This window comes from Anopheles cruzii, chromosome 3 (assembly GCF_943734635.1).
Source record: "Anopheles cruzii chromosome 3, idAnoCruzAS_RS32_06, whole genome shotgun sequence".
NCBI lineage: Eukaryota > Metazoa > Arthropoda > Insecta > Diptera > Culicidae > Anopheles > Anopheles cruzii.
Genome location: NC_069145.1, coordinates 25,116,546 through 25,187,041, shown reverse-complemented (window position 1 = coordinate 25,187,041; position 70,496 = coordinate 25,116,546). Strand labels below are relative to the sequence as shown.

Genomic DNA, 70,496 nt, shown 5'->3' with positions numbered 1-70,496 from the left:
CGTTTGCTCGCCGCAGTCCCCGCAGTCCGCGTTACGCAAACGAACCTGAAATGATTGGCCGAAAGACGAGAAAAAGATCCACTCCGGAGAATGGTTTTGTAAACCATCAGCGGGAAAACGCAAAAATGCCTCGAGCCCGCGGCAAGATTCGTTCGTTCGTTTCCCGGGAGATCAAACTTTGGTGGCCCTTGCCACTTGCTAAGCTCGGTTGTTTTCCGCCTCCCAGTTTTTCACCAATGCCGCGCCCAGCGACCGCGGGTCGCTCAAAAGTCATTATCCAAAAGCAATTCGTCGTGCCGGTTGAGCCGAGCCGAGAAGGTAATTTTGAACAAAGTTCAGTAATGAACCGAGGCGCGTCGTGAAAAATGCGAATCCCACAACCAGCCACAAGCGTGTGCAGGTTGTTGTTGTTGTGCAGCAGCAGCAACAACACAACTTTTCGTCACGCTCGGCAAACATTTTCGCCGACGTTCTCGATCTTGTTTTGTTTTAATCATTTTTCAGAAAGTCATCAAACCGGAAACCGTGGGTCGGAAATGAAATTGGAAAAGCGCTCCAGCGCGGCAAACATAAATGGCCACCGGTCCGGACGCCAAAACAAGCCGGCGGCTCACCGCGAAATGGTTCCGTAATGAAGCGAAGCATGTACGGAAAATATGATTTATTGTTTCGCGCACACAAAACGAATTAGCGCTGGGCCACGGCGCGTCGCAGCGTAGCGCCGATTCAGGTATGGGCCGGGAAGTGTGGCACCGCGGTTGCCGTGTCATGTTCAAGGCTGGAAAAGTTGCTAAAGGTGCGATGACTGCGAACTTCTTGAGTAACTGTGAGACAGGAGTTTGTGTACCGAAGAAAACGTATGCCGCCCCAGGTAATCTGGAACGCGGCTACAGCTCAACGATGAATTTGGTCTACGCATAGTTACGATATGAAATCGGCACAAAGTGGATCGAAAAGATCTCCACAATCCGAAGCCGGAGTCTGGTTAGAAATGGTTGCATCTGGTTGGCGGGCAAAAACTATAGAGGATTATCCTGCTGCTAGCAAACAACTTTGCGATTGTTTTAGTCCGCTACATGTTCCGAACGTTGTTTTCAATGATCTTATCCTTCACAGTGCATCATTCGTTAGTGCACTGGCGATTGAACATCCTTTCGAAATTTTTCGCCACCAAACCTGAGGGCCACATCAATGAGGCATCTCAAAAAATATCGTTTGAATTCAATTTACGTGAGCTCCGAGCGGTAGGCCAGTTACCAACCAGGAAGCGGTTGTATCACATCGTGCAGCCAATCGATTGGTTGGCACGGGTGTTCCATTTTTCCCCACGCAATCCCCGGACACACACCTAGGTACGGGAAAACCTCGAAACCTAGTACTCAGCAGGGCACTTTGCACAAAAACAGCACAATTTCACTACCGGCGCATCGCTTCCCACACAAAAAGGCACCACAATCGCCCGAAAACGAGCGCTCAGCGACCGCGGCTTATTTTTTGACCGCTTTAAACCATGGATGGTGCCGGTCAGAAACATGTCCTGGGGACATGCAACATGCATCATGTCCGTTTGGTACCTAATGGAAACTCGCTCTCTCTCTGTCTCCCGGGAAACAGGACACTGCAGTTGACGCAAGCCAACAAATGGGAACGTTTTGTCCCCCTATGTGCGAGAGTGTCTTTGTGCGCGTGTGTGTGGACATGTGGAATGACACAAAAATCCCACAACCTAAAGGAAGTCCACGAAGGTTATATACGAGTGGCCAGATCGGTCGAACAGCGAAAACGGTTCGCAGCTGGCTGGTGGATGGTGGTTCACCGGAAAGACGAGAATCTAGATCTTCCGGCGATGGCATCCTTTTTCGTCACGCCACGCCATGGTTGTCGTCAGGGGAAGAACACTGGCTGTGGGCAGATTGTGGCGGGATTCAATAAGACGACAACCCAATCAAAAACTCGATCATAAAGCATCGACACATAAACTGCTTGTTATTGCATTGGCTAACTGTCGCTGCGCTTCCTCCCGATGCACAATAGGAGCAATCGGGACTGGCGAAAAAGCGCAAGAAACTGCGAATGGATACAGAAACCCGGCTCTCTCTACCGGTCCAGCCGCTAGCCGTGACCGATTGGTTTCATTCGGTTTATGGTTCGGTTTACTTCTTGGCGTGGCGAAAGCATCAACCTTCTAGCGGAAATTCGGAAACCCTTTAAAATTAACAGTGAACCTTCATTGCCTAGCCAATCGTAAATGAGGCATAAAAACGCGCGTTGGTGTCGAATGTTTCCAAACGTCCTTCGTCCGTCGTATTATTTCTTATTAATGGGAATTCACCGTAATGTAATGCGTACCATATTGTGTGTCGTTCTGCCTTATGGTGAGTAACCAACCATTCAGTCCATTCTCTGGAATGCCAAGGTACCATTACCGTTAGTACCATTAGTCGAACAACGTTGTAGTGTTAAAATCAATAGATTCCGGAAGCTCCGGCTGTGACCTGCCTAGGCATGCCACGGTGCACTGCTAAAACCTGCGAAACCAAGTGCACTCGTTAAGTCTGCTGAGCACCAATTCGGCATTCGCCAGAACGTGCTTAGGGTGATTAGTGTACGCAATAAATTTGTTGAACAAGCCGCACGGCAGCCGGCAGAGGTTCATATTTTAGCCAAGTACGACTGCGGCATCGAGAAAAATATGTGCATGCCACTAATCTGGGATTACAGCCTCGTAATTAATTCATTCTCGGAATTGCAATGTACGGCCACCATACCGATAACTCATTGAGGTGCAGTTCTTTTTCAGCACGTATTTATGTCGTATGATTCTTGAATGGCAATGTTTAGTAAGTTCGCAATTGCTTCACATCGTGATGTATTCAGCTCGTCAGGATTAGCCACAACTTTCTGCCACTGCCGTACGTTCGTAAGGAATGATGGTTTCACATCCATCAACCTGGGCCCCAGGGTGACGCCTCCGTTTTCCACGACTCCACAGTGAAGGCTTAGTGCTCGCGCGAAAGCGAAAATAGTCCCACCCAGGGAACTGCTCGGCTGGGCTGCTGGCTAGCAAACAGCAATCAGTGAATGAAATTCACTGAACATAATTACGCCAGCAAACCGAAGTCCTGCCGCGGCCACCCGCGCCAGTCGCACGCTAATGGAATAATCAACGGAGAATTAAGTTAGTTTTCTTCGCTCGGGCCGCTGCCTCGTTACACGGGCGATCCTTCAGACGAAGTGTAATACTCCGCCAGGCGCTACCAGCAAAGGGCCGGGGCCACAATGAGTGCTGGCAATTGCTTCCAGCAGCAGAGAATTTTCTCATAATCTTCCTTGCCACGATGACATTCCGATGGCACCGTCATCCGGTTCAGCGAGTGGACCAAAGTCCAGACCCAACCGGTGGCGATTTGTGACCGTAAGTCGTTCGTATTTTCGCTCTCGTACCCCCTGCCGACGCACGGGCAGTCGTTAATAACTTGTAATGAATTTTCTAAGGAAATTAATTACGAAAGTAAAACGAAGCACTACTCAAACAGAGCGCCAAGAAGCGTCTGTCGGGTTCTAGGCAAAGTGGGTTCTCTCTCGGCAGCCAGAATCCGCCCGGAACGAATGGGATGCAGCTTTTTGAGGATATTTAACAAACTATTATTTACATTCAATCAGCTTCACGCCTCGTCTCAGATCTGGCGATCATTTTGGCACGTATAGCAAGGCACATTTTGTGGCATATTTAGTTGTGAAACTACAATCGAGCAAAACTTTTTATCTTTCACAGACGTTTGGAAGGAAGTTTTCTAATGCCACTCGAAACTGGTTTTAAATTGACTTAAAATTTCGCGTGATACTTGGTGGTACCTAACTTTCCGCCTCCAGTCGACAGAGTGAAACAATTCCAATCCTTTTCCGGTGCACTGAAAGTTAACTGCACCGTTGCCAACGACGTCGTTCAGGATGGTTCCGGAATACCAATGATCTTCGCGTTCGCCAACCGGAAACGGTGCTGCTGCGAATGAAACGGTATTAAATGTTTTCTGTAAACGCGAAGCGCAGTTGCTCGTTAGTTACCGGCGCACAGAGCTCGCTCGAAAGACGTTGAAAAGCTCTTACTTTTGGATGGATGTAAACGTTAAATTCGTGAATTTAATTTTTGATTGTTTCGATTTCGAACAGTCTGTTTGAATTTTAAAAGAAATTCAGTTGACAATATTTTGCTTTCTGCTAGATTCCAGAGAGCTATTGAAGCTTTCCAATCATAATCTGAACGAAAACCACGTAGACGTGGTAAGCAACGTGGTGGACTAACCACGGGGTACTGTCGTGACTTCGACCGGCAATAGGCGAAAGCATGCGACGGCGGCCAATCGGTTGGATGTGCGGTGTGTGCGGTGTAATGATACAATAAAATAATAGTTCCACCATTAGGCCGGCCATAAGTTTAGTGGCCGCCCGTAACCGCCCACCGGAGACCACTCGCAAACATTGCACAATCTCGGCACCCATATTAGGGGTAAATTAACCGGACCGGGCGACCCACTCACGTCCGACCGGACCGGACCGACCTAACGGCGGGCCCCATATTCCCGGAAGGGGCGCGATAGAACGACATCTAATCTAATTTTCCACCGTGTAAGTCCCACCGTATCGCCGGTGCTTGAAAAACCGGAATGGCCGGGCCCACTTTCCCATTCCAGACGCTTGGCGGCGTCCCGCGCGACTCATGCACTGCAAATTACAAACATGCAACGTGCAGCTCCACATTTGCATACCAATAGACCGGTCGGTCGGTCGGTCGTTCGGAACGGTGAAAGCAATGCGCACGCGAAGGTTGCAACCCAAAAATGGGCCCTCCACTTCCCGGTCAAAGACCAACTTGCCTCCTGCTTGCCTAGTAAAGGGTTGGAACGCGAAGGCCACCTCACCGAGCACGGTGTGTCAGCTCTGCTGTGCGATTGCCTGCCTCGTGATGTCTGGGGCAAAGTATCGCCACCACCGTGTCAAGGGTTAATAAGTCTTCTTTTTTGCATTCCGCATGTCACCATTTACAAGCAATTTTCTCGTTTTTCAACGGCACAGAAACGGAAGGTCACGGTTTAATGCGTCTTCTTAAAGCATCAAAAGAACGCGAGCGAGACAAACCGGGGCGAATCTAGCGCTCGCGGAAGCAGCGTCGCAAGAGCCACGTTTAATCGATAACCGTTTCCGGGACTGACTTCGGTCGCAGTAAACGCGACTAAGGGATGCGAAGAAAATGGTCAACCTTAGCCGAAAGGATAAAATTACCCTCCTTGCGGCGGCCCGGCATTCGCTTTGCACTCTTTTAGAGACAATCTCGTTACGGTTCACGGCGGAAATGGTCGGCCTCAGTCCCGGCCCCGGGCAAGGATACGCCAACAAACCAATTTCAGCCCACCATGCGACTTTGCCGCACCGCGCCGTAGAGAGCCATGGACGAAGCGGTCGCGTTATTCGACCAACATCGCAGATTGGTTGTGTGTAGGTTGAGGAAATCAATGGACGTCGGCTAAAAATAAGTCTGTTCAACGATAGTTTTATAGGCAAGGAACCTCGTTCCTTCCTGGTTCCGGCGTTCTGCAAAGTGTGAACGTAATCACCGAATTCGTTAACGATCTCCAACATTCATTCAAGCCGTTTGATTTTTTTTACTCTACTCTAACTGGTTCTAAACGAGCAGCATTGGTTAGCAATAACAATCACCCGACAGCAAAAGGCTCCTTTCAACATGAACGCCAGACGAATCCGCGGTCCAGAGCCGAAAGAACACTCGCTCTTTCGCCCACCCGAATCGGATCCATTGGAATGGCTGCGTGCGTCTCGCACCACACTGACCTACGAAGCACCAAACGTCCTTGCAATGCCAAAGCATAGCACACGCGGTGCCGTATCAGCAACATCAACACATCCTCCGTCGGACCGACCGAAGCGCCTTTTTCCCAGCTCTTTCCTCGCGCTGGTTTCGCTGCCAAATTCCAATGTCGGCTTCCCACGGCCACATATGGGGTGGGCAAGCATTTGAAACGCATCGGGGTAGCGCAATTAAATAAATAATCTCACGTCCCGTCTGCTAGCGATTCGATCAACTTCGCGGCCCCACGATGGACTGTTCTGTCTGTTTGTTTATCGATTTTATAGCTCTCCATGCAAGCCCGGGACGCGAACATCCTCATCGGGGCCCAGCCGGCGGCGGCGGCGGCGTCCGATCGTACGTTACTGTCGAGGACTGTTTGACTAATGTTTTCATTGGCCCGAGAGTTGGCCGCTGCCGCAGAGACGGACAAAATGTTGCAAACGGAGACAGTGTGCAACGCCTCAGCATGCGTTCGCTTGAGCGGTTTACATTTCGTGGGCTTTTGTTTATGGCAAAATCTTGGCAGTGAGTGAAGAATCGCCGCGAGATACACGCGCCGGCGTTTACCGGTGCCAAGCGAATCCTTTGGCACCACGGGAACGATACAGAATTTGCACACGATTTGCCAGACAGTAACGCTCGGTACTACTTTGTTGCGAGCGCCAATGGATGCTGTGAAATTAGTAAAGTTGATTAACAAAGAGCACCATAAATAAACCATTTACAGTCAATCGTTTCAATCTATTCAGGAGTGTTCTTTAAGGCTTGCAGACAGCATTAGTTGAGCCATCGCTAAAGTAAAATTAGCGTGTACACAACGCATAAAAAATGAGTAATTTTCTTTGAACCCAACACTCATCATATTTTCGATCCCTGTCCATCCATTTGTCGTGCTCAGGAGCTCAAATATTCGATCGTTAAGTCGTTTATCTCAATTATGTCAGAAGCAGGAGCAGATGGCAAATGAACCTACCTGTCGTGTTGCACAAAACGGATCACGACACGATGATAGGAAAAACGATAGGAAAGAAAATGTGAACGTGCTAATTGAATTTATCGACCGATAGTCACGTGCGTGGCGAAAAGTCAATATCCCGAAACGAATCGACAATCCACAGGAAAAGGATTATTAAAATAACACAAAACAGTGGATTTTCCGTAGCGCAGAAGTTCGTTAAAACGCACCCACACACGGTCGACACGGAGGAAGCATAATTTGCGTGAATTCAATTATGGAACCGTGTCAGCGTTATTGTTCTCGGTGGACCAACCCACCGATCATAATCACCCGCCCGCAGTCGCACGGAACGCCACCCGAGAGCAGCCGCGAGTACGGGATGTTTCAATTGGATAAATGCGATAAGAAGCAGATAGCACACGGAAAGGGATTTGTCTCTGCTTGTCCTGACAGCAAATGGCACTCGCGAGGAAGTGACGCAACATGATCGATCCATCAATGGTGGGCAATCGATCAAACGGCGTGCTTGAAACGGCTATAAAACAGCCGCGACCCACGCGTTCGTCTCGGCGGCTTTGCGATGGCTCTCGCGGATGTTTGCCATTTTATGTACCCTCCGAGAACCCTCAAGACTCACGTAAATCAAGCTTCAAGCTTTTGTTTGGCACAAAAGTGAAAATTCAATTATGCAGCTGTTTTCATGTTGTTTGACGTTTTATCGCCTTTTTCCCCGGACGAACGCCGCTTTAACCCCAATTGTGCGCCGGCGGGCTCCGTTTCCTGCTCCTGTTGCGTTCCTGTTGCTGGATGCGTTCCATAAACGCTTTATGCAAATGCAGTTCGTCCTTTTATTAGACTATTGAGCGACAACGTGAAAGCCATTCGGGCCACACCACACGACCAACCAACAGACACACACTACAGGGCTTGCGAATTTATACAATATGCAATCGATTGCCATATGTGGCTAAATTTGACCTATTTTTAAGGGCATGATCAGCGTTTCTAATTGATAAAAAAATTTATACACAAATAAATGCTAAAAACCGGACGTTCTTTTTCGCACATCACTGTGCCCCCGGGACCTTGCGAACAGTGCGTATATAAAAGACAGGGCCGATGAATAGGCAATTTGTTGGTTTATGAGAATTTTACCGCCTTGTAATGCCATGCAAATCAGAGTTTGAATACATTTGCCCGTACCAAATGCTGATATCACCAGCTCCTCCTCACTCACTCGCCGCCGCCCAGTCCGCTCGTACCCAAGCAGCAGAATCCCAGAAGGCTCGCCGGCAGGCTCGGGGTAGCGCTCACGTTTGCCATCGATTCCAGTGCGTTGCGCACCGGGGACTATCCATAGAGAACCCTTTCACCGAACAACGAACGTATTATATTAGATTTAACGAGTTTTCATTTCTTGGAGCACCCGCGTCGGGTGTCGGGCGGGCGTGGAGCGTAGACAAGGATTAAGGGCGAGGCAATGATTGCCGGTAGCAAATAGGTTGCCCCAGGAACGGTGCTATTCAGAGTAGTTGCTGAAAGCTCGACAAGGCTCAGGACAAGAGCCGAGTTATGTGGATCTGTATTAACTGAGCACCACGCAAGCCTCTTGTAGATGCTTCCTGCAAACTACCGGCAGCGCTTTTCACCATAAATACCCACCCGTATAGGCACGTGCATGTCGAGCTCACCCACCAGTCTCAGGCTCTGGTTGGTAATTCAAGCAGGGGCGATAATTAAAATCACGGTGAAAACTGTTAGTGCTGGAACTCGCTCCTTTGTGAAGTTGCTTGCTCTACATTTGCGGGCTTGCCACGCGAAGGAGCTGCGGAATAAACGAAGACGGCTTTATTGAGGACGTCTCACTATTCCGGGAAAATTAATAATTTACATTTTAATCAGTCTTTGAAGTTGTGAGCTGAATTGGATGAATGCTAAGTTACGATGCGTGCAAAACTGTCACTCTCTCCGTTGGCAATTACGGCTCGGTATCAAATTCCTTTTCTCACAAACCTTTTTATTTCAATCAGCAAACCTTCGCGACAGATCCGACATGAATGAGCCTGCTAAAGGATGCTAATTGCACCTCCGCTAACTTTTCAAACGGTCTCATTAAAATTAAATCAAAACCAATCCACCAGCGGGCTGGTTCAATGATCGATCGAACGTCAAGTTCAAGTTTCGCATTTCGCACCGCATAGCATTAACTGGAAGCGGCACCTTTTCGGAAGAAAAGAAAAAAACCCTGCCAAAGTTCTTCCACCGATCGGCGATGTTGCCGCGTCTCGAAACACAACAATGTTTCCTCGTCGGGCGTTATGGCGAAGCAGTATAAGAGAAAAAAAGGAAGAGCAAAAAAAACCGTAAGCATAAAAGCACTTTACACTAAAGTTTGGCCGCAACCTCAGCGCGCGGGAGATGCTTTTTGCAAACCGAGCAACCCGAGAAATGTCTGGCCATTACGCGGGGCCCGGCAGACCCAGTCATTGCACTTCGCCTTCCCCAAGGAGACCCAGCCAGGAAGTTGGTGTTGAGCGCGGTTATGAAAATTAATAATCAGCGTATACTCGTGAAACACGCAAGAAGCTGGGAAAGTGAAAGCCAGTCCCAGTCTCAAACGGCACCCAGCACCCACGAGAGCAGGATTCAAGCAGGACTTTATGCTCGTACTGTATAACGAGGGACAGATACCACGCGAACGAGACACAGAGCAGGCGCCTCTTGCGAACGTTCCCGCCGAAGGTGAAAGGCACAAAAAAAATGGTGCGAAAAAAGCACCAACACTCCCGGAATGCCTTCCGGTAATAAATTGAAAAACTTTGTCCCACGCCCGGGCCCGATCTCCTTGGGCACGTGTACGTGCGAGGAAAGCAAAAATTATGTTCCAACGTCCGACGAACACGGACTTGACACCGACTGCAAGCCGAGATCGGAGTTGCCACTCCAGGTGGTCACTTTTGCTGGCCTTTGGGACGGTGGTTATGGTAGAAAATTAAAAGCGAGTCCCTGCCCCGAATTGCACCATGCTTATGTACGGTCGTGTTTTGCCTCGCTGCCGGTTAAAAGGATTGACCGCTGACGAGCTGGCCCCGCCACACATCGGCACGCGACCGTCAGGATGAAAGGGATGAATATTTATGATGCCGAGTAGAAGGTCAGCGTGTGGCATCGAAACGGGAACCCCTATTATCGCGGTGAATAAATTGAGCTCGGGTTTCGGTGCTGCACCTGGCCGGAGAGCAGCGGCCGAACAGAAGATGAAACAACATATCTTTCTTCAGCCACTTAGCAAAACAACGCCATCAGTGGGTCTTTGAATAAGTTCCTTAATCCTTAATCACCTAGAAGTAGTACACAATTTCCAGAAATCTGGCTCACTTTCGGCCACAGCTTAATTGGTTTTGTCTCGTGCATGGCAAGAAACAACATTTTTTTGCCTTTCGCAAATATCGAATCCGAGATACTTTGGAGAAATGGAAAATTGGTACGGAAAAAGCGTGTTACTCTTGTTGGATTTCCAATTTCAATTTAACATTCCAGCGCCATGACATCGTTTACCAATCTTTATGTTTATGCCCAAACCATTATCCGCCACCATCAAAAGCATGGAATTCGCTGTGCGGTTCTGTCATTCGGCGGAACATTCACGCATCTTTTGCCCCCGTTCAACGGTGCGTTTCAAAAATGCCTTTTTTGTGGAATCGCTTTACCATGGCGACCCCCAGCAGGACACTGTGACATTCCTGGAACAGAGGTGACACTCGTCAGCCAGGATGAATCGCGGTCCACCGCTTATTGTCGTTGACAAAAGCAAAACTGAGCCCGTGCGTTGACAGACAGAAACATAATAACTGTAAAAGCCGTAGAACGTGGACACAACAATCAAACCACGACGAAACAAAACCAAAATGTTGAGACCAAAAAAACTGAAACGAATATAAAAAAGGTTTGGTGCGAATTAACGCACGAGAAATAAAATAATAATTTTAATGTTTGCGGAAATGGGACATCGGCAGCCGTGCCCGGGCCCGGCTGCTGACTGCAACTCGTTAATGGAACACTCGGCCAAATGGCGCTGCCAGAATGCGAAGGAATGCTGGCCATCAGAACCCCTCAGGGAGACAGCCAACAGGCGGCACCAACGGGCGCGTTCCGGTCCGTTTCAATCTGGGCGAAATGGGAACCGCCGCCGGTGCCGGTTCCATGAATTAATCGTAAAAGCTATTAATTTCCGGTGGCTGCTGCCAGGACGACACTTCAGAATTATTGCGCCACCATCGGACCGGGAAAGAGGCGCTCTGCTTTTCGTGTTGAATCTAAAACAATCCACAAAAAACATGGCACCGCACGCACGGCACAGAACGTCGACAGAACGGTACGACGAAGCAAAAATTGGCCAACGCCACCCAACACCGCGCAACACCCGATCTTGACGAATCGCTGCAATCAACACCGAAATGGAAATAAGTTCGCAAGTTCTATTAATCAAAACGGGGGGGGATTCAGGAAATATTCCAAAAATATTTGCAATATCTCAGACCTTTTCCGAGGCGGGACATCATTTTATTTTTGGCAAACGGCGATCCTCCTCTAGGCCCCCAATCGCCTTGTAGGCCTTGTGCCATCACGCGGAAGGTTCCATCATTATCAGACGCGCAAAGAAAAATACGACGGAATAAATTGAAACCTTCTCTCGCAGGCAAACGGAACGTGGGCTTTTTATTCACTTAAAAAGCTATTTTTTAACGTTGGCCCGTCGTTTCCATAAACGATGTGAACTGGGAAAAGGTTAAGCAAACATCAATTAATCATATTTTTACAGTACGTGCGCCCGACGATCACCGAGTTGACCCTCAGACTTTCGAATAGGTTACGGGTTACTGTGCCAATAGTTCACTGCTGCGCAGGGGCCTGGGATTAAGTACAACGCGGTGGAAATCGGAGAAAAAACGGACACTCATCAGTAAAACCTCTTCCCGGGCACATTTCCGTTCGGCTGAGGCGCGTCCTGGTGGAAGTATGAAACTCCATCTCACACCGACGGGAATAGATTAATTTTCCACAATATCCTGTTTCTCCATCTGCACATCCGCTTGCTCGGCGCTGCTTCGAATAACGTGCCGGAACGCACCAAGGGAACCCAAGCGGAAACGGTCCGGTTTGAAAGTTCGTCAAGGAAGTTCGTGTCTTCGTCGACAAATTGCGAAGCAGCTCATCATAAAGGGGGTAGTTTAGGCCTTCGTCATTCATATTGCTTTTGCACGCCGGTCGATATTCATACTGCCACCGGCCTGGCGAATCCTTACAAGGCCGAACTTACCGACGAAGCCGTTTACAAAAACCCAAAGGCACCAGCATGTCCTTTTTGTGCCATCGCACCCTCGACTGTGACGGCGTTAAGGTAAGTCCTTGGCCCCCGGCAAGACCCTTTTTCCGCTTTTCTTACACCTGCAACACAATGCGGGCTTAACTTCGGGATTGGCCTTTTCCCAATAGGAGTCGTGCCAATGGGTGCCGTGCCGTACCCCTCCCTCGGGAAGATAGGAAAACCCTTTTATATGCCCCTTCGGGTCAAAAGCGACGTATCGCAAAGGTCAGGAAAACTCCGTCCGTCGGAAAATTCCGTCGATCCGTCGAGAAGGAATTTCATATTTTCTTTCACGTTTTTGCCTCAAAAATGCGCAATGCTTCGGTTTGGACGCGCCGAGATAAGCGAAGAATGTACGCGCAAACTTTCGTCCTTTCGTCGTCCTTCGTTTTTCGGCGCTTCGTTATCTTTGCCCAGGCAACCGAATCGGATCGGAATGTGTTTTTTTGTTGGTTTTCTTTCAAGAAAACCAAGTCCCGGAATATGATGCTAGTTGGTGAGTTGTTGGTCAACTTTTTTGATCATTCCCCTTTCGGCGTTTGATTTTCGTGACCACCGCGTGCTCCGAACCCCTGACCTGGTGTAAAAGTATGGAGGAAGTATGACAACAGGGTAAACTTCTTATCTTATCACACTTTGACACATGCCGCCGGATGCTGGGAAGTGAAACTTTCTGTTCGACCCGCGCAAGTGAGCAACTGTTATCGTTTGGCACATTGGAAAGTTTGCCAAAGTCCAACAGAGCTGTCACGTGGTCCAATTGGCCACCATTAAAATAACATGTGGCATTTAACTGGGAAGCTACGCGCATTTCGGACATCTAGAAAAAAAGACACACTTCTAGGCGCAACGTTCCGGAATTGAAGTAAATTCAACCAACCGCCAAAATACTGGATCCAACTTTCAATTGCAACGTACCTATTCACAAGAGGCAAATCAACGTAAACTCAATTCAAAAGTACCAAAAGTAGTCAAGTACGCCACGCTAACAGCATGGAAGTATTTAGCTGAAACAGAGTCAAGTAGCAGCTTACGAGTGATTGCAGCGATACAATTAGCTCCACTTCGCCTTTCACGGACGCACACAACAATGGGATAACCCCGCCTAGCGCTGGCTGGCCGAAAGTTTGGAGCACCAAACATCAAACCAGTCGCAAACCACCGGCACTCTAGGCTACAGACTCTATCCACCAAACTTTGCCCACAACCACCGCCCGAAAACTCCAATCGGACAGGATTTAGTGCATCGTAAAGCAGCAGCTGGGTGTAGTAAAAGTTTTCCATTTTCCAAACACCCATTAACCTCCATTGGAAATGGCCGATGGGGCTCCGGAACGCTTCGTTCGGCTAACGAGGTTCTTCGGCAGAAGCTAGCACTCCGGCGTACGTTCCGGACTCCGGCCGAGCCCGATGGAGAGCATTTCAATAAACAGTAACTGGTTACGGGGCTAGGCATACCCAAAAGGTCGATACACTGTACCGTGGATCTGATGGAACTGATAAAAGTTCCTGAGCCGTCTTTAATGCATCCCTAATTACACCGGGCAACCGCAAACCCGGCGGGCGTACACGATGCACTCAGGAGCCCTGACCGGGACGATCGGGCTGGTGATAAGAGTCCACGATAAGCGGGCGGGACCCGGCGCCGTTTTTCCTGTCCATTTGCCGTCCTGCTGTTGTTGGTGCCACCGAAAAAGCCACCCCAAATACCATGTTCAACCCAGGCGCTTGTAACAATAGCCAGGAAAATGGCCGTTACAAATTTGGTTCAACATGGATCGCGGTTCTGGCGTCGTACCCGGGACGGAGCGATCCATTGCTGGCGCTGCATTTCGGTAGCAGTTTGGTTCGCCCGCACCAAACCACAGAGAGCTATCATGGACATCAACGTGGACCTGGACAAAATATCCTGCAGTTACACCGACTATTGCGGCCTAAGAATATACAGATACAGCAGCGGCCGACAGCGGATACAAAACCTGTATGTTTGACAAACGGGCGCGGGCAGGAAGAAAGAAAACCAACAATTACGGTGGGACCGTCGTCGGCAGGAAGGACAAACCTAAACCGAACAAGTCAGCAAATTACCTGCACACTCGGCAAGAAATTGCGTGAGAATTTTCAATAGCCCCAAGTGGTGACATGGCACAGCACTTGAGAGTCCAATGGCAAGCGATGCGAGGAAATTCCTCCGATGACTCCTGGCTTAGGCTGTCCACACCACTTCCGGTGACGTGCAGCAGGACGAGTGGGTCGATGTGCAGTCGCTCGAAAAATACCTGACGAGCTGCTGCCCCCTGCCATGGCCACCAGTCTGCGAAGCTCCATCGAGACGGAAGTAGTTTCGAAGTGGGAAAAAAAAGGAGAAATTCGTTTCGCACGCCACGAAGGTTCACTAGGGCGATGCTTGGCCATGCTTGGCGAATCGTAATGTCACTAGCGAACGGTGAACGGTTGAATTTCGAAATGGAATGAAGGAATGGGTCCGTCGGTGAGTCGAGTGGACAGTGGACCACTGACGTCGAAAGCGAAAGTAATGTTCTTCAAATAACGGACAGGTAATGAAGAACAAAGAAAATTAAGCAAACGTTGCAGTAATTCGCTTTCGCTACAGTTCCACTGTAAGTATCAATCTCAAATAAACGGAATGACAGTTGCGGTAACGTCAAACAGTGTGTTCAGTATTCTCAAAGAAGACGATGACTTGCCTGTAACTCTAGAGTCGTTTGCATAACGCCAGAGGCACTCTACAAAACAAACAAATAGCAAAATTAGTTACTGAAATGACTATTCAAATAACAATGTTTAACTCAAAATCAGCTTAAAACTGAAGAAAGATAGCCAGTCAAGCAAAAACTCCTACAGTGCATTTTATTGCATATATTAAAAGATGGTAAGGTTATCTGCATAAGTTCACGATTATTAAAACTATGTTCAATGCTATTAGCGATTATTATACATTCGAAGTTAATTATGCGTTTCCAAAAAAAAGTTTAAAATATAAAATGATTTAATTCGATGTTCTAGCTACAAACAAACCGTAAAACAATGTGTTCCTTTTCCATAGGATATTCAGCCAATGATGATGATGATGATTTATTATGACATTTATTATAGCATTTTAGGGATTTTTTGGCCCCCAATATGCATCCATCATATCCACCATCCATCACTGTGTGGCCCTGGCGGTGAAACTGCAACCTACCTACACTTACATCGTACCACAACCACGAATTACACCGCCCTCGTCACGTACCGCAGACTAGTGCTGCATCGTACCGCGCACCGGGACCGGCAAAAAGGATTGGAAACTTTTTCCACCGCAAACCTTTTAATTATGTGCGACAACCTTTCGTGTCCGGGACTGACTGCAACCGGGACGACCCTGCGCGCGACTTTTATGGGCGTAATAGACGATTACATGATGCAACCGACAAAAGTGCTGCTGCACAGCTGCTGCACGGGACGTCAGGTCTGGTCCGTTGAACGGTCCAACGTACCGTGATAATGTTGGGCATGATTGACGTTTCATAGGTGGCCACAGAACGTTTCAATGGCACAATGGCACAGCCGGTGCGTGTCCGACTCCGGCACTGCCTCGAGAAACGTGATCATGTAATTGGTGGCTTCTAGAAAGCCACGTGGTCCTTGCATCGTTCATTGTGCCAAACCAATGAGAATGATGTATCGATGAAGCGAATTATCGTTCATTAAGACGTAATTGTATTCAAACTGAAGGGTTTTGAGAGACGGAAAAGATGTTCTTTTTCGATTAATTGCTCAAAATCTATGCCCGACAAACAGCAGCAAGTACTGAGAACCACAAACATAATTATGAATTCGATGAAACAAACAGTTGAATGTGTTTAAATGTTGGTACGACGAGTGCAAAAGTGGGTTATCTCGGCACGCCCGGCATACAATAATCAAGCAGCACACTTTCATCACACAATCTCATCAAACGGCAGCTTATTATTATACCACCAACGCGTTACCGCACTGTACGCTAAACCCCTTCCGGTGGTGGCGTCTCTTTTTCGCGGTGCAATGCTGTTTCCATGCTATCCATCATGTTGCATTCATGCTGCTGCTGCGGCAACGGCGGCCACCGCTGCACCGACACCGACCGTGCATCACGAACGCCACAAGCCACTGGCGAGGCTAGTGAAACAATGCTGCTGCCGTTAGATTGCGACGTCCGTCCTTCCGGTTTCGATTCAATCGCCGACTGCTGCGCGGGCCAGGGGTGCAATTTCGCATAAAAAAGATTGCATCACCATCAGCGTGTCTTTTGGAGGCGTGTGAATGCCGTGAGTAGTATCATTGTGGGGCGGCATCATCCACACCACTGTAATCCGCCGATGCAGGCGATGCGCTTTGTTGCAACCCGCTACCCGTCCCCGGCGACCGGGCGTGTCACTCGTGATTGATCTGCCAGAAAAAGTGTACCCAACGACTTCACTGACTTCACGGACGGCTGTTTGTGGATGGTAAACATTCTGCCTTTCTGCCATTAATTCGTCGGTCTTAGGTCCAAACATTTGCATACGGATGCGTTGGGTTTGTCGATTGGATGCATTAGATTATGTTTTGTCATTTCCCGGTACGTTTTCCGCATTTTCCCGTTCACGTACGATAGCTCCTAGCTACAATTCTTCACATGCCGTGCCATTCTATGGGTTGGTGGGGATTTCAATGTAATTATTATCTGTCGGCTCGAATGGAGCCGGAAGACGTGCGGTGCACTGCAACGTGCCACGCTGAATCAGAACATGGCAGCTGAGCCGGATGTACCGGTTGCCGGGGGCATTTGCAATGCTCCGTGTGATTTAAGGGCACGAAAGCGGTCGGAAGTTTGCGTTGCAACACTCCTCGCCTTTATGATTCAAGTTTCTTTTCCTTTTTACGCTACGAAGCTCTCGGCTGGATGCTTCACAGTAGCAAGGCTACAGGAGCGCAGTTCTGACCGAACATACCATTTAAAGCTGGCAACTACAAATAGCACGTGAACCTTGTTCCAAAACACTAACCATTTAAAGAGTTGCATTAAAGGACTTGTTATGATTTGTAAATGGGCAAAAATGTATGCTTGATGAAAGTGGTCGAATTCGAAAAACGTTCTGCTTTTGAAGCGCACGTTCAGTGTTTCTTTGCCCAATCAATGTCCTCCGAATATTTGTCGCCTAGGGGATTTAGAAGAAAAAGTTATAACAACTCTCGTAATCGTGTGGCAACCGACTCGTTCTTCTATTCTCATAACAGTTTCAAACGGCTAGAAGTGCTGCTGAAGTACTAACGGTGCTGCATTTGGACGTCAGGGATTTGACGAGGCCGTTAGTGACATAACGTTGTTTTTTGTGGCAGCTCGAAAAACTATGACACACGACCACGCTGCTCACATGAATACTGACCATACACGTTCTGTTTTCCGAAGGGCAAAAAAGGAACGATCATCTAACGTCAACAGTGATTGTCGTACGTTGGAATACAGATGGAAAAATGCGTACCAGTTTAGGCATTTCCCAATAGAAAACTACATTGAATGTGGCACAAAACCTATGAGCAACAAACAAAAACCAACGCGCATTGCGTTGGAAGCTAATCGAAAGGGGGATAATTGTGCATGGCTAAACCACATAAAAGGGACCAATGCATCACGTAGAATATCAATTAGTTTGAGCTCGAACTAAATAGCATTCTTTATGGGCATAATAAAAGGGATAATCAATGTTCCATCGATCTTTTCGATTCATGTTATCATGATTTGGTATTCTACTCTCGAATGATGATGCGTTAGGGAATGCGACGCAGCGGTTTTCTATCCAATAAAACGATCAAACATGGGAATTTTATATTGTGAACATTATTGTTGTTGTATCTCTCAATTGGTTGAACTACTTCGGGACCGGACGTTTGGGATCTCCAATAAAGGCACCTCAGCTTACACAAACTTCAGTCGACCAAGTGAAACGCAGTCCTTTTTGCAGTTCTCCAATCCGCTATCAATATGCCAGTTACCAGGCATAAGCGCGACCGGCATGGCAAATGACGATGTTGCGGCCACCACTCGACTCGCCACTCAATCTCTCTCGTGGGAAAATCAATTTCAGTTTCGACCCAGCTTCCCAAACTTGAGCGATCCGCCAGAACACCTGCCTGTGTGTTAGTGACACCTGGCTGACAAAAAGGCAAATTCTCGTCTGCCAATTTGTGCTGCCAGCGGCAAGAGGATGGGGGGCGAAGCCCAGCATGGTGCAGCATAAATGCTGACAACGAGAGATTTCGAACAATAAGCGTACACCACGGTCCGCCGGCCGCCTGCGGTAGGAGAGGCGAAAAATCGATGAAATAAAGCATTAAAGTCCGGCCCAAGCTCACGCCGTGCCGCTAGTGACCGAGAAAGCGACCAAATCGTGGGCTGACAGCCTTTCCCGCTGTGTGCGTTCGTTCTGCTCGTGAGGGGTTCATCCGTCAATTTTCGCAGAAAATAGGATTGGTCGTTAATTCAGTTGAAACCACTACGGCAGCTCCACTTAAAGCTGGCTCCATCCGAAACCCCAATTTGCGATGCTTTTCGGAGGCTTATGTATAGTTTTTCGTCTATGTTTTTGCCGGCCGACGGGTTTATTGGAAATCCCAAAAAAAACCGACTCTTTATCGCATCGCACCGAGGGTCAAGCGCCAATTTAATCGAATCTTTCCTTTCGCGGCGGACTTCAGCAAACAGAAAAGACGGGATCTCCATCGATGGCCAGCCCTTGCGGTGCTCGTTCTTTCCCCCGCTGCTATTTAATTATCGCCCCTTTCCAACCGCGGCAATTAACATTAACAAAAATACAAATTCATAATCAAAACAAGCCCTCCGCGAGGACTCCATCTTATGGTGGGCGAACTCTTCGCACCACTACAGCCCAAAGCCCCACGGCGATGGAAAATGGCGGTTTCCTAATTTAACCGTTTCGGAAACGAGCTTTTTCCGTTCCACGCCAAACCCTTGCCTAGACGGGCGTCGATTGGGTAATGCTGAGGTGTTGTCTTAAGATTCTTGTCGCCGCGTGCCGCAAGGATGTTGCGATAATTTTCTAATTTCCTCCACGACAGTTTCCGAAGGATTATTTAAATCCCATCCGTTCTTTCGGGTCGCGAAATTGCTGAATATTAATAAGCCTAAATCGGTTACCGTTAGGCGGTTTGAATACCTGATCCGGTGGCAGTGAATATGGAATTATCATAATACGGGACGCTAAAAATAGACCGCTACGCCTGAGGACGCCCAAAGCTGTAAACTGTTTGTTGTCTATTATTGCTGCCTTCGAAGATAAGCAAATCCTTGCTAGATTAATTGTTTTGCATCATTCTAAACTTCGAAAACTAGACACAAACAGTCTAACGCTCGCAGCGCAAAGCAAGCCATCCATCACGCCATCCTATCAACGGACCCAACGGACCGAGGTAGTTGATTTAACTGTACATACGCGTCCGAGTCGATTTCCAGAGGGAAAATTTGATTATCGACATAATTATGAATACAGAGAAATGAAACGAAAATAGCAAACTCATTATCCCGAACGGGCGCGAAGCCTGGTGGGGTCAAACAAATATTTGGTTGCTTCATTAAATGCAAATACGCTGTGCGAGAAACATGAAACTCGACCCGGTTCAGATTTGAATTTAATTAAATTAGCTCATCGAGCGGCGGGCCGTTTTCAGCGCCCATCTGCCTACGGAACCCGAAACTCGCCACAGCGGGGACACCAGCCAACAGCGTCCTCTCGTGTGCTTTCCAATTACGCTGATTGCGGTAACTGCTGACCATTAGTGTCCCTCAGGAAAAGCACGCATTTTCCCAACCCAGGAGGACATAAGCAAACCCCTTTGCAGTAGAAACACAAAAAAACCATCGCATCGCAACAGAGCCTCGACAGGTGCTGGCCGGGATTGCCCATGGCTCGATGGTCAGCAGGCTTCGGCGGGGTCACAGCGATTAGGTCGAACAAATGGCGCGTAATTTGAGCCACCATTATCGGGGCCGACCGTGGATCGGGCCGACTTATGGGCCATCTGAAAACAATTAGCAGCGGCGCAAATGTCAGCCGAGCTTAACGGCGAGCGAGAGATACGGTCACAAACCGAGCTTCATCAATTGATGTGGCAGAAGCCGAACAGCCAATGGTATGCCATTACCATCGATACACAAATCGCAAAAATGGCCACCGATAAGATATCCGATTTCGCTGACTGTTGCTTAATGAAGATTAAACCTAGGAGCGTAGCTCGCGGTCACCATTCGGCCCGATTAGGCAGAGCAGTTAATGGACAGAAACGCAAAGGTAATTGCTCAACATCACCGACAGCTCCACCAAAACCGCTTTAAACCGCTTACCAGTTCCGTGGCAAAAAAAGGAAAACTCCACGATGACCCCCATTGCCCTGGGGCTCAGGACTTCAACAACTAGTGAGATCTATCAGCTGGACCGATCTTGTCCGAACCTGATGAAAATCCTTCATCTTTGTGGTCCCACAGCGGACGAGTGGAACGAGGTGACAAATCACGGCCAGCGATAAACGGCCACGGCGTCCAGCTCGCACTTTTGCATTAATTTGCACCAACAAATCCTTTCACGATTAGGACACGGCATCCCCGCGGGCATAGCCCGGACGGACGCTCGGATAAAATATTATCCTTCTGCTTCGCCCGGCCCGACACCGTGGGCAGTGATTATGCGTGCCTTACGGCGTTGTACTGCGCCGCACAGCGTGGGCACAGAGCCCTGCCTCGAAAACTGTCACCGGAGTTGGTTCACCGATTTGACGGCAGATAATAAACAGCGGCCGGGACCCACGTCACTGCCGGCGCCGCAGGGGAACCGTCATAGTAATCATCATTACTGACACCATTGGACGGTGACCCCACCCCATCTTCCCTCACTTCGGGGCCGATGACCGGGCCCGTCTTATCACAGCCATGCTTTCATCATCATTATCCTGCGCTCGTCAACCCTCTCGGGTCGGAGCTTTTCGACAGCATAGCTGCCGAGTGCCGAGTGCTAGAATCTACCCACTTACGCTCTCCAAAGGGCCACCCCTTTCGGGACATGGTTCTGGGACATGGTGGGACTGCTTTTGGGTATCGTGAACCATTGAGCAGCCGCCCGAGGGCTAGCACCTTACGAAAACAGGTGGAAAGACTGTTGCTTTCCGAATGTAAGGAAAACACGTGCTTGGCATACGAGCAGCTTTTTGAAAATGATCCTTTGCTTTGAATAACGTGTCACCGGTGCCGTTTGAGTTTCCCTGATGAAATTCGATAAATAAATGGATGTTGACATTGAATATTCCTTCACTGCACCTTTTCTCGTTGAAAATCATTTCAACAAACGAAAAGAATACGGAGTTTTACTACCCCATCAGCCTATTGATTATCTGTCGTACCCGGAACTTTGATCGTGTTCACCAGGCAGGGCGTGTAGATGCGCAAAAGTATGTCACAAGGACTGCATTCCCCGCACGAAGTGAACCCGTCCCGTCGGTGAATATTAATCAACTTAATATTCGATCATTTATTTATCCGCTGCTGGATCAGCCCCCCCGGTTGGATGTGTCGGCTGTCGACGGCCCCTTTTCGATGCCGAAACTGGCAAACCCAACACGAACACATGCGCACTCGGTGGGCAAACCGATAGATCCCGAGGCCCCGGTAAAGCACCGAAATGAGGTGAAAAATGGCTTCCGAGCCATTTTTCCCATTCGAAGCCGGTTCTGGGCGAGGAGCAAAAAAGAACGGACTCTAATTATATCATCTCCGCCAAGGCGTCCGGTCCAGTCGAAATGAAATGAAAATACTGCCCCGTCGGGGGTTGTATTTCAATTATTGCTATGCTTTTTGTGGGCGACATACTTGTCAGGCCGTGTCCTGCCCTCGAACGGCTATTTTGGGGACACACATTTTGAATCAGATTTGTTCTACAACGACCAGCGAGTGACTTTTTCCGATTGAAAAGTGTGTCATGTTTTATGTCAGTTATCAATTGGAGCAAATAAACTGAAACACAAGGAATTCATTAAGCAAATTTTAAAAAACATTTCGCCCAGCCAAATTTAATTAAACCAACTACTTGCGAACCACAGTTTTCCACTTGCGCTCTTGCACGTACTTGTGGGCCGTTCAAACACTTCAAAGACCGGGTGTTTTTTGCTCCACATAAGTAAAAGCGCGTTGAACAATTTTTGAGTGCTTCCCTAACTGTACCGTTTCCCTTTTTTTAATTCTTATTTAATTTATCCACCAACCGTAAACGAAGCTCTCATTTCGGTTGCCTGGTCGTAAAACTTTGCCCCTCTGTCGCTGCCGGTGTCGCCTTCGGTACACAAAGGCAAACTTCTTGTAGGTTGCACTACAAACTGAGAGTCTTAAGCTAAACTTTTCTCCGCCGGCCGCTTCGGGGTAGCCCAAAAACTGCATACCATTGTAAGCTCCAGCGCACCGGCACTTGACGGTTGATGGTTGACGGCCCTCTAGCTGACGGACGATTTTAGCCGAGCCGTGGCCGTGTTGGGGCGGCAACGATTGAAACGTCCCAAACACTCGACTCTATTTGAGCAATACTGGCAAAAGAAGCCATAAAACATGTTTGTCCAAAACTTTCGAGACCACTCGCAAGTGCGAAAATGGTTCTCAAACAGCCAGAAGTTTGTTGAAGCACATACGGCACCGTTCGTTAGGGACGTTTCTGTTTGGAAAATGGCACTGTTGGAAGTTGGCCGAGTTCTCAAACATCAGCAGCCCAAAATTTCATTCAGCTTGGAGAAGTCATTCATTAGTAGGATTAAATAAACGAACCCAACAATGGTTCCAAGTTTATGCTGTTCTTGATGGCCCTTTTTTTGCAGCGATAGCACGAAGCCTTCTGTGGAGTGAGCCACATAAATATCGTCTGCAACTGCACCGGCCACGGCGCTGCACGGTGCGCCAGCGAGCGTGCGTGTAATGTCATTTGAAATTATTTCTGTTTCCTCTCCGTTTGCTTCAAGGAACATCCCATCGCAGGGACCCACGCGCTCGTTGGGCGCCCACCGGGGCACGGTACCGGCTGCACGACTTTCGTGTGACGAGCATGATGCAATATGCGATGCAATTTATAAGCAACGATCGTGACCAAAAGCTATTACCGACCGACCGCGGGCAAAGGGTCTGAGAATACCGGCAGCTGAGCCAACAGCCAGTTTTCGGCCTAACGATTCGAAACCGGAACCAACAACCAGTCCGGTCCACGGACGGAAAGAGAACATTACACTGCGAGCAGCGAACCAGTTGTGACAGTTACATTATCCTGAACAAATGGGCGTCACGGTGCCCACCGGTGGACAGGTTTTTCATTTCCTTATCAACAAACGCAACGAGCCACGGGCGGCCCATTTGCTCACTTGCGTGCCGACCAATTTTAGTCGGAAAACCCACACAGCCCACAAACCCATTTACCGACCGGTGGTTTTGTGGCGGGCTTACCTGGTGGTTAGGGATGTTTGGTGTACTGCTTCCGCTATCCGTCAATTAGGGCCCCACCGATCGATTCGGCCGTCCTGGCCGTCCGGCTGCTGCACCTTTCAAATTGGTAACATGCTTTCGTTTCCCTCGTTTCACCAACGCACCGCAGGAACCACAAACACCAAACAATCGTTTACACTTTCTTGCCCTTATCTTTGCCAATAAACCCAACGGAACGGAACGACTTCCGGTTCCGACTTCGCTATTGTGCACTGTAGCCCAACACGCTACTCACTGCCGAGGACGAAGACAACTGGCTGGAAGTAAGTAAACTGGCGACACATGGCCGCGGCGGGGACGATTTGACGGATTCACGACACAATTTCAACCAGCTACACCGGCCACGCCGAACGGTCGCTCCGCCAATCGATACTTTTTCCGGTTTCCGGTACACGCGCCATCCCTGTCCGGCCGAACACCGGTTCGATGTGCTGCGGAGTCTCCCGCCAGGATCGGCACGTGATGGAAACTTCGGAACTCGGTGAAAAATGGCCTCCCGCGGTCCGGTGGCTGCGGACAGTTTTCCCAGCACTCGGGGACGGTATATTTTCACGGTCTTCTTCACATTCGCAGCCGCGATGCGCCGGAGACGATTGCCGGATGCAGTGGAAGGATGAAACCGCAAGGGCTCCCGCGAGCACCCGCTTAATCCCGATTCGATGATAGTTTTAATCCTTTTTCTTGCTTTTCTTCCACTTTTCACACGTTCACAAGTACGCTCTTCACCGCGATTAAGAGCATGTGCAGCGCGCAGTGCAATGTGGTGCTATGTCGTTTGCGCCATCACCATTTTTTTCTACACTCTGCTCTCTCTCTCTCTCTCTTTCTGTCGCTTTCTCTCGCAAACACACCTTCGGCAGCTCACTGGACACCGTGATCACGCACGCACGAAACGCGCACCGTGCGATGGAAGCGACCATTCGTCTGGCGACGAGAGCAAATGCCAACTGAGATGAAAATGCGGTGGGAAAATTCAACTCAGCCGGACGGACCGAGGTCCGAAAAGCTCGCGTTTTTCGCGCGACTCGGTCACCCACCGCCCGCACGGAGTAACTCAGAATCCGAGCGCAGAGAGCGTGAGTGTCGTGAGTTCGCGAAACTGCAGCTCAACTGGTTTCCGGCGGGAAATTCGAAGGTTCATCGTTAAATACGGTATGAGTTTTGTAAGTAATGTGTTTTGCTTAGAACTAAATCGAACTAAGAAAGAACAAAACTGGTGCACCGCTCGGGGGAAAACCACCACCTTTTAATCCGCTGCGAAAAGGAGCTTAATGGACGGCTCACGCACAAGAGATGAAAACATATTTCTCTGAATGCTAAATCTTCGTCAGAAAGCAACAAAAAGCTGCCCGCTCTTTTTTCAATCAAACATCGACGACGTCCCCCAAAAAAGGGCAACAATAAACATACTCTTTTATGCATGCATTTTCGGTCGCCGCCGAGACCTTTCCGATAATGTGTTTTGATTCGTGGTGAATGTTTTCGTGTGATTTATCCACCGTGGACTACCGGTGGCACTGTGATTCCCTTTTCGTCCGCGACGGTTCGTTCGAGAATTATTCACGACCATTTCCAGTGGTACAGGGGCCCGGTGTTGGGCCTGGGCAACGTTGGAGCACGGTCCGAGCCGCCTACATCTGCTGCTGATAAAACAAAACCGTACAGTAAAATCAACATGCTCTAATGCTGTGCGGTACCATCATTTGCCGTTCCTTTCTTATGTTAACAAACGTGCGTGCTCAACGCTCGAGACATCCATCGATCTTTGGCCTTGCAGGGACCTCTCGCTCGCCCGGTCCAGAACCCAACCTAGGGCCCGTATGTTACCAAAGGTTACCGTGTGAGGTAGTAAAGAAAATAAACGGATGGGCCGAGAAAATATCTTATGCAGTGTTGTTGCTGTCGGCCGCCGAGAAGAACATCATGCAGCCATCCATCTGCCCCCGTTTCCCGTATCCTGCTCTCGTCGCCTGGTGAGTTAGAAGGCCTCTCGTGTAGCGAGTTGTTTGGTCACTCGTGCTGGTTTTTTGGCAGAAAAAAACCCCTTTCAGTTCTGATTAGGCCTCAGCTTACATCTTCATTGCCCAGCGACGTAGTACAGCCTCTCATCGTGTATTTTGGCCGCACTGCTTTCGGGTTGAGCAAAAAAAAAGTAGAATCTTGATAGTGGTCATTACCATCCGTCCGGCGAGTATCAATTCAACCTGAATGATCTGGAAAAGTGAGTGGGCCCTTATTGAAAATTATTTGCTATTTTTAAAACCGACCGACAGACTCAATTCCAATGCGAATGGAGCACTACATGTTCTGACCGCGTGCTCTGTAATTTATTTTCCTGTGCAGAAGGACGCGGAATTAAGTGTTGAGTAACAAGTGTGTATTCAAAATATTTTTCATTTCTTCCCAAGTTACGTGAAGATCGTTTCTTTGTTCAAAATGCTACAGCCACGCACTGTCCAACAAATCGTTCAACTTCCAACCCTATAACCCTTCTTTCATCTTAAATTGTGGCATTGCATTAGGTTTAGTGAAATTCTATGTGTCCTTAAGCACAGGATATCGTTCCACGTTTATTGCCATTGCCTCCGTATTACGGTCACAGTTTTGCTAAATCCGAATTATCCTTTTCTCCTTGCGCGTCGCTCGATAAGTGCATCAGAAAAATGAGCAACTATTGTTGTTTCTTGGACGGCTTAGTTTCTTATTGATTACTTCGTAAGCCATGCAATAAAATCACCAATTAAGCCGATTACGTGCCGGGAGCGGGTGTAGCCGTGGCAAAGTGGGCGAATACCGAAAAATATGCCGCTATAATCGAACACGAAAGCGAAAACAAGTATAAACGCACACCAACTTTACAATGCACAAACTTTTCTCATATTCTCCTGGCGATAACACTAGGACCCGAAATGGTAAGGAAAGCGACCGAGGCGTTACCGATCGCAGGGGATCCTGCTTCACCGAAAGCGGAACGATGCCCGCACGCAGAGGCACGGGATCCATTCGTCGTGGTAAAGTTTCTCCATTTATTGTTGTAATAAACCCATCAGACCTACATGCGGGATGAAAACCTTTTCGCAGACGCATCGATTCACCCGAGCCGAAGCCACGGGAACCGGAAGATAATAATATTCATTTGGGCACTAATACTTCATCCTGGCGCGCCGGGCACGATATATCTATCGAGCGTTTTCGCAATCCTTCTCGCTAGGCAAACGGTCCCCGTCGGTCCCTAGGCGGTCGTTGGAAGCAAAGGATAACGAAGCCCTCCCAACCCTTAAGCGTGTTTTACGGCGTGAGGTTGCGCATAGCTCAGCAAAAGTTTCGATATTTTAACGCGAACGCGACTCTTAACTACCTTAAAGAGGAGCAGTTACGAACATGATCTAGTATGCATTAATAATTCACTCTCACTAGCAGTTAAGCGGCGTGTGGCTACGTACACTTTTCTCTGATGCCAAATAAATACTTTCCATTCCACACATTAATCTATTTAAAGCATCCCACTTATTGCCTTTTTTGGTCGTTTTTATCACAGCATTTCGGTTTGAGTTTGCGTTGGCAAATTATAATCCATATTTCCCTGCTTACCATTGTTGCGATCAGCATGTCAGCAAAATTCGGCAGCCGGGTAACCCGTTCAAAACCGGCCATATCCACGATGGGGGCGCAAACAAAAAACTCATCAATAATGTATTTAATCTCTCCGTGGTCGGTAATGTGCAACCACCAGCATGATGCTCCGCTGTTGCTCGTCCGATGATTGCTGTTGTATTTTATTAGATTTAGCTGCGCTCTTGAAGCCTCCGGCGTTTCTGGTGTCCTTAAAAGGCCGTGGTGATGACGCAAACGTAGGTGCCACACATCTGCTAGCCATGATGGTGGGTAGAGCTTATGAAAAATTACCACGTCGACGGTTTTTGTTTCTTTCTTTTTCGCGTATGTCGTCGTGCCAAAACGCGAAACATCGCGGCCAGTGTGGCATCGGCTGCAGAATATGTTGTTATCGTTTGATGGTATCGGGTGATTATGATTGATGGATGGATCACTTTCACCACCAATGACGGGTTGTTTCATATTTTATTAGCTCCACCGGCCAACCTTCAGATGCCGAACAGCCCGTACAAGGTTTGTTTTTGGGGATTTTCCACTTGCGGACCAGCAAGCTGTTCGGTGTTAGAAGTTTTGGAGTTTTCTCAAAAGTCATCGAAGGTTAGATTTAAAAATACACTCTCGAAAGGTCTACGTGACGTTTTGCAGAAGGTCCATGCCTTCATTTATAGCTAACTGATTTTCTGTGAATCGAAAAAATGTTAAATTATTCGTTCGATGCGCGGCCATATATGAAAAAAATCTAAAGTTTAACGGTACATTAGTTTCGAAAAAACCGGAGAATCCATAAAACAAGCGAAACTGTCAAGCACGGAAACTGTACAATAAATCATGCTGACACCATGCTCTATGTCTGCTCGCATCATTCAAAATATTGTCCGACCGATTTTTTAAACGTTGTTTTACGAATACCAACCCGTTCATAAGACCAACCAGCATGAAACCTAGACCAGAGAGCACCAGAATAATGGCATGCTAAACAACAACCCACCCAACCCCGGCAGCCAAAGTTGTTGTCGGACCATGAAAAACGCTTCCCGCAAGCGTCGCTGCGGGTTTTTATTTAATCACTTCACAAACGAAACCGGAACAGCAGCCAGACGCGAGCACCATATTCTTGACAAAAGTTTATCAATTTCGCGATTCACGACGATTTTGTTGCCGTTTTTTGGACCCTCTTTCGGTAGCATTTCCCCACCAGCGAGATCCACCATCGTTTATCACCAACCAAGCGACAACGTTACACATTTTAAAATTCATGAAAAAGCATCAGCAGCGCCTCGAGGAGCTCGCTATCTGCCGTTGGTGATACAAACGGCGCGCTGAAAGGCTGCGATGCTGGCAACCAGTGCGCGCCATGCGATGCGCTGATTGCATTATTATGTTGAACGCGATTTATGGTTACATTTTTGTATTTGCCACATTTCAGCACCAGAAGGTCTGAGTGTGTTTCGTCCAGTGGTAAATTTTGTGTACAAACTTCTGTTACGAAAATATTGTAATTTTTGCAACTCAATTTCGGAAGGTGTGAAGTTTTTCATACATCTACAATTTGTGTCTCAACTTGTTTCAATATCGCTGTTTGAAATAATCCTCAATGAATAATGATAATTACTCTAACTCCCAAAATCTAGTGCACAATCTCTCCTATGGTGCTCTGACACTCTGAAAGGCATGGAAGCACCAAATCTCATCAAGATTTTGGACCACCTTTTCCGCATTTTCGTTCTGCTCACGTAAATGTTGCTCCCTTCGGCAGCATGTTTTTCTCCCTGTTGATAAACGGTATTAAACAAACAATTACTTACGCTGGCGAAAGTATCATTAAATTTTGATTACCAATTTGATTCACGTACCGAGTTCTCTTCGGCGATACGCGATTTCTCATAATGTTCAATTACTTGTGGAACGAAACGTGGAAAGAAACAAAAAAGAGAGTCTTCGCGGAAAGCATCTCTCACCACTGATCCCATAGGTCGGTGAAGTTTGTGAAACTTTAGAACCACATACCCACCGAGACCCAGACCGACTGTACTGCACCCTTCCGGCACTCTTGCATGCTTGGCTCTCTCCCCATTGGGCGGCAGTCATTTTTTGCAACTATTCAACACTGCCCGAAACGCAACCCGGCTGATTGTTAATTCAATGCACATAATCTGTAAACTTTCCACATTTCCACACGGCCCTTCGCCGGGCAGGCGGCCCGGGTGTTCACTTGCACTACGTACACGGCCGTCCGGCCGGCCGGAAGTCGGAAGTAATCGTTCTCTTTTCGGTCCCATGCGAACGTGCGGCAGGGCCAGGATCGCCCAACGTCGTCGCTTTCTAAACCATGGCGAACTGATTGTGGATTCAACGACGTCGCTTCAAACTTTGACTTGCGAAGGATGGCCCGGTTCTTCGTACTGGTTCGATCACTTACTCAACGGTGTAGTTACGGAAACCGTATCCCACTCGGTTCGTCCCATGGTCCTTTGCGGCCAGTTTTCCAGCGTCTCGCAAAGTTAACCTGTACCGAAGCGTCCGGGTACTGCGGTTGGTCGATTTTCCTCCCATTGTGCATCTCCCGACGGTGATATTAGCTGGTATAACGTTACACCGAAAGCCTCGATAGTCTCGGTGGCCCAGCGGCCACCCCTGGGGGACACGATCGCATCCCAGGAAGCCATCCTTTCAGCCAGAGGTGGCCAAGCCGCCAAACAAACATAGATTACCTTGGAGTGCAATTCATTGTGTGTCTTCTGCGTCCCAGGAGGTCTTTCGCTTCGTAGGAAAACGATGGCACCAAGTGTGCAGTACGTGTAAGTGTAAGTTTTCCACGCTCCGCCAGCGAGGGAAAACATTGCCCTTCGAATGGGCTGACTCCTGTGAAATAATGTCTTCGGCGTTGTCAGATATCACTTTCGAGCGTGCACGTGGTTGGCGAGATGGCTTTGGCTTTTAAGCCAATTCAACGCTTCGCGGAGAGACCTTGGGCCGGCATCCTGAAACGGCATCGTGCAAGACAATCACGTGAGAAGAATTTTGTTGCGAATTGTTGCATGGCCAATTCCCCTACGATGGTTTGCCAACATTTGTAACAGAAGAGTTAATATAAAATATTTTCTCCGCCAGTGAGCACCGGCACCTGGTGTGAAATTTCTTAACCAAGCTAAATGAATCATTCATATAATTTATGCAACATCGCCAGACTTACAAAATTTCCTTCGTCTACGAGAACTGGTAAAACCATATTATCACAAGCTCAGATGCTACCATTTTATTCCAACAATCAATCGTTGCGACAGAGACAATTAAACTCGAATCGAGTCTCAAGATTAAAATTCATAGTATCCAACATTTTTACAACAAACAATTCGGTGGATACACTTAAAAGCAATTAATTTTAGTCCCGTGTCTTGCGAATATCATTTGTAATCTCGGTCGATTAGGAACTAATACAAGGAGCATAAGAGAAACACGAGAATGCCAGACCGTCCACGTCTGCGTGCCACTGCCTACGAAGCAAACCACTTTTCAAACGACCAACAACTGCGGGGCATCCTGCGAGATCTCTAGGAAAAGGTAATATCAAATAGAAATCAACCGAATTTATGGCAAACCGGTGCCGGTGCATTAAAAGTGCACCCGACCAAATTTATCGCCCACCGGCCGTACCATCCCCATCGGCGTCAGCGTTTATCTTCCATCTTTGGTCCAGCGGGTCTTGGAAGGATGTTCCCAGCAGCGCCAGAAACCGCATGGAATGCGCGAGAAAAACCACAATGTTGAAGTTTCCGCACCGCAACGCTGAACGTTCGCTCTGCCGGAAGACCCTAGGCGGCCATCCATCCCGTCACTGTAGTGTCGATGGCGACGTGGATTCCATTTCACGAGACAGAGCGATGGTGACCTACGGTGCCAGATGGCAGATTAGCTGATTGCCTCCGGTGCCGGCCACAGGACCCACCCAGACATCCTGGCACCCGGACCGGGAGAAGCATATTTCGCCCGTTCTACCCTGCCAGCGAGTGCCACCGGAGCGCGCAACCAAATCATCCATCTTTCTGATCCAACGTCGGTCACACAAAAGGATGGGCATCACCACACAACCTTCAACTACACTGACTCTCGGTGGCGACGGTCGACGAAGGCAGACTGAAAGTTATAATTAGTTTTGAGTTTCAGTCACAACACTGACTACGCACGCTTGGAGTGGCGGTGGTCCGAACTGGAGTACCGGTGTGGCATGTGGGGCAACCGCATTGACATCAATGTCAGCGTGACTAGCATCAGCGACACGGAAGCTGCCGATTCCGGGCTTCTCCTTCGTTTGATTGCCTCGCCAGGCATCGCATATTTAAATTTGGCGGTGATTAACCGATTAGACTTTCGATGTACGATAAACAGATTGGTCCTACGAAACTTTTCGCTCATTATTTCATCAATCAGCGCGTGACAGGTGCACATGTTGCGGTTTGTCAACGAGGCAAGTTATTTACTAGGCTAATTCCCAGCATTATGTACATTAAGGGCTTTGTGTAACAATCTAACAAACTTCGGCTGATGCTAGTAACGTCATTCGATATTTTTTGCCGTTCACTAAATTGCCATTATTTTGCTGCTTCTACACATCATGCCTGATAGTTGTTGCTGTTGCCTGATTATACAAAAGAAATCCGTGGCATGCATTAGGCTGAAACTAACCAATTTTGGGCTGGATCAATCATTTTGATACGATGAAATAACTTCACACATTTTCATTTAATCCAGCGGAACATGCATGTAAGAACAATTTTGGTGGGTTTAGGGCAATATAACTAAATTTATTGAACGTGGTTTGGTGATATATAAAATACGTCTTGCTACCTTGATCGTCACCATGCAACCACTGACTGCCCTCGTGCACTTCCGCTAACTGTCACCTGCCTACCGCCCGGTGACAATTCTAATGTTATTTCATGCTGTCGACCTGGTGAAACTTAGATACCACTACTACATGCATTCCACAAGCTTCTTAAGCTTCTCATAATAGCGACTGGTAGCAGCGTCCTGGCGGATGGAGGTGTGAAATGCATAGCTTCACCGTCACACTATCAACATCAAGCAAAATGGTTGCCACGGGCCGGATTGTTGAACCGTCACCGGGGAGAACAATTTATTCGTGGGCTTCTTCAAAAACACTCGAACGCAAACTTTTGTATTGGGTACCATTGGCGCTTTATTGCTTAGTTTCGGTAACAAAAAGCGCAAGACATCACCAAGGACGAACCTCGTAAAGTTTGACATCCTTTCGACTTTGGCTCAGAATAATAAATTCGAATTTGCTTCCGTACTTTCTTCTTCCAGTGTTAGTAGAAGTGGTTGGGTTAGTGAAGTGTCAAAATTTAATGACTACGCTCAATGAATTCCAAACAGCAGTTGTTTGGCCAACGCGCCAACGAACGACAATTTACGAACGCCCAACTTTCCGACTGACTTTGGATTTCGTTCTACAAATTTTGCGCTCTGTTTTCCTGACCTTGGCTAGAGCGCTTTTCTTTCGACTTCTGGGAATATACTGTCACCATTTGTGTAAAGAAACAACGTTCCAATGCTCTTCACATATCACTCGCGGAGTGCTGTTCTCGAACGTTTATTAATGAAAGACACAAGTTTGGCCGTTATCCTATCACTGGCATGCGGCCATCCTTAAAGGAAACATAAATGAATTCTTCCATCCGACTCCATGTCTTATCCCACTACCCGACGAAGAGTGGGATCGATCTTAAGAAGCTATTGCATCATTCCAGCTGACTAGTTCCATCTAAGACTTACAGGTCTACTGCCGTTGCCGGGCCTAACAACTAGTAATTTACTTCACAACGCTGATTGGTGCTCCAACAGCGTCGGTGAAAATACTTTCAGTCTTCCTTTTTCCACTAATGCACCATCGGTAGGAGGGGTTGGCTCGGTGACGGCAACCGAACGTCGGGCACCTTTCCGGTCGTCCTAATTGTGTCCATAAATACCAACATTTTATGATTCATTTCCAACCAAGGTGCCAAGGGCCAAGGAGTTCCCACGCCGGCAGACACTCTTTCGTCCGAGGCCACAGTAGTAAACAGCCAATTTTATTCTTGCCCAATCGGCCATTCTACTGATTGCGCCCACCGTCTGATCCGATCCACCGCAAATGGCGGTAGCGTTCGTTTTCACTCACCCGGCAAAACATCATTTCGGTTCCGATTACGTCTAATTATGGTTATTGGATCGATGCGGACTTCCTATCCCGATCGGCGAGGCAAAGAAGCTTCCGCCGAGTTGCGGTGCTCCAAACGCCTTGGTTTTCTTCGCGCCCGTGACGGGTTGAATACTGCACCGTTCCGCTTTGGCGAACTGCTCCACTTCGCCATAGTGAATCGCTAGGGCTGAGGGCTGAATTCCGAGTTTCCCAACAAACGTCACGCTTCAGCCAGTTATGCATCACAAAGTAACAGCCACCCTGGCGAGATTACGTCGCGGCCGCCGAGGCACCGACTGTAGCGTGGTCGCCGCCGCCGCCGCCACCGGAGGGCGACCCCACCGAGGACGATGCCATTAGGAGCTGATCCTTTAATTGATTGTTTTCTGCCGTCAGCTTGCAATTTTCTCGGCGCATCGCTTCCATCTTCCGCTGCAGTTCGTCCGTCACCGTCAGCATCTCTCGCTTCCAGCGCTCCTTCAGCTGCTCGTTGTTGGCCAGCAGCCGCTGCAGGTCCGTCTCCCGGGCGCTGCAGATCCTGCACTCCCGGAAACACACACGCGCGTGCAGATAGCGATATAAAAAGATAGTTAGTAGCGGGACGAGGGCAACAGGGCCGGAGATGAGTCGAATTACAATCACGACCTGGAATGGGCGAAGCCGAGCACTGTAGCAGTACGGATGGCTCGGCCGAGTACGAACACGGAAAGCATGAAGCAGCACAAAAAAAAAACGAAAGGATCCAATTTGCTTCACCCCACTACGGGGTGGTACGATGGAACGATGCGCCTTCCGGTCGCAGTCGTGTCCGTGGCGCAATCGATAATACATCATATTATTGACCGCGCCCTTGGATCCGGGTGGAACGTCGGCTAATTACCGGGCGGCTTTGACCGTTCCATGGAAGGCTTTGAAAGAAAGGTGCCATGCTAAAGAATTAATTACGAGCACTTAGTGTCCGTGCGGGAATGGAATCCGCTCGCTGCGCTCCACCGAAATGGGAGTTTCCTCCGAGACGACAGCAGCGGTGTCGTAAGGAGGCATCAATGTTGGAGCATTGATTGACACCCTGCCGGCCACCACCGGGTACGTAGATACTCCCCGGTACCCTATCTTGTGGCAAAGCTCAACAAAGCTCTAGCTTTATGCGCTCCAACACCGGCCATGATCAAACCATCAATATTTGCTCAATAAGTGCCAGTCATCGATTGTCCACTAGCCTTTACAAGAGCAGAACCTAACCTATTTCCAACGGAACGTTATCGGCTAATGTAACCATGGCGGTTGCCACTTATAAAAGGTCCTGATTATTACTACTTTTTGAACAATGTTGTAGAATAAAAAAATAGAAGAATAGAAATAACGTTTTGCATTCCGGGGGCCATGGTAGTGTAGACTTTTATGAAGGTTAGCAAGAATCAGTTAAAAATGTTAAGGAAAAAGCGGCAATAATCGATCAAATTGAAGGTCGGCAAGGTTCCCAAAAATAAACCAAAAGAAAACGGAAAAAGTGAGACTGGGAACAAGTAAAAACGAGACGCCCGGTCGTGTAGAGTTGGACGAGAAAAAGGCATTAACCAATATTCTGTAATTGATGTGTCAGGCAATGCCTGATGGAAGAAAATAAATAAACAAAACCGACAAATGGGTTTCAAGACATTTATAAATAAACTGAGAACTGATCAAAATATGTTGCCAATATTGGTCGATATTGTAAACAATAGAAAAAAATATTAAACCCAATTTTTATATTCTTTGCAAAAAAATCGTGTATCAAAAATATCGCGACCGTTCGTCGTCGTGGACGAATGCTCTGCGGGAGCACCTCCACAATACCATCAAATCAGAAAATAAAATTAGAACGACATTTTTGCAACGACGAATAGTGGTGCCTTCGTAGCCGCCGTAAGCGATTCGCCGTAATGGCATTCGAGCAAGAAAGTGACTCAAACACCAAGAAAAAGAAAAACAAATCCAATATTCTCTCGAAAGCTTCTGCAACAGTGCATCTCCTCTGCCCGCGGCGGCCCGGCCGTCCGACCGACGACGGCGGCGCCATTGTTCTAGGATATGCATTTTCATCGGTTTTTCGTGCCAAACTTCCGGCTGCTTTGCAATTCCAGATGCGCGCCCCGAATCGATCATCAGCGATGCAGAGAAAATGGGGCGGACAGAAACGGAAAATCCATCCAAACCGACCGGAAAATGGAAAGCCCGTCGGAGGGCAAAAATCCGCATGGAAAATTGAACCAATTTCGTCCACGGCCCCTTCCCGGCCGCTTACTCACTTACTCACCGATTGGTTTCCTTCTCCTTGGCCATCGTTTTCTGGAGTGCTTCCACTTTTAGCTCCATTTCGATCTGCGGCGTAGACGGGGGCGAGAAAATGAGTGACAGTTTTAGGAGCCGCTGCCGCTGCGGCCCGTGGCTGATGGGAAAGGAACCCATAATAGGACTTACAATCATCTTCGAGGCCGCCCGAAGATCGGCGTCGAGATTTTGGTTCGTCTGCACCATCGACCGAAACTTCTCCTCCACCGTGCGGGCCCTCGTTTCCGCGTGCACCGTGCGCTGCTGTTGCACCTCGAGCAGGCCCCTTACGTGACCGAGCGCCTGCTCGGCGGTGGCCAGCCGAGCCTCGTACCCACCGCGCAGACCAGCCAGCTCGTGCTCCACCTTGCGGGCCGCTTCCTCCATCACTTGGCCGATGGTGGACGCGAGGAAGTCACACTCGGCCCGCGCATCCTGCTCGCGCCGCTGTACGCTGCTCTTCTCCTCGAGGGCACTGTCCGCGATCTGGAGGGCTTCCTGCACTTTCGTGAGGGCGAGCGATTCCCTGTTCATGTGTCGCTTCGCCAGCTCGTTGGCCTCGTCCAGCAGCGCCTCCAGGTCGGCCTTTTCGCGCATCGTCCGCTCGAGGCTGACCCGAGACTCCCCACTAGCCGCCCGCAACTCGTCGACTACCTTCGCCAGTGCTTCCGCTTCCCCTCGGTGCGCTACGGGAGATGCGAGAGAAGAACCCGCCGCCGTAAGTGTACCGAAAACATCCTTAATCGATTGGGTGCCCAAACGAATTTCGTGGCTATTTTCAGTGCAATTCAAACTTTCGCAAACCCAGCACCAGATCAACGGTCGTGACTGCATTAATGGTCGAATCGGGTTAATTCTTACTGTGGCCGAACTTCCAAGGGCAGCCAACTTTATCTGCTGACTGGGCCCTTTTAAACCAAAAAAAGATGTTATAAAAAATGTTTTCTCAAAAACACTTTTTTGAAGACTCAATTCCTAGTTCCGCTTTTCCCGAGCACTTTCAAGCACCTTTAAGGGATCGAAACGAAAGCGAAATTGAAAGAAAACTCTACGACGGCGAAGACCCACGCGCCTGCCGCCGTTATTAGCATATCATTGGCCAGGCGCGTCGAGAAAATATCAAATCTCCCCGGGATTTCCATTTCAATCCGGCCAACCCCCGGTCCCACAGGTACCTTTCACACTCTCCTCGAGCGCCGCAATCCGCTCGACGGCGCTCGTCGTCTCCTGCTGTAGGTGGCGATTTTCGGTGATTTTTTCATCCAACGCACCGCGAACACGGGCCAGATTCTGCTCTAGCAACTGCACGGCGGCCGCGTACTGGTGTCGTGCGGATAGTATACTTTTAGGTTGTTTCAGTTGCCGCCGATACTCGCCGATCTCCAACTCCAGGATGCGGATGGTTCGCTGCGAGCTTTTCCACAGGCTTTCGAGCGTGTCCTTTTCCTAAGCCACCGACCGCGCAGGCCAGGCAGGGAGATCAAGCGAGGGCCGGATCGGTGTTAGTGAGCAATCGCCGGGTGGAATCGAATTTGTGGGGCTTTCGGGAAATCGGCCGCCCACCGGCGGTACCTACCTCTTTGATCAGCCGAAGTTGATTCTGCTGGTTTCGGATCACCTCGTCACTGACGCGCTTGTAATCCGACTCGCCGAATCGGGTGCCGCGAACGGTTCCGGCTTCCGGTTCCGGGGCGCAATCGTTGCGCTGCTCCGACTCGGGCTGCTGTTGAAGGAGCTGCTCGAGCGTCACCCGGATACGGTCGTGTTCGAGCCGGTAGGCGCCAATCGTCCGCTCGATACCACGGTACTGTTCGTTGAAGTGCTTCAGTAAATCACATTTTTCACGACCAACACCCGCACCGGCAGCAGCAACAGCAGACCCTACCGACGGAGCGGCCGCCGCCAACATCACACCACATCGATCGATGTCGGATGTCGGTTTCGTTTCTGGAACAGTTGCGTGAATTTACTCCGAGAGGTTTAGTGCCGCTTTTGCGATGATTACAGCGTTACTTATGCTAGACGCTCAGCCCAAAGTGTGCTGGCTCAGGTCTGGTGGGAAATGGTCGCGCCTAACGAAGAACACCGACGACGCGTCGCACCACGCTGCAGAAGGACGCTCTGGAGGATTTGTTTGCGCCCTTTCCGTTGCCATGGCAACGGCGCGCAATGTCGGTTTACGGACCTTATGGTTGCTACGGTGAATTGTGGTTGGTAAACAGCAACCCCACGGTTGCTGTACTGTCGGTGGACATCGCGTAACGGTTGGTGGTATAAAACTTTTCCTTTTAGCTTGATTTTTAAACAATTTCTTTGTCATCAGCCAAACTATTGGGTTTTATTTTTTACTACAAAACATAATGTTGCAAACTATCCAAGGAAATATGGCGAAACGGGAACGTTTTTTTTATTTGAAAAACGTTGTTAGGCAACCCTGCACTCCACGCAACAGTGGCAACCTAAAAGGAAGAACGTCAAGGAGCAGAATCAGCTCGGATTGGTAGCCGTCAAACGTTTTACAGTCATTCACCAAACTCACTTCACTCAAAGGGTAAGCAAAACAGTGCGAACGATAGCAGAATAAGTAAATGAAGTAACTTGTGTAGTAATTCAAGCTGCCCGCCACGAACCATGCCAATTTTCGCAAAGAAGTTCGCCCCCAAACTGGTTCCGCCACGTGTCCGGCGCCTCAACATCGGGTGTCCACCACCGGCCGAAGATATCGATGATTTCCGGACAATCACACTCAATCTGGTCGACCGACAGCTCTGCTTTATCGACGGTATCTGGATGAATGGACTTCAGCCGACTGCAACCGGAGGATTACCGTCTGCCACCGGTGGCCCAATCGGTAACGCGTCTGCACACTCCACTGACGATATGCTGCGGATGAGGCGTCGCATCAAGACCCTCGAACAGGAGAACAATCTTTTGCAGGTGAAGCTGGATGTGCTAGTCGACCTACTGACAGAGAACGTGATTGAGTTGCATGAAGTCAAAAATCAGTAACGAAAGCCATGTAAAGGAGTGATTTAATTTTATGATTTATTTACTTTTTCTATCTTTAGTTTGCACTTTATCATTAAATCAATCTGTCCTTTAAGGTATTTCGTATTACTTTCATATAATGCAAAATAGATTAGCTTTAGTGGCATACATCAAGTAGCCATAACGGAACAAGAGAAGTTGCTCTTTCGTACACATCAGAAGACACATTAGCTTTACCTTTGCCCTTATGATAGTCGAGCATGTGTGAGTGAATTTAGTCAGCAAAAATTAAGAAGATCAAATAATTACTCATATGAAAAATCGTTAATAATTTCACCGAATTATAATACGAACCGATCCGTAAGTAGCAACAACCAAAACATCAACATGGGGTCAAATATCAGTCAGGGCCAGCGGAACCACTCGCGGATGCCCGGAGAATTAATCATTTATCCCACGCGCTCCCTACCAATATGCTTTTAAAAAAACTTTTTCCACCGTTAGGCATGAAGCATATGCATGCGCGATATGTGTTTCAGTTACCTGCGGCATAATGGAGCAAAAAATCGAAGCCTTCACCGCAACCACGCGCTGGGCCTGTCGGTTCCAGGACCGCGATGCCAAACGCCAGAAAAACACGCCCTGCGGTTGGCGTTAATGTGTGTGTGTGTGTGTGCAGAGCGGCCAGAAGATGAGAAAAGTCAGCCAAAAAAGTATGCTTAACTTCCGAAAATTGGCACCACCGGAGGCCGTCACGCTTCCGGCCCAACGGTGGCTCCCAATGGAGTCTCAATTTTGGACTCTAAAACACACACACATAAAAAAAAACCAGCGAACGCAAGCTGAGCCGTGAAAGCACCTTTTACGCTTTCCATACGACCTGCGTCCGGAGGGCTTGCATTCGAGGGCAAAAACTTTGTTTCCTTTTATTTATTAATTTATACTCCTATATTTCCCAACCCCCTCTGTGGCTGGCGAGCAGTTCCGGGCGTTCCGGGGTTTTTCGTGCGGCTTAACCGTGCGCAGTAACGCAGTGTGTCTTAGCGGTGTGTGGGCGAGTGACTGGTCAACGGTCGTGGGTTGAAAATGTTTTGCCATCCGTGCCACGTCCCAAAAGGGACTACCGGGCAGTGTACTTTTTTACCGGTGACCCAATCCGTACCGGCCAGATGATGCTGATGCGACTGCTGTGGGGCTGTAGCATTTGAAACGCCTTCATTGGTGGCAACCCGAACAATGTTGCAACAAAGTGGGCACCACCGGCAAAAGAAAGAGATGAAACCAGGCTTTGGCAACCTCATCCGGCGACGGTATCACGTGGCCGGAAGGCCACGATTATAACGGTCAAACCGAGCATAAAGGTCGCCACGTGGGTCCCGGGGGATTGATTTGATTAGACTAGACCGGCAACGACCGGCGCTGGGCAGTTAGTGGGAAGATGGTTGAGAAAACTTTACCAAAAAAAAAAAATAAAGGCCACTCTAAAACATGTTCCTGAGAGTTCCGGTTGGTCCCGGTGGAGACCAAAGAAAGGTCTCGATAATCGAACGATGGGCCACCACCGCCATATTGTGGCCATATTATCCTTCGTATCCGGAGCCAGAGGCCCAGAGACGCACAGGAAAGGATGTGGCCCAGATTTGTTTGATTTGCCTACGACAAATGGCAATTTCCAATGGCAAATGGTATCTCCCGATGGGGACTGCTGAGCACTCGACCCAACGACGACGACACAACGCACGCCACTCGAACGCAAAGAGCCAAATGTGTCGGTGCTACCCGACACAGGAGCCAATGGACGAGAGCGGGACACTGGAACCGGAAAACCCTTCGCAGCATGCCGTGCAGTGCACAGTGGCTGCAACCCATCGACAAGAGGAAACCAATCGAATGTTTCAACTCTTCTCTTTCTGGACACACTCTACCGCATCCGAGGCAGGTCGGTAGGTCCCAGTTTCATCGAATTGAAATTCCCAAAAAGCTCAGGAAGTAATCTCCAGCTGGCACAGATGCCTGCAAATCGCACTCCAATAAAGCTCGAGTGGGACCCAGGCCGGGGACTGCGCGCAGGGAGAGTTCTAAAATAGCTCCTGCGTGCCCATACGATCCTCTGTCCTCTGCGTCTGCTGGGTCCCATATAGCTAGTGCCGAAACATGCAGTGCCACAACAAGCACTGTGGCCCCTGTGGCAGGTAAAAAGGAATTTTCGTGTCATGTTTTTTTTTTCAGAAGCCAAAACAAAGTTGTGCCAGGAAATGAAACCATTCGCCGCTCGTTCCACGAAAACAGAAGAAGAAAAATATCGTTGATGAAGATTACTCGGCTTGTTTTTTGGCGCAACGGATCTCCAGTTCCGAAAATGGATCCCGTTAGCGATCATGTGGTGTAATGGCCGGTGGGAGCGCTTAAAACTCCCATCAACTCCAACCGGCGCGGACGGCAGAGCGGTGAACCCTTTCCTAATGGAACCATTACGGGGCGGCGCCCTTAACGAGAAAAGTGTGCCCCTTAAGCACACTAATCAGTTCTGGAACGAAGAAGAAACGAATATCGTTCCGGGAAGGCATTAATTAGCGCAACGGCATGTCTGCCGATTGGCGGAACTCGAATCCTAATCATGCGCCCCGAGCGACAGCCGTTCAGCGTGGAGCCTCGCTCCGCATCCCCGCGCTGTTGCTATCTGCTGCCACCACAGACCGCCAATCTGCTTCGGTTGGCGTTTTCGATTCCGAGTGCCAAAACAGGTCGTTTTAGTTATTCTCAGAAAATGGTTTTGTTTATTCTAAATTGTATAAGTTTTTCTCATTTTCACATTTGGTGCCAGGACATTACCATGATACGACGGATTGCTGTACAACTGTTTACAACACAATCGGTTGTTGCAATTGCCACGTGCCCGCCACGCGCCGCCAGTTAATGTGCACCGCAACCCTTGGCTTGCCATCAATCAGGTTTTCACGCCATTCACCCTGTTCCCAAATCAGAAACATGGCCACCAGCATGCTGTTCCGATGGTCAATGGCACCGCAGCTGTGAGGTTAAAGGCCGGGCTAGCCAACCTGCACCGTGCCGATGAGTGGCGGTATCGTAAAAAATATCGCAATGTTTGTTTGTAAGCCCGCAACGCGAAAACCCGAAATTGATAACCGGCCCGGAAAATGGGTATCCATAAATAAAAGTAAATACACGCCCGTTCCCAGGCTTGGAAATTCCAGCTACAAGCAAAGGGGTCCCTGTTACGGTAAACAAACAACGAGGCATGTTTATTTTTCAGCACTCGTTTCGTTTCTCCACTATCAATCTATGAGAAACTACCCTTTCGACCTTGTTGCTGTTTTACCTCGAATGAGCATGTTTTTGTTTTTCTTATTGATACATTTACGTTAAAGTACTGTAAAAACATTGTACAGTTATTTGCGGTTGCATCCAACAGTGGCGTTCTGAATAATGCGATTTGGTATCGTCTTCTCTTCTATGTCAATGCAATGGAGTCAAATGAAGCTGATTTATGATACCATCAAAGTTAGGCCTTTAAAGAATTTTCCGGACTTGGCGGACAGAACTCCTCCGCCTTGTGTTTGCCCAGCGTCTGATTCACGCCGAGCCGAGTACAGACGATCGGCGTCGATGTTTACATTGTACACCAATCGCACACCATGCGAGGATCACATTCACAGAATGCCCGCTCGTGTGTCTGTGTATGTGGACGTGTGAAAATCACGCGAAAGAAGTGTGTGTGTGTGACTGTGTGGAGTATTATTTATCAGCGGCCAGTGGCGATGTGCCCGGCAGATAGGAACGCATCCTACATCACCACACACTGTACGAGATGTGTACGGTTACAATTGATTTTATGTTACTCAAACGAGCGAACCTTTCATTAGTCTGGCAGTGCCAAAAATTGGTAAAATTATACAAACCCATACGCAGAAGACAGTGATCACCGCGTCCGCCATTTGGCTGAATCGCAATGCTTATCGTTGGCAAACCTTATCACTTTGCCACCTTTTTTGGCCACCCGCTCAACCCACAGTCCACGGGCCACAGGTGGATGAAGTTTTGGGCCACCCCCTGGAGAAGAGGGGGCGGACGGTACGGGCGGGGGAATGGTGAGTGACCCCGCACGGCCGTCCCCGCCACGGGGTAACCATTTCCAGTCAATAACAATAAAGTGGTGCGATACGGTGTGTTTACACATTTTTCAGTCTAATTTTAACCGTCGATCCGTGCGGACACCTCGGTGGTTGTTGCCCTCGAGCTCGAGAGGTGCAGCCAGGTTTTGCCAGCGTGCGTGCCGTTTTTTTCTGCTTGCCCGAAAGTGCATGGTTTTATTATTAAATCATTCCATTCCATCCGGTGACGGTGTAGTTGACACGGAGGATCAACGAGACAGCCACGCCACGATATTGTAACGCGATTTAGTGAAAATCGTTCCCGAGAGGCGAGTGAAAACCATTCTCCAGAGGGCCTTGACAGCCTTGATCCGCGCGAGTGACATCTGCCGGTGACATCATCAAATATTCACATCGTTGGCCAACGAAACCTGATCTGCTGTGTCCGTGGTGTCGCCGTCGTGCTCGGATGCATGATTAAGCCACAACAACGTTCAAACGACGGACAAGGACGGATTATTCGGATCCATTCTCCGGCCGGCCACAGGTATTAATATGTGTCATGAGTATATTGAGGAACGCATCTCGGGGTGTAAGCAAATGTGGCCATCAACTCTGATCGGAGCGGAGGATATGGAACACTGCTGACCGGCTCGGGAGCCAGATCGATGTCGTCGAACGATAGCCATCGGTGGACCGAAACGGTAGCACATCTACAAGCGCCGGACATTATAGTAGCGTCAGCAAACCGCTTCGAATGTACGCCAATAATTGAAGCACACCGAGCGAAGAAGTTGTTGGTTGGGCTGCTGCTATCTTGAACTGCAAACGGCAAGGAAGTGTTACCGCCCTCCGTCAGACCCACAGCCCGCCCGTGGGGTTTGCTCCCACGGTGTAGTGTACGGGAACGTGGAACTCGATTCCGTTTGCGTTGCTTATCAGCCGGTGGCAGTTGGACAGTGTGTTATCAGCTTCTTGCGGGCCCTTCCGAGCTCGGCGACTGCCGCTTATCAAGCGATTTACCTTCGGGTCGCCGCAATAAAACCTCGCCAGCGAAGCCAATCAGGTCGAATAAAGCATAGAATGCCTTTTTGGCAGCGTGCCATAAACTGGAGGATATTTTATTCACCTTTAAGCGCCGGGGTTGGCGTGGCCGTGCTGTGTAAGCGCCATTCACCGGGGGAAGCACTTCTGTGGTGGAACAGTAAAACTTATTGCGTGTTCCAGTTTATTGCCCTTAATCACCGACACCGGGTGATGGTGGCTTTCGTGGCATTCGATATCGGCCGATATAGCGTTAAGAACGGTATGGAACTTGAAACATACATTAATGCGTATGGTCTTGTCTCGGTATCATTTTAATGGTTGGTTTCCGGTGAAAATTAGTCGCCGTGACGCACTGAAATGGTTTCGAATCGAAGATGCTTGACAGATATGGAAAACGGAGACTGATGAGCAGACCGCTACAATACACCCGTGAACTCAACTATAAAACACGTTATCACAGTCGTTTGAAAATATCAGACGATCTACCGCACGTCACTGAGAGCTCCCACAGTCTCGAACAAACCACCGTCGGGAGCGGTTGTTGCTCGTCTCCATCCAGGTGTGATAGTGAACAAAAGCAAAGAGTTAGACACAGTGACAGTGCTAGCCAGGGGCCGGCTACCGGAAAAAAAATGGCTCCAACAAGCAAACTGAAACGGCCGATAGAGAGCGGGCTGCGCAGTGAAAGTAAGAGAAGCCGCGAGCCGGTGGCTAGCGAAAATATTTTCGAAGCTCTCCCAATGGATGACAGCGGCGATCTGCAAATACCAAGGGAGAATATTTCCAAACACGAGCAGAAAAACTCCACTCCGCCACAAACAGAATCTAAAAAAACTCCACCGATATACGTAACGGGCACATCGGTAGGAGATGTGCACAGCAAATTAATAGCCGCAGGAGTCATCAAATACATGACTAATGTCACCAGAAAGGGAATTCAGGTACAAGTAACCACGACACACGACTTCAACAAGGTGGTGCAGGCCCTACACGCGCGCAAAGTGCAATTTTACACTTTTCAGCTACCCGAGAGTAGGACAACAAAAATAGTACTAAGCGGTGTGGCCGACTGCGACATCGAGGAATTAAAAACTTCGCTAAACGAAAAAGAGGTCTACCCTAGCGAAATAAAAAAGCTAAACATCAGAAACAAGAGGTACGATGATCAGGCCACATTTCTACTACACTTCCCCGTGGGTACGGTAACGCTCGGGAATTTAAAACTGATCCACGCGATCCGATACTGCAAAGTAAGATGGAACCACTACCACACAAACGGCACACCAATGATGTGCAGAAATTGCCTCAAGTACGGCCACGGAGCCAATAACTGTTACACACAGCCGAAGTGCCTGAAATGTGCAGGGGCACACAAAGCAGACGATTGCCCACACGCCGAAAAAACGGTGGAAGAAAAAGGCAGAATTCCCGAACACTTGTTAAAGTGTGCAAACTGTAACGGCGGTCACACCGCCAACTATTATAAGTGCCCTGCGCGTCCACAACGCACACCAACGCCTACAATCTATCGTCCCGCTCCTAAGCTCGACGAAACCAACTTCCCATCCCTGCGGTCTCACTCACATCTACCAAGTGAACAAGCGGCAGTTCCAAAATCCATTCCAGCATCCGCACAGTGGGCCAATCAAGGGCCAAATCTATTCTCAGCAGACGAAATAACAAACATAATAACTGATACCTTCTCACTCATGAGAAACTGTAATAGCAAAGAACAACAAATCACAGTGATTTTCCAAGTCATCCAGAAATATTGTTTCAATGGATAAATCAAATTCACTCAAAATTTGCCACTGGAATGCAAACAGTATTTCAAATAAAAAACTTGAAATAATCCACTTCCTAGAAAGCAATAAAATTGACATAATGGCAATAGCCGAAACTTACCTCAAACCTGAAATCAAACTTACAATCCCCGGCTATAACATACATAGAAAAGACAGAAATGATGGCAGCAAAGGTGGAGTAGCTATCCTGGTGCGGCGAAACATCAAACACAATATTCTTCGCGACCTCAAATTAGAAAAAATAGAATCTATCGGAATCTCGGTTATCACAAAAAAAGGAAACATCAATATCACATCAGTATACCACCCGGGAGGAAATAAGGACCTCGAAAAATACAAAAACGACATAAGAAAACTGACGAAAAGCAACAAAAGCTACTTCATCTGCGGCGACCTGAACGCCCGACATCGAATGTGGCACTGTAAAACGTCAAATGGGGCAGGCAGGATCCTGTTTGAGTTGAGTCAAAGAGGAAACTTCGCCATCCACCACGCACAGACACCCACACATTTCCCCAAGTGCAATAGATTCTCACCATCGACAATAGACCTAACCATCACAAACGGAAATCATGAAATGTCAACACCTATCACAATAGCCGAACTCTCATCCGACCATGAACCAGTAAATTTCAACATAAACCACACAATCACAATAGAAAAACCGACGAAAAAGATCTACGACTACAGCTCAGCAAACTGGAAACAGTTCAGAAAATGCATAAACAACGAAGTAAACATTCAAAACATGAACCACCTTACATTAGATACCACTCAGAAAATTGACCAAACGATAAACGAGCTCACAACAACAATTCAAAGCGCCCACAAAGCATCAATACCACTCATCACACCTGGACAGTATAACATCAAACTCCCAGAAAATTTAAAACAAATGATCAAAGTCAAAAACATGCTCAGAAGAATATGGCAACGAAACCGAAGAAACAAACTAGCAAACTCGTGCTTCACTTCACTGGAAAAAACGATCAAAGAAAAAACAAATATAATACGAAACGAAAGCTGGGACAAAACACTATCCAACATCAACACCAAACATAACAACAACAAAACCCTATGGAAGATAGTAAAAAATTTGAAAAACCAAAAACAAACAATCCCGCCTTTAAAAATGAACGGAAATCTCCTAATGAGTTCAGAAGAAAAATGTGAGGCTATAAGCTCACACTTCAAACACTCTCATAAAATAACAGCGCATACAAAGAGCACCATGGAGAAAACAGTAAAAGAAGCGGCCCACAGTTCCAAAAATTCATACCAAGAAACACTTCCCCAGACCCTACTGATCAAACCAATCGAAATCAAAAGGATTATAAAACAACTAAAAACCAAAAAATCCACCGGCTTAGACAATATCAACAACAAAAGTATCAAAAATCTACCAAACATAGCCATAATACAAATCACACATATTTTCAACGCCTGTCTAAACTTAGGGTACTTCCCAAACGCATGGAAACACGCAAAAATCGTTCCAATCCCTAAACCAGGCAAAGACCACAGCCTCCCCGAAAACTACAGACCCATCAGCCTGCTCAGCTGCCTGGGAAAAATTCTGGAAAAAAGTATAGCAAACAGAATAGACAAACACACAAACGATAACCACATAATCCAACCCTACCAATTCGGTTTTCAAAAATCACTATCAACCACTCACCAACTCCACAGGTTGACAAACAATATACGGTCAAACAGAAATAACAAAAAATCTACCGGACTCGTCCTGCTGGACATCGAGAAAGCCTTCGACACTGTCTGGCAAGACGGTTTAATTTACAAACTGGTTACACTAAAATACCCACAAAACATCGTTAAATTAGTAGAATCATTCCTTAAAAATAGAAAAAACCAGGTTTTCATAGGAAACTCCTGCTCAAACATCTACACCCCAGATGCAGGGGTACCGCAGGGTAGTGTTCTCTCCCCACTACTTTTCAATATTTACATATCCGACATTCCAACACACACAAAATGTTCACAATTTCTATATGCCGACGACTTAGCAATAAGCTCCTCAAGTACAATGCCCAAAACGATAATCACCAATTTAAACAACAGCCTCCGGAAATATGAAAAATATTGTAAAACATGGAAAATCAAAATTAACGCCGACAAATCAGAGGCAATTTTCTTTACACGAAGAAGTTGCCTGCGTCGCCTCCCAACTAGCCACACAAAAATAAACAAAACAAACATCCCATGGAAAGAATCAGTCAAATACCTCGGATTTCATCTAAACAAGAAATTAACCTATAAAACACACTTCGAACACGTAATAGAAAAATGCGAGAAACACCTAAAAATACTCTACAGCCTAATAAATAGGAGATCGAAACTAAATAACAAAAACAAACTGTTACTGTACAAAACTATAGTCCGCCCCACCATCACTTATGCATCTCCCATATGGGCCACCAGCGCGAATACCCACAAAAAAAGATTACAAAGAATCCAAAACAAATTCCTAAAAATTATACTAAATAAGCCTCCATGGCATAGCACAGAAAAAATACATAAACTAGCTAAAATAGAAAAAATATCTCAACACACCCTAAAACTTAACAAAAAGTACTGGTCCGCTTGCTGTAAAAACAAAGAATTGAAATACCGTCTTCAGTGACACAGTTAATTAGTAGTTTAAAGTAGTAGTAGTTGTAGATAGTAGTTTAAATAATGTAAATATAAATAGTATAGTCAGTAGGTAGGCTTAGGTATGTAAGGCATAGGAAAAAAGTCTTAGACAGGTCCAATGGGCCCCTGTCAAAATATCAAGAAAACAAATCAAACACTGAGGTACACTAACGAACAACACCTGAAAATAATAATGTGTAATAATTCTCAATAATAATGTGGAGAGGCCTTAGCCGAGCCCATTCGAATAATCAACCTCGATGTATTACGAAATCAACTCCCAATAAACGCAATTTATATAAAAAAAAAAAAAAAACTGAGAGCTCCCAATTTTTTATACGCCCGATTTACCTGTGGCTAAACCAAACAAAGGGATTCCATTAAATTTTTAAACGAAAATGAATCCTTATTTGTACGGGTATTTAATTTTTTTCAAATATTCTTTAAGACGATCAGGCCGAGAATTTTTTTGCTTAAGCACAATGGCGCCAGAGATCATCATGTCACTATAGAGCTAGAAATATCTAGTTTTACGCCTAGTTCTACACGTGACTTTTTTAACGAATTTAACTTCAAACGTCTTGTGCAATATCAATCAAAGTAAAGAATAACAACTCAAGCAGTTGAGGCCAAGCTGGCCATTCTCCACAATGGTTGTGTACCTTCGTTATCAGGCAATGGAGTGGTGGGTGTCGCTGGACCTAACCTCGTTAGCTGACTGCACGCCAGCTGAACAGGTCGACAGCTGCTTCCACTGACCTTTCACTGGCAACTGGAGACCAGCTGCTAAATAAGAAGTTACTTGCTCGAATCAGTATTTCTACAGCAAAAAAAAACCACAACAAAAGGAAAGTCTTCACGATCAACTTCCAGCTTGCCTTGCCAGTGCCGGTTTCTGCTGCAGACAATGTTGCACCTCTCACTGTTGCCTTTACAGCTGACTCCTTCGGGCCGGGCATAAATGATGCGCGGCGCCAGCATAGGCGGCCCGATGGCCTGGTGCGAACAATAAATGCACATAATTAAATAAATTAAAGTTTGAATAAACGAACGCACTGCCAGTGGCAGGGCCTTCAGCAACCCGGGGCACAATCCCGACCACCCCACAGAAAAGGGAACCGAGAGGATTTGGTTTCGAGATTGCGGAAAGGAAAAATTGTATCCTTTTCTTGTGACTTGCATACGGACACACATATACACACTGGAAGGGAAGGCAGAGTTGCATTGCATAATTCATGGCACGGGCAAAGCGGAGCCGGGTTGCCCTTTTCTCCGTGCCGAGATGCAACTCGACGATCTGAGCAGCAAAGATATTAGCAACTGTTTAACTTCTTCCATTATGTTGCTGACACTTCTGTCTGCGCCACTTTACAGCGCCACTTGCGTTCATCTATCCCTGCCGGCGTTTTTGATCTGCTCCCGAGCTGATTTCTCATTGGAAAAAGGTTTGTTCTTTTTCTTGCTTTTTTATGTTGTACGCCAACCAGTGTTGCATTGCGTCATTTGCATAAACTGCGGAGCTACGCTTGAGTTTCGCCAAGGACGGGACGAAACATTCTGTGGAAAACTTGAGCTCAATCGAAAGGGCAAGAAATTGACTGGAATGTGTTTTATAAAACAAATATCAGATTCCGATTTGCATTCCCGTTTGAAAGAGATTATCGGTGTTAATTTGTCAGGAACATTGTAAAAAAATTGTCCGAACATGAACCGACAATCACGGAAAGTGCTTCTCATTCAGCTCTCTAGAAACGTTTGCCAGCCTCCTACGCCCCTTTCAAGACGCTCGGAAAGCGGCTTAAGATTAGGTGAACCTAGGTAAGGTTTCCCAACTTCAAGACAACGTCAACGACGACGCCATGCCAATGGCTGCTCGTAAGATGTAATGGCGATTCATAACTGGCACTCCAGGTGACGGCTTTAAAAGATTAGAAACTCTACCAAATGCCAATGGGACGGACGACTCCGGGCTCGGCTAGATTGTCTGCACCACCACAAAAGGACAACCGGAAACGGACCAACAGCGCCAAGTACTCCCGTCTCGATTCGGAGAAAGAAATATACCCGTACCGACCGGAAAAAAGACCGGGTTTCCTTTTCAGAACGGCATACCGAACGTGTTGGCATCACTCCAGCCCAGCATTCTGCTGCCTTTTCGGGAGGGCCCTTTCGTTCCTTTCAGCTCGATGGAATTAGCTAATTCAAATTCTTGCAAAATCACCGAAACGCTAACGGGCGGCCGCTACGGCCGCCATTGTGTGGCGCTCCTGCTACTCACGTAGCGCAAGATGCTGATACTTGTGTTCCGTTCCTCGGCATTCGGTGCTTGAACCGAGTGATTCCCCATATTTTATTCACATCGGTGCGTATCGTTGGAAAGGTCTTACTTCTAACGCTCGCAGTCAAAACTTTGCCCAAGGCCTCAGCCCAACGTAGCAGACGAGGGGGCTGCCAAAGGTCGTGGCATCGACCGTATGTTGGCGCAACAACATTCAAGCAAACTTCAAAGGCTTTGCGCAGGCCACGGGCGGGCGTATGTTACGGCGCAACTGTACCATTAAAAGGTAAGCAAAAAGAGTGCATGTTCGTCAGACGCACGATGTGTGAAGGAACGGTTTATTTTGCCCCGAAAAATGCTACAGACCGACGAGCACTACGAACAGTAGCCCCGGTTAGCCCATCGAACGCGCCGACAGCTGTTGGTCAGTAGGTTGAAACTTTGTGATTTATGATTTAGCGCCAACGCTAATAAGCACGGCGGAACATGGGCAAAACATGTTACATGTGAACGTCGGGCATTGTGCACCGACCGGAAACGGCACACGCTTAAATCTGTGGCCCTAATCGGATCTTATCGGTCCAGCAAGTCGATTAAAGCCACACCTTTCGGAGCCGTGGTGGCCGGGGGCCCCGGTCTGGCCATGTACTCTCAGGGCCCCCAGATGGAGCCGCCTGGTTGGCCGTAGGTTCGTGGAAAATGATTTACCCCTTACAATGGAATGGAAACAAAAGGCTTCCCTTTGTGCTGCGTATCTGCTCCGTCACTTTCCTATAAAACGAACCCATAAACAGCCCGGTAAGCAAGTTCTTGGAAATCTTCAATGTGCTTCGCACAGATTGGAATCTCCGAATGGGGACGGTTGTTACGCTCTTACTTCAAAGCAGCGTTCGAGATTTTAATCATGTTGCTTTCATTATACAAACATTTCAATCGAAAACTTATCCAACTCAGTAACTGCAGACAAACAATAACATCACTTTCGTATTATGAAGGATTAAAGTGATCGGTTTTATTTGCTTGTTCCAACAAAAATGGCTGGATTAACTGTTGTGCCCTTTAGCCTTTAAAACCACAAACTGCATCTTAATCGAACGCTCGCCGCTCATGAACTAGGCAAGTGGTGGTTGAAATCTGGACAACGAAAGACAATGCCAGCTGCTCGAGTTAAGAAGGATGAATAACCCACCCAGCAAATGTGAGATTATACAAATGCAGGATGCCCGTCGGACGCTTCTCATAGCACAACCGTTGCGTTCTGGTCACTCGCCTATTTGTTGTGCTTTGGGCTTTCTTTCGTGCCACGGCAAAAAAAGACTCCAGCATCCTTTTTCTTAAGACCCTTTCTTCCTTCGAAGCTCGCCCCGTGAAAATCCGCGGTCCACGAAAGCGCGAAAAGCCGGCGAATTGTATAAATAATGATTTGCAAAAGGACTTTCGTCTCGAGTGCCGAGGTCCTGGCCCACGGAAGACGGCGGGTCCGGTCCTGCCCGGGAACCGGGCTAGCAGCAAACAAGCGTTTGATTTATGGACCACCACCGCCCAAGTCCGAGTGGCTCAAGTGCAAGAAAATCTCTCGCACCCTCCGGCGGTCGCCGCGATCTGGCCGGTTTCACATCTGTGCACGGAACGAACGCCAAAGGAAAGGTTTTATCCGGGTTTTCGCTGTGTTCATTTTTCCCCAGGCTCAGTGCAAGAGGGCCACGGCAAGTGCAATAAAAGAAATCGTTTTCCCTTTTCCATTCACTTCAACTGCGTGTGTTTTCTCTCGCCATCTTAAAGAAAATGCTGTTGCAAATGAATTTACTCGCATTGCTCGAATGAAAAATAATGGTACTCGGACTCGAGTTGCAGAATTACGCGGCACCGTTCGCCGTTGTCGGAAAATGTAATCTTCGCGGGTGATTTGTGCCGTGAAGATGAGATGGCGTTATTGGTTTGTTAATGTGTTTGAACGGAACGTGGAGCGGAAACGATAACTTTATCCATCGCTTTTCGCTTTTCCACCATCCTACAGTTTGTTTCACTATCGACAGTTTGGTTATATTTTAGATACATTATTTATGTTTCGATTTCTTCACAACTAAAACTAGTGTTTGATGAGTGGCAAGTCGTTAAAACGGGGACTGCCAGTGCCAATATCCTCGCGAAATAACCTCGTAGATCGTTCCTTTCAAAAGTCCGGTTCACCACCAAAGAAATCATAAGCCACCAACAGCGATTGTCCGAAAACGTGTCGGTGTCCGTGACATCCGGAATCTTTTGCGCGCGATTATCCTACTGCTGAAAAGACGTGAAACGGATGCAAGTTGTTTACCTTTCGCACGCACCGATGATTGAGTGATAAATGCTGAACGCCCACCGTTGATTCCCCTGTCTCGGCTGTGAAGCTGTGGTTGGCCGTTTCTCGGGACCGCATGCGACGATGGATTAATGGTGACCGGTCCGGTTTTCAGCTACACCCGCTTTCCTCACGGCTTTTCTCTTTGCAGACCACCACCAAACGGACGGTCACTCTGCCCGCACGCTCTGACCATCGTCCTGCGGTGGATTACCGGGATCGATGGTTGAAAGATGTATGAACTGCAAACGCCATTTCCACGTCAAGCGCGGCCATGAATCGAGCGTGCGGCTTTCGACCATCGTTCACCGGCAGTGTGGTTGCGGTTGCAGCACTACTACTCCTCCTGCTGCGGAACGTCAGCGCGACACGGCCATCGTCGTCCGACAACGAAAGTAACTAGCGGACCCCTCAGTCGCACACCGTTCGAAGCTTGCCATTACACTCTCTTCTATTGTTTTTTTTTCCTCCACCTGGCGACAGTCCCCAAGCTACAGCAGTGTCCTGCCGGCAGCGAAACTCGCCTCAAGTGTGGCATCAAGGAGCACCACGCGGAACACATGAACGCGTCCGATGTGCGGTGGTTCTTTAAGGTAACGCGAGCCGTGGCTTGGCTGGGGGAAGGGATCGGGGAAAACCGAGTTCTTTCTGACCGAAACACACGCCCTTCGTCAGCCGTGCGGAGGAGGACTTCAGCGAACGGCCTGTGACCGCACGGCGATGCTGGACGATCTCCACTGGCGTCCATTTGATTGCGACAATAAACCATGCCGCGTGACGCTCGCCATCCAGAACGTGTCTGAGGCGCACGCCGGACTCTACCGTTGCACTATATATCCGTACCGCACGGACAATCACACGCAGCTGGACATCCAGCTCGTGCGTACCTTCGAGTTGGTCGTCATAAGTAAGTGCAATAACGCGGTGCCGCGCGCGGTAACGGCAATAAACGGCAGTGGTTCCTAATGCTATTGGCCGTCCCCAGAGTCGCTGCTCGATGAGTCGATACCGGCGCCGGAACTGTTGGGCAACCTGCCGGCCAATACGACGGCCATCGTCGACACACCGATTGTGCTGCAGTGTCGGGTGCTCAGCAAGGTGCCACCCACCATCAAGTGGTTCCGGCGGATCAACAAACGGCTCGGCGAGCACAACTTCAATCAGAACAAATCGATCCGCTATCTGGAGAACTTCTACGAGTTGCTCCCGTCGGCCGGAGAGAAGCTGCTGGCCAACGACGTTTACCTCAGCAAGCTGATTCTCTACAATTCGTCCGAGCGCGACATCGGTATCTACGTGTGCGTCGGAATTAATTACGTTGGCGTCAGTATGGCCGACGCGTACGTAAATCTGCTGCACCCGAACGGAGCCCCGGTGGAGCAGTCGACCGGTGGCTACGTGGGGCTGATGGTGCTTTTTCTCATACCGATTGCCCTGGCCGTGCTTCCCCTGCTGGCCTGGGCAGTGCTCAACGTTCTACGCACGAAGCACAACTCGGAGCATAAATCACTTGCCAATGTGTCCGTTTATGAACCGAACGGTGTGGTGCGACTGAAACGTTCGACCACGGCCACGGTTTCCGGCGGAAATGGACAAGAACATGTTTATGAAAAAATTACTATCAAGTAGTTGCGTGCCAAGTGCGATCACGTGGAAATGTACTGTAGATGATGAGCAAGTGAGCAGACTTTTGAATAGTACTTAACGAATCTTTGTAAATATATGTAAATAAATTTGTGTCAATTGATTGAAAGTCTGATTTCTTTCGATCAAATATTGTATAGCTCTATAATTGCCATGTTGTTGTCAGGCAAACATGCGATAAAATATTCAATCAGAGAAGTTAGGCCTAATAACGGTAATTTAAAAACTAAACCAGCCTCGTAAGTTCAATTCAACACTCACAGGGGGCGCTGCTGTACTTGCTTGAATCGTGACATCGTGAAACGAGTTTGCTTGTAAACTGTCAGTTGTTTCAACATCAATTCTGTCAGTTGTTTCCAGATGCGTCATTAGAGTGGTTTGACGAGGAACGGAACGAAGCGCAATTTGTGACGCCAATATTTTTCTACGATTTACGATTGCTAATAGCACCTTTTTTATAACTTTACAATCCTGTTAAACGCATCCAGCGCAGCACATTGCAAGTGACATCAATTGTGCGGCATTTCGTTGATTACAAGCAACGTGTGATCAACCGACGCCAACCCAAATTCCACCGGACTTGGTTATGGTTTGTTGTGACGTCTCCTTTGGAAAACAAAAATGCCGCCAACAGCTAGTATCAGTGTTGATAGTGAAAGCTCTCCGGCAGCGGTCCCGAATGTCCGGCGTTCGGTTCGTGTCTTAAGGAAAAGTGCTAAACATCCCAGTGAAAGTGCTACTGTAAATGGACGAGATCGACGTCGTAATAAAACCGGAAACAGCAATGCGCAAAAACCGGGCATCGGAAATGAAAATTGTCCCGAGACTCCAGCACCAACGAACGCAAGTGGTGCGAAAGGTAGAAAACGACACACCACGGTTTCATTTAAAGTAACACAACTTACCCCGACTGTCCTGTTTCCACAGATTTGCACGTACTAAGTCATTCACTACAGTTCATCGGTCCGCACCCGATGGCGACGCGGCACATAAAACAAAGAAGAAAATCCGTACTCCCCAACAACAGCATGGTCATTGCGCAACGAAACGTAACGACTCGGACAAAGCCTAAGAAAAGGATCGAGAACAATGACGATTTGTTGGCCAATGCTGGGCAATCCATCGCCATAAAGCAATGCGTAGTCCTGGTATCGGATGTGATGCGAGAAAATTTGATAGAAGCGCCTCACCCACACAGACGGCATTCACAAAAATACGGAACGCATGCCAGGCTAGAAATGGAAGGATTAGTTCCGATACGACCATCGACTGGAAGGTCGAAGCGCAAACACACGATCACCACGTCGGTGGTTGACTCAGTTGTATCGCCTCCGAAGAAGTCTTTAATCAGCGATGCGTCGGTTGTGGAACTAACGGAAGCATCAAAATTACCCAGTGAAACACAACAAAATTCCATCGTGGCAAAAGCCAAACCAACTCGGATGAAGGGAAAGAATCCTTTTAAAATAATAACGCTTTCTGTGAGACGAGTTGCACCATCTCTGACGGAAAAGGGGCTACAAACACTGCACCATCCCATAAACTCGGTGAGAGAAAGTGAAACAAGCCATTCCGCTGTTGACTCGGGTACCCGAATAAACAGGCGAGCAACAATCGCTTCCAAATCGAGTGTACCGCCAGAAACCGACCTAGAACCACCCCGTAGCACTGTAAATTCTGTCACGAACGACGAGGAAACCTCACATCGCAACGACCCACCAGCGGTGGCGAAGGTGACAAAGCGGTTCAACTCCTCCCTCAGGAATGCTGCTCGACGCGAAGAGTTTGGAAAAGTTCCTAGCTTGCCACTTGTGGAGGAGGACGAAGACGAGCATGATGTGTACGATTTCCTCTCGTCCAGTCAAGTTGGCCAAGCGGATGATACGACAAGTGGTGCGAAAAACGGAACCTCTCGAATGAAGCAAGCAAAAAAAAAGAAGGAAAAATCGGCCAAGCCTTCTCGCAAAAAGCCCGATGTGACTCGTCCGACAAAGAAGAAACAGCCCAATCCATTGGGAACCAATGCACGGTACATAGCGCAACTGGTGAAAAAGATCGGTGGGGGGCCGGTTAAAGCGCACCCCGAACCGGATGGATACGTCGTTAACCTGCACCTTCCGGAGTCCCCCCCTCAGGAAGTTGTTATACCTGCTTCTCCTGTTCGGCAAGCAGATCCAGTTTCGACCGTTTTTCTACGGCCTTCGTCTCCCAAGCGCGCGTTAAATCCAGCAGTAGAGCGGCTTAGGCATTCATCTACGGCTCAACTCGCAACATCCACTCCAATCACTGGTGACATTAACTGCCTGGCGACGACATCGAGTATTTCACAGACGAACGATGGGTCGCCGTGGCGAACGCAGGACCAAGACATTGTGCCTCTACGAAGCGGATACGTTTCACGCAATCGTGATCTGCTACCGTCGTATGAAAATGACACAACTACTTCCCCGGTCCGCTACGTAACCGAACGGCGAAAGACCAACCGACAACAGTCTACGGGGAAAAAGACTTCCCTTGCTAGCCCGGCCCAGAACCTGGAGGATCGGGACGAGTCACTATCGTCATACATCGCCGAGGTGGAACGAGTGCACAGCGAACTGAAGGCGATCAGCGCAATGAGCGAGAGGCTGATCGGTGTGATGCGCATGTACGAGAACAAGACGGACGAAAGAAATATCTCGGAAGCACGGCAAAAACTGCGAAAATGGTACACCCGGTCGATGCAATCGTTTAACCGCTCCAAAAACATTGTAAGCCGGATCATTAGCTGCCCATCTCCTCTTTCTCACGAGCAGCAGAAAACGGTAGAAACGTTCAACCAAAGCACCGGCAAGTTCCACTCAATGCTGGAAGAGCTGCGCGATGCGACGAATCATTCGAATGGTGAAAATGTGTCTCCACCTGGCCAGGCGTTGCCGGTCGGAACGGCCGACGCGCTCCCGAAACCATCGAAAGCTCCAGCCGATGTTATTGAGCTTCCAGAGCGTGGTCACATAACGGTGAGAAATCCACTGAAGCAGTTAAATTTCTTACCGTTACCGCAGCCCAACAGTCCGCTCTTGTCCCCACTGGCGAAAACACAAACCACCCGTACGATTCCTCTTCGGCGGGGGTTGCAATTCGAAACGACGCCCTTTTCGGGAGGAACTCGACCGTCGGAAAAGCACGTGATGGAAAACGATGAGAACGAGCCTTCAGTGATGGATGATCATCATGATGCGAGTGATCCCCCTGAACCGATCGATGCCATACCGCTAGACGCGTTGCCCCCATTGGCAAGCATCGTGCAGTCACCTGCAAAGGATAGTATTTCAAACATGTTCGGTTTCTCAGATGATTCCTTCGACCAACGTTCGATTGCGGCGCCAGAGTCCAAAGCGCTCAATGTTTCGATCGAAACACTTAAGAAACGCATGAATAATATCAAGCAGCTTCTGCCCGAGCAACGAATCACCCGACGACAGCGTGCAGCAGTCGTAAAACCGAGCGGACCAACGCGGTTCCCCTCCGTGGGTACGTTGCGTGTTTTTGCCAGTCCTTCAAAAGGGCCTCAAACTTTAAATGGCTTTGCGGCATCAACACCCCGGGTAGCTGTTCAAGAGACTTCTATCGAGAACCGTTCGGAAGCGCAGGTTTCGCTTCCGATTCCAATGGACAAATTGAGTGAAACGCTGAAAAATCGCTTGAACGACATGGCGCAACAGCCCGGCTCGCCCGGATCACCGTTCTTCCGGCAGCGTCCACTCGAACGACCATTAAATCGTAAGACATTCCGAAGTCCCGGAAAGTGTCCGGCAGCTTCGTCTACCTTGCAAACTTCAACACCGCGTCCACCCGAAGTGATGGGACCAAAACCGGGCAGTTCTCGTGACGCAGCAGCACCTGCCGCAGCAAGCGACGATCACGAACCACCAAACGTATCGGCAATCGAAACGAATGAAGCACAACCGGAGTCAGAAAACAATCGAAACAATGAGACCCCTTCAGTCGTTCTTTTCGAGGCACTTGACGACGGATTTGATCGTTCAGTAAGAAGGTTTTTTTTTGGTTTTTGGAAGTACTTTCAACGCCTAACGTATCGCCTTTTTGCAGACGCTTCAGCGAACGTACACACGGATACCGCGCCGGAGACGTGCAAAGAATATTTACCTCGCCAACCTCGGGCTGGACGACGATGACGACGACTCGGATGCGGAGCATGGGTGCGTGCTAAGCTCGGACTCAGAGGCAGAAACCGAAGGCAAAAAGAAAAAGAAACAGCAACGCAAGGCCCGAAAGAAGAAGCCGGTGGAAGAGGTAATGTATGAGTTAGTTGGTCAAAAATAGCTCACCGCATATTTTACTCACTGCTGGTGTATTTTTTACTTGTTCTTTAGACAGAGGAGTTCAAAAACTTTGTTGAAGAGTTCAACAGCATGTGCGAAGATGTGGAGCGCTTCGAAGTGATTATCGAATGATAACCGCACACCGGATACGCGACCTTACGATTAGTCAACCTTCCTTTCTACGATACCCATGGGTCACCAGCACAAATCCTTGACCATTATTTCCGGTCGGCCGCGCTTGGTGTGGTTTTTCTTTCTGAAACTGTTTTTTTTACAATATTTTACTTACTAACTGTATGAGGGATGCGCTATTTCTACAGGACGTAATGCGCTAGAACCTATAGAAATCAATCCTTGAAGGATACTTCGCATCTTTTTGCTATTATTCAGACGAACGATGTAAATTACAAAATAAATATGGAGGTATATTTTGAGCTAACAAAATTTGCGATACTTTTGAATAAATGTATGTCTACTCACCCAATTGAGGTCAAAACGGTGCAATCGCGGAAAGGCATTCGAAATCAACGCACGGTTTTCACCGCTACTGTCGTTCTTCGTCGTTTTTTATTCTTTTGTTTTACACTACATTTGCTTCACTTGTTAATAGGTTCACTATCAATTACATTGAAATAAAAGGAATTATTCGCGGTATATTACTATCCTCATCCTGCGTTATCTGGCCGCCCGTTTCTCTCCTCGAGAACTGCTCAAAGGGTTGAGCCGCGCGAGATGCCCGAACTGAATAAGCAGAAAAACCGAACCAAATTGCGCAGGGCACTTAAAACGGGCGCCCTGAGACCAGGAGAAAAAGAAACAATAAATAATTATAAACTAACGCAAACAGGAAGAGGGGTTTTCTGCTTTGCGTGATCCGTATTACAATCCGGAGAAAGATTAATAACCTACACATTAAACAAAATCACACATTTTGAAGTTGAACTCAATGGCAGTGCGCGGAACGCTTGCTCAGTTCTCTGTATCCCCTTCTTTAGCTTAAAACGAAGGTCCTGGCACTGGCTAATGGTAAAAAAACTGGCAATCGTAGTGCGACAGTACCACCACTATTTAGTCGATCGTCCTTAATCTTCCTAGTTGAATCTTCACAATGGGCCATTCAAACAAAATGTTGGCAGAAAAGTGTCCAGACCAACCCTCTTTGCACGTACTTTTGCTGTAAAAAATATATCTCGACTAGAATCAATAAATTATGTACTTTTGCCACGCTCGGGTGCCTGTGCTATCATCTGCCATCGGCCACAGATCGATTCTATTACGTCCTTTGTTTTATGTTATACTGTACCCATTCGTTAGTAAACTAATTTGCCGTGAACGTAAGACTTTGGAACCGGAAGAGGGAACATAAATTCTACTCCTCAATCGTTACCGTCTCCTAGATTGGGAGGATGTTCTTAAATACTTTGAGATTTGCCTCACGCTAGTAGAGTTCTGATTTGTTGCTGCTTCAAGTCACAGTGCATGAATGAATTGTCTTGTTCGTAATACTTCGCCGTGGGTCTCCGGATCCGACGGTTTCGCGTAATCTTTAGCACGAGTACGTGCGTGTCGTCAGCCTCACTCGGTGGTGTGCTGTTATAGGTGCGATCTTTTATCCGTACTGTATTATAATATTTGTAATAACTTCTTAGTTCGTGGCCAGCACTCTATCAATTGGGCCACACCATTATGGTTTGGTACTATTTTTGTTTTCAACAACCCTGGTTTCTGATGTAAGATTAAAGTGTGTTAGCAAGTTACGTTTGTTTCCATTTTGTATTCTCTTTCTACAGCTATTTCCATTCATCGGTTTTGATGGAACGGTGTGAATGCTCATCACGCCTTAAGGGGGATCCGTTGCACAAGGCCATTTATGTAATCCTTCATTCTCTTCACCATCGGTCTATCGGTCGTGGCCAACCCGTACAAAACATAAGCACTCTGAAGTGTAAGTAGAAAACACAACCCATGTGCGGGACTTGCGGTACCATCAAGGGCAACTAAGATTGTCATGGCGTACAAAATAATGGCCTCTTCTAAGTTTCGCTGACTAACAGTCAGTAACAAACGGCGTGCAAAAATCGCTGTCAAAAATAGTTCATTGTTGTAAATCACGCTTTTCTACCACACAGTCATTGGATCATTTTAATAACTAATGTTAGCTTTCTGTAAAGAAATACGACAGAGTGTAAAATAAAGCCAAACAAAGCTAATCCTACAGTAATGCACCGAGTCGTATGCAAAGGGTCAATGTCGCGTTTATAATAGTCTTCTCGCTTGGTGACCTTTTCTGCTGCCGAAACGGAATAAAAAAGGGACTAAGGCTGAAATCTCAAACAACATTCACACGCCTCTGTGTGAATCGCCGGTTTTCTGGCCTACTAGTGCTTTGGAGGCTATTTGTTGAAATCGTTTCATTTCATTTACATTGCTTTATTCAACCTTCCCCTCCACGATAGATCAGTTTAGTCCTTCTGTCTGTCTGTGTGAGAGAAAATCTGCCATCTTTAATACAATCTGCCAACATCCACGTCATAAAAATGGATACCAAGAGGGAACCACAGACTTTTGCGCTCAGCAGCAACAGCTGTCGTTGCCGCCGTTTCAGTAATGCATTGCTTTTGCGAATTATTCTCACTCGGCATCGTCGTCATATTGCACGTTCCGTTAGTCGGAAAACATCCGAAAAACTCACAAAAGGTGCTCATCAAACTCAATATCCCTGTTTGTGTGCAACAACTGTGTGTCAGCGGCAGTTGTTTCGTTTAGCAACATTACATTTGACTTTCTTTGCGCCACTGGAACGTACCCGACTTTACGCCGATGCTCGACGAACCCTGATTGTTGCCACTGCTTGACAGCATGTTGTTCGTACGGCGTATCAGCTGTGCAGCCGAATCGATCCGATTCCGTATCAAGCGCATTGCCGGATTCGTCGTGATTCCACTTCGTTTCGATGATTTCCTGCAGAAACACCCAAAATGACGTTACGCACTTCGTTCACCCGCTCGGTGTACTAGGCCATGTGTGCCATTCACTTACCCTCCACCACCTCCACCGGCAGCCGCTCCACCTTGCTGATGACCACCTTCCTTCTGGTTGTTACCCAGTATGATGCGCATGTGGGTGTCGCGTGCAAAGTGGTTGTCGTGTGGGTTTACGATCGTACTGTTGTTCGACAGGCTGATGTTCATCTCCTCGAACTGTTTGCCGAGAAGTGCCAGCGAGGAAGGTGGTTGATTCTGACCCGGCGAACTAATTTCGCTGCTCGGAGAGTGCGGTGGCGTGGCATAGAGTGGCGACATGCAGCCCAAATCGAACAGATCGGCATCGTTCGGGTTCATGCGAATGTTGGATGCTGTTGGGGTTCCAACAAAACAACTTTAACAATGAACTTGCTCGCCCTCGGCACCAGTATTGTTGCTTTCTTACCTATATTAGCATGGTACTCATCAACGTTTGGTAGTACCTGGGAATGTTTCTTGCTTCCAAACTTGCCGCCGGCTGCCGATTGCTGGTGGGCATTATGATGCGGCTGGTGCTGCTGCTGGACGATGTGATGCGATTTGGAGTTATGGTGACGCGAATGCTTCTGCAGCTGCTGGGTAAACGACATCGGTACTTGCTGCAGCGAAAGAGATTTAGAGTTGTGAAATTAGAAAAAAAGATACACACACAAACACACTCTGTGGGATCTAACCTCATTGCTGCTGCCGGTCGATTGACTAGAAATAACGCTTTTGCGCTTCTGAAGGCTGCTCGTGTCCGAGTGCATTGTGTTTTCATAGAAATTGTTGTTCTGTGCCGACGAACCGGTCGTGTTGGAGGCATTCGGGGAGGGGCTAGGATTCGGCAAGACACCACCGCTCGCTCCCGCCACCGTCGGCATCAATAGACCGGCGTTGGTCGGGTAGCAGCCGGACGACGGTGACGGATTGTGTATCGAGTTGCACGGTGGCAGCTCATCGGGAGATTTCAGATTCAAGTGCACCATCTTACCACAGTCCAGATCATCTAGAGCGAAAGGTAAATTGGAAAGAAAGCCAATTAAGAAATTGAAAAACTTACAATCCACCAACATTATCATTCGGGGGCCTCCGAAAGGGAAACTAACTTTTGGTAAAGTTTTCCAAAATCCGTAGAACGTTGTTGCGGTTCGATTTGGCCGCCAGCTTGATCGGTGTTCGACCACAATGATCCGATTTGTAGGGGTTCGCACCGTACTTGAGCAGATAGCTGACGCACTTTTCGTGGCCCTCCTGGGCGGAAATGCCTAGGGCCGTTGCACCCTGCTTGCATGCATGATCTGGCACCGCACCGTAGTACAGGAGCAGCTGCATCACCTCGTGGTTACCCTGCCAGGCGCACGAGTGGAGTGGCGTTCTCGATTCCAAATCCATCGCGTTCACGTTGGCGTTGCCTAATGGATGGTAGAATTCGGACATTAGACTTACTGCGGACGTTTGTAGCAACAGCCAGCTCTGCTTACCTAACGTTATCAACAGCTTGACCATTTCAGCGTGACCCTGCCAGGCGGACACATGGAGCGCTGTGCGACCCTCACTGTCTGGAATGTTGGCATCGGCGTTCGAGTACTCGAGCAGGAACTTCACGGCCTTCAGCTTGTTGTCCAGTGCCAGAATGTAGAGCGTGGTGCGCGAATCGGCGTCCTTCGAGTTGATGTCACACCCGTACTTCAGCAGGGTCTGTATGCACTCAAAGTGCTCCTCGAGGCAGGCCAACCGGAATGCGGTTTTACCATCGTGCGCCCGCTGATCAATGCACGGTCGGTGGATGTTGAGGATCGCTTCGATCACCGCATTGTGACCTTCCTGAGCGGCCAAATGTAGGGCCGCCTTGCCCTCATTATCGCACTCGTCGATCTTCGCCCCGGACTCTAGCAGCTGAACGCAAATGTCACCGTACCCCTCGAAGGCCGCATAATGCAATGGTGTCCAGCCCGCGTTATCACGATGCGTTTCGTCTAAGCCCCGATCGAGCAGCTGGCGCACCGTTTCCAGATTGCCCTGCGCAGCCGCCACACTAAGTACCGTGCGGCCCTCCGAGTCCATGCAATCGATTCCACAGCCCCAGAAGAGCAGCAGCTTGACCACGTTCGCGTGACCGGAGGTGCAAGCGGCCCACAGCGGCGTCCGGCCCATATTGTCCGCCATATCCGGATCGGCTCCGTTCTCCAGCAGCAGCTCACAGATTTCGGCGTTACCCTCGAACGAGCTGACCAACAGCGGCGACATTCCCTCATTATCCGTCTGATCCGTGTTCGCACCGTACTCGAGCAGTGTCGAAATCACGCGACTGTATCCGGAACTGCCACAGAGCGCTGCCACGCACAGGGCATTCCTACCATCCAGATCCGTGTGGTTCACTTCCGCTCCGTTCTCCAGCAGAATCTCCACGATATCGTAATGGCCCATGTACGACGCGGCAATCAGCGACGTACGACCTTGCTTGTCGATCGAGTTAACGTTCGCCCCGGCCTCGATCAGAATCTTTACGATGTCCTCGTTGCCGCTCCAGGCGGCCGCCCTCAACGCTGTCCGACCCTCCTTGTCTGCCCGGTCGATCGCACAGACACCGGTTTCGATCAGCAGCTTCACCACCTCCGTGTGGCCGCCCCACGATGCCGATCTCAACGGTGTCCACCCATCACGATCGGCGTGGTTCACGTCAATCATCCGATATCGGCCCGTCCCGTCCCGGAGGGGCTGTTTGTACGTCAACAGTAGCTTCACGATCTCCTGATGCCCATTCCGGGCCGCAATGTTCAGCGCCGTCTGTCCGTTCAGATCTTCAATCTCCAGATCGATCGGATCCTTGCAGGCCTAAAACGGGAAAAGAAACAACAATTTTCACTATCCGTGTCGCGCACTCGGTCGCGCGCACTTGGCAACTTACATTGAGGGCACGCTCCAGTAGCGTGTGGTTGCCCTCGTTGGCCAGAATGTGTATCAACGCCTTCCCCTTGTGCATCTCCCCCTCAAACATGTCGCACTGGAAGCCACTGCCGATACGATCATTCTGGATGTCCGACTTGGAATCCCCGAGGGCACTGCTACCTCCATCGCCACCAGCCATCGATGGACCACCGCTGTAGCGCTGTCTCGACAGTCCACCGGTAGCCCCACCATCACCGGATCTGCCGCCCGCAAAGCCCATCGCCGGGACGCTGCCCATCCCACCGCTGCCACCATTGCCGTCCTCCACCAGGTTGATCGATTTCTGTAGCTCCTGCTGGCAGCTCTTCTCGCTCGATATCAGCAGCTCCGCCAGCTCGGAGTCAATGTTTTGGCTCCGGTCCGACAGCACCGGCGAATGGATGGCCGATGATTCGCAAGACAGCTGCGTGTCCGCGTTGTTGATGCCGGTTTCGATCAGCAGCTTCAGCACCTTGCAGTCGGTCGGTAGGTTCGGTTTGAAGAAATCGTTCAAAAACATCATAAACTCGTCGTTCAGCTGTCCGTTCAGGAACCGGTCGAGCATGTGCTTGGTGCGCATCGACAGGTTCACGTCGTGCCGGCACTCGTCTTCACACATCGCACAGCAGTTCAGCAGGTTGGTGTAGAAGCAGTCGCTCAGGTTCGACTTCGTCTCGAGCAGTATCAGCAGCAGATCGAGATCGACGCTGCGGCTCGTCAGATACTCGCCCGTCTTGATCAGATGGTACAGGTAGAGACGCAGCTTGTTCGGGCAGATCTGGTCCGCCACGACGGTGTAGTACATCGACACCATCACGTGGCCCTCGTTCAGGTCGCACAGGAACTTCTTCGTGCTGAACTTCACATCGATCAGCCAGTCGCAGAAGGAGTTGTGGAAGATGCGCACCGCGCTGGCGTTGGTCGGGCTGTACTCGACGATGTTGCGCATCAGCTCGAGCCGCCGCTCAAAGTCCTCCATCTCGAGCGTGTAGTTGTGCGTGCGGAGACAGTTGTAGATGAACAGCTTGTCGACGTAGCTGTTACACACGAGCAGCACGTTCAGGATCGGCCGGATCTTGTTGTACTGCTTCTTGTTGAACGACTTCTGGCAGATGTACAGATACAGGCCGTTCAGTGTGCACGGTATCAGCTTGATTTCGCGGAACGTGAAAAAGTTCTCCCGTATGCCGTTCAAAACCTTGTACAGGTACAGCAGGCAGCCGTTCGATTTGATGTACAGCTGGTTCAGACTCTCGATGATGTCTTTGGTCAGATTGATGCCCCGGAAGTCCGTGTTTAGCCGGTTGATGATGTACTGCTGGACGTCCTTTACCACGTGCGATTTGCGCAGATCGTCCAGCGTGAGCTTCTTGAAGCCGGTGAACAGTTTGGTAATGTTTTTGTTCTGCTTCTTTGCCGTGCACACCATAAACAGCCACTTCGGCATCAAATGGATGTGGTTGGCGAGTAGCTCCGCAATGTTGCGGCTCTTGGTCGCCTGCTTGCCCTTGAGCGTTGAGATCAGGTTGCCGTCTTGCAGATAATTCTCGTCGATTGAATCGATCAGCAGTAGCAGCGCGTTGCGCGGCGGACATAGCTCTAACAGTGGGAACAGGATCGCCTTCTTGAAGCAATCGTCCGGATTCTTCTCGATGCTGTCCACCGTCAGCGATTCGAAGATGTCCGGATTGCTGAGCAGCATCTCGTAGTACCCGTCTGCTATGATTTGGCGACAGTTTTTCGACTTTGGCAGCGGTGGCGGGATGCTCGTTTCCATCGCCTTCGTCGGGCGCAAAGAGTCCCCCAATTGCTCACCCGCCGTCCGATCCACGTGTTCCTTCCTGCCGTTCTGCTGCCCATTCACATCCGCCACCACCTCATCGTCGTCGAGACCGTGTTTGAAATCGGCGATATCACCTTCAGCGATAGCTTCCCCACCACCCTCAAGGATCGTGTCCTCTTCCTCGCCACCGCCTTCGCTGCTTTCCTTTTCGGGAAACCCTTTCGGCCCTTTCCCTGTCGGTGAAACCTTCTTCGGGCTGCGGATCGTGCTACCGATCGCTATCGGTATCTTCGACACTTTGCCTCCCCGTCCCGGGCTCATCGTTTTCTCGGCCGCCTTGCCATCGTCACCACCATCCTCGTCCTTCTGCTCATCGGCTGCCACTTCCTTCTCGATCGTGCCGCCGCCGCCGAGTGTCTTTCCTGCCGGCGGCGGGTGCGTTTTGTACGGATAGGTCGCATGCTCCCGGTCGCGCCCAAAACTTTCGACCGGTTCCGACTGCTGGCGAGACACTTTCTTCCGCCCGGAGACGCTAAACTCGGCCACCCGTTCGTTGATTTTGAGCTCCGTCCGAATGGCAGCTTCCAGCTCGCGGTCAACCGCTTCAGACAGCTCATCGGTGGCACCCGGCTGGGGCGGTTCGTTTCTCTGCTGATCCGCCTCCGGTAGACAGTCGTTACTGGTGTTTACCGGCGCGACCACCCCGGCTACCGGTTCGTCACCGGCGGACAGATTTGTCACTTCGTGCTGGGCCCCGGCGGCTCCCGGTTCGCCACTGTGCACAAAACTGGAGTGGCTCAAAATCTGCAGAATGATACTGCGGATGAACATGCTCAGACTGTGACACTCCGGGCTCTGGGAGTTGACGAAATAGCACGCCAACAGCCGGCGGTTCAGCATCCCTTTTGTGCCGGACGTACCCTCAATGATGTCGTTGCAGATCGAAGTTTTGCCCGAGCCGTTCGAACCAAGGACCAGGTACCCCAGCGACGGTGGGCTACCATCCGCTGGGCCCCGCAGACCGCCCGCTGACGGTGGCGGTGGTGGTGGAGGTGCCTGTGTTGCGGCAACGATCGGCCCATCCGGCGCAGCTCTGCCAAAAAATCCACCGGCCGCACCCGTGGAAGGTGTCGCGACGCTGGCGCCATCTGTTGCACTGGCCCCGGCAACAACCGGCACCGGTGGCACGGGTTTTTTCGCAATTCTCTGCTCCAAACACATGGCGATCTTCTTCAGCACCCACTCCCGGTTTAGGTGCGCACTGATGACCGGCTGATCCGACGATCCATCTCCCCCGAGGCCACTACCATTTCCTTCCCGGTTCCCGCTTGCTCCGCGTTTCTTTCGCTCCGTTTGCAACGCCGATAGCGGCGGTGCCGATGGTTTCGGCACACCGTCTCCACCGTCATCGGACAGCTCCTGTTGCTGTTGCTGTTGCTGCTGCTGCAGTTGCTGCTCGTTGTCCTCCTGCGACCGTTGCTCGGTCGAACGACCCCGGTTAAGATTCGTTAGCATCTCGAGCTTTTCGTTGCACCGGGCCTCCAGTTCATTCAGCGATTCATGCACGTCGAAATCCAGATTGTTATCCTCCTCCTTCTGGCCGGCCAGCGATTTGTAGCCGGTGCCCACGAGACCCCCGGCCGCACCAGCGTTGGCGACCAGGTCATCCGCCACGGTGCCACCGTTATTGTTGACGTTGCGCTGCACCAGATCGGCAAAGTGTTCCTTGCGCGCGAGGTAGGAAAAGTTGGAACTCTGGTACGACGTTTTGTGCAGTTCAATCTTTTTGTGCATCTGCGTCGTGTCCTTCAGAAAGTCCCGTATCCGCCGGTCCTCCAGCTCGGCGTTGATGATCTTCGCATCGTGATCGTTCGTCTCGGTCCGATCCACGAGACGGCCAACGACCGGCGGCCCTGCATTCGTGCCGTTTCCATTCGTGGTCATCGGTGCCGTCGTCCCGTTGTTGAGCACCTTCAGCGGACGATCGGATTTTTTCAACGGTGTCGCGTACAGCATGTCCTTACTGTTGAGTGCCAGATTGTTTTGCAGTTTGTTTCCCCCGCCACCATCACCGCCTCCTGCAGCTCCGTTCTCCGTGGCCATGACGATGCCGGCCGACGAGGGTTCGTCGGGCATTATCGTGCCAACCGGAACGCTACCGGCACCGGCCCCGTTTCCGTTCCTTAGCGCTTCCTCACGGCACGGAAGGTTCTCATAAATGTCATCTGTGTCCATGTTAGGCACACGCAGCCCTGGCCCTGCTTTATGGGCCGCTGCTAGCGCCCCGAGCGCGCAGGTTTTACTTTTACGGCCACGTTACTTCATTCGCGTCCGTGGCGTTGCCGTTTTGATGAACGATTGGCCGTCCTAGAAATTTACCGTCGGCTGGTGAAGGCGCCCCAAGGTTCTAGAAAGTGTTGCTCTCTTTCGCCAACACTTCGAGAGGCTAGAGGCCACTCGCGGGGTGATCAATTGCCGACAGCACGTCTCCGTCGCCGTGACCGGTCTTCAATCCTGAGCCGTCACCACGGCCAGACAGTCGGCACGCGCGAACGGGTGGTGCGGTAGGACGGGGTCACTGGGTCGTCGGTTTCGATTTAACCCGAACTGTTGGCTCCCCGTCCTCATCTTCCGATCGTCCCAAGCCGTCACTCCATCGTTCTTTCACCTCCGCACCGGGGCTCACTGGTGGCGGTCCTCTCGTATCCGCTCGCAGACTAATGTGGGTCTTCTGTGCGTTACATAAACACGCCGACGCTATCCGAACTATGGCAGCAATGCTGGCCGCCGCGGATTCCCCCGACAGCCTCGTTCGGGCGGATCGCGTCGGATCGGGCACTGCACCTTCACTCTCGCTGCACGCACCACTACTCTGCTACACCGCCATCCGCGTGCGTTCGTCCCCGGAACGCTGATGCGCCAACGACGGCACGGAGACAGTCTAAAAATAGAAGAAAAAGGAGAAAAGTCACCAAAACAGCGCTCGAAGGAAAGCATACAAGACTCCCATATTTTTTCGTTATTTTCATTCACTCGCATCAAAAGCTAACACGTGCGGTGCGTGACCGCTTGCGAGGCAGCATCGTCGCCGACGCCGCCGTCATCATGATCGAAATTTATGGTTTTCTCTCCTTGACGATGTTAGTGATGAGGACGGCGATGCGGAGAGCGCAGCAACATTGACGACCGCTGGGCGGCCAAACCAACCGAATCGATGTAATCGTATTTCACATAGGAAATTGCGGATTGGCCCCTGGGTTGGTGTGGTGACGGGCTGTGCTACCAGCGTTCGTGCATTGCTAAGGACGACGGCGGACCGGCTACTTGATGTGTTCGCGGCCTGCCTACTCTACTTGCTCTGCTCTACTCAAAATAGATTCCATCCACTCGTAATCGAATACCGGGGGAAGGGCCGCCGGTGGTGATCAATATCCACCGTGCCTTCGCCGCCGGGCTGCATTGATCTTCGAATATTTTGCCCTCACGTTCAACCACCCACCACACACCGTAGCTGCTCGAGCCACAGTTCATAGTTTTCCGCTCCGATCCGGTCGGCCCCACGCCCCGGCGGTGGCGGCGGCGGCGTTGTAATAAAGTAATGGATTTGGGGGTTGCCGCAATCGCTTTAGAATGGATGGGCGAAGATGATCTCATTCGTGGGTGTGATTTGGGGTTTGTTCAAAACCATGCCGCCTTTGAGTATGACACACACAGACACACACACGAC

General features: G+C 49.0%; 5 protein-coding genes across 5 annotated transcripts; 3 read left to right on the top strand and 2 right to left on the bottom strand.

Moving 5' to 3' along the window:
* Positions 1 to 33,821: 33,821 nt before the first annotated feature.
* LOC128270111 (serine/threonine-protein kinase MRCK beta-like) lies at positions 33,822 to 37,770 on the bottom strand. Its single transcript, XM_053007515.1, has 5 exons — positions 37,438 to 37,770; positions 37,037 to 37,307; positions 36,012 to 36,547; positions 35,848 to 35,912; positions 33,822 to 34,089 (listed from the first exon to the last, which is right to left on the bottom strand). Exons 1-5 carry the CDS (start codon positions 37,768 to 37,770, stop codon positions 33,822 to 33,824), a joined length of 1,473 nt encoding a protein of 490 aa, XP_052863475.1.
* A 722-nt stretch (positions 37,771 to 38,492) lies between these two features.
* On the top strand, positions 38,493 to 38,870 carry LOC128274704 (protein chibby homolog 1). Its single transcript, XM_053012987.1, has one exon. It carries the CDS (start codon positions 38,493 to 38,495, stop codon positions 38,868 to 38,870), a length of 378 nt encoding a protein of 125 aa, XP_052868947.1.
* A 4,571-nt stretch (positions 38,871 to 43,441) lies between these two features.
* Positions 43,442 to 54,817, top strand: LOC128274703 (fibroblast growth factor receptor-like 1). The gene is made up of 5 exons (XM_053012986.1): positions 43,442 to 43,508; positions 53,236 to 53,479; positions 53,568 to 53,677; positions 53,760 to 53,991; positions 54,070 to 54,817. Exons 2-5 carry the CDS (start codon positions 53,359 to 53,361, stop codon positions 54,711 to 54,713), a joined length of 1,107 nt encoding a protein of 368 aa, XP_052868946.1. The 5' UTR covers positions 43,442 to 43,508; positions 53,236 to 53,358; the 3' UTR covers positions 54,714 to 54,817.
* An 842-nt stretch (positions 54,818 to 55,659) lies between these two features.
* Positions 55,660 to 59,680, top strand: LOC128270110 (uncharacterized). Its single transcript, XM_053007514.1, has 3 exons — positions 55,660 to 58,756; positions 58,821 to 59,024; positions 59,105 to 59,680. Exons 1-3 carry the CDS (start codon positions 55,703 to 55,705, stop codon positions 59,183 to 59,185), a joined length of 3,339 nt encoding a protein of 1,112 aa, XP_052863474.1. The 5' UTR covers positions 55,660 to 55,702; the 3' UTR covers positions 59,186 to 59,680.
* A 1,984-nt stretch (positions 59,681 to 61,664) lies between these two features.
* On the bottom strand, positions 61,665 to 69,004 carry LOC128272525 (ankyrin repeat domain-containing protein 50). Its single transcript, XM_053010350.1, has 7 exons — positions 64,967 to 69,004; positions 63,540 to 64,893; positions 63,165 to 63,470; positions 62,751 to 63,064; positions 62,483 to 62,675; positions 62,093 to 62,408; positions 61,665 to 62,014 (listed from the first exon to the last, which is right to left on the bottom strand). Exons 1-7 carry the CDS (start codon positions 69,002 to 69,004, stop codon positions 61,825 to 61,827), a joined length of 6,711 nt encoding a protein of 2,236 aa, XP_052866310.1. The 3' UTR covers positions 61,665 to 61,824.
* Positions 69,005 to 70,496: the final 1,492 nt, after the last annotated feature.

What these genes read in the sequence shown, in the direction of transcription:
- LOC128270111 (XM_053007515.1), bottom strand. Translation starts at nt 37,770, where the DNA reads ATGTTGGCGGCGGCCGCTCCGTCGGTAGGGTCTGCTGTTGCTGCTGCC. An exon ending in AACTTCGGCTGATCAAAGAG is followed by an intron (nt 37,308 to 37,437) that starts GTAGGTACCGCC and finishes TCGGTGGCTTAG; the next exon opens with GAAAAGGACACGCTCGAAAG. An exon ending in AAGGAGAAGGAAACCAATCG is followed by an intron (nt 34,090 to 35,847) that starts GTGAGTAAGTGA and finishes CCGGGAGTGCAG; the next exon opens with GATCTGCAGCGCCCGGGAGA.
- LOC128274704 (XM_053012987.1), top strand. Translation starts at nt 38,493, where the DNA reads ATGCCAATTTTCGCAAAGAAGTTCGCCCCCAAACTGGTTCCGCCACGT.
- LOC128274703 (XM_053012986.1), top strand. Translation starts at nt 53,359, where the DNA reads ATGAATCGAGCGTGCGGCTTTCGACCATCGTTCACCGGCAGTGTGGTT. An exon ending in ATCGTCGTCCGACAACGAAA is followed by an intron (nt 53,480 to 53,567) that starts GTAACTAGCGGA and finishes ACCTGGCGACAG; the next exon opens with TCCCCAAGCTACAGCAGTGT. An exon ending in CTTCGAGTTGGTCGTCATAA is followed by an intron (nt 53,992 to 54,069) that starts GTAAGTGCAATA and finishes GGCCGTCCCCAG; the next exon opens with AGTCGCTGCTCGATGAGTCG.
- LOC128270110 (XM_053007514.1), top strand. Translation starts at nt 55,703, where the DNA reads ATGGCGACGCGGCACATAAAACAAAGAAGAAAATCCGTACTCCCCAAC. An exon ending in ACGACGGATTTGATCGTTCA is followed by an intron (nt 58,757 to 58,820) that starts GTAAGAAGGTTT and finishes GCCTTTTTGCAG; the next exon opens with ACGCTTCAGCGAACGTACAC. An exon ending in AGAAGAAGCCGGTGGAAGAG is followed by an intron (nt 59,025 to 59,104) that starts GTAATGTATGAG and finishes CTTGTTCTTTAG; the next exon opens with ACAGAGGAGTTCAAAAACTT.
- LOC128272525 (XM_053010350.1), bottom strand. Translation starts at nt 69,004, where the DNA reads ATGGACACAGATGACATTTATGAGAACCTTCCGTGCCGTGAGGAAGCG. An exon ending in CAAGCTGTTGATAACGTTAG is followed by an intron (nt 63,471 to 63,539) that starts GTAAGCAGAGCT and finishes ACCATCCATTAG; the next exon opens with GCAACGCCAACGTGAACGCG. An exon ending in GCCGGTGGAGGTGGTGGAGG is followed by an intron (nt 62,015 to 62,092) that starts GTAAGTGAATGG and finishes GTGTTTCTGCAG; the next exon opens with GAAATCATCGAAACGAAGTG.